Below are 57,844 nucleotides of genomic sequence, written 5' to 3' on the forward strand. Positions count from 1 at the left end.
GCAGCCTTGGCTATCGTTCAGCGTGTAGACGAAAACACGCTTGCGACGGACTTCTGTGTGGCACTAACGACTCCGGCGGCTGCCTCGACCACGCCCCTACACCGCAGTTTTGTCCACAGTTTGACGGCTGAACTTCACCAAGACTGGCCCCGTCCCCCGGAAGTTATGGACCGCGACTTCACACTAATCGAGCTAAAGGCAGCGTTGAAGCTTGTGAACGCCGCCTCGTCCCCTGGGCCCGATAAAATCACCTATGCCGCCCTACGAAACCTTGACGGCCGGTCACTCCAAGCTCTCCTTCATGTCTATAATACATCTTGGCAACAATGATCTTTACCACATACATGGAAGGAGGCATTGGTTGTTCCCATCCTGAAACCAGGCAAGCCCCCAAATGCCCTATCCTCCTTTCGCCCGGTGAGCCTGACAAGCTGTATGGGGAAACTGATGGAGAGAATGGTTTTGCATCGCCTCGACTGGTGGCTTGAAAAACAACGTGCGTTCCCTCACGAAATGGCTGGATTTCGTCGCCATCACCGTGACTACTGTTGCAATAAGGGGTAACCACCCTCTTCCAGGGGTTGGATTTATTCGAGGATGTGCGCCACGACCCGGGTCAGTGAGCTATGGATGCGCATGTCTGTCACACATTTGAATGTATGGAGTTTGGGCCACAATACGCAAAACTATCGCCGCGAACTGAAGCGTGTTACTTGTTACAGAAAGGACTGGATATTACTCAGTTCCGCTAACGCTTACAATGTGCAGTCCGACAACGAGGACACGTGAGACACCGCATCCGACGGAATGAAAAAGCTGATGTTGAGCAATTCGGGGAATGGTGGGTTCATCAATAAACAACACCTTGTGCTTAGAATGCTTGCTCTGCTCCATGTCCACTGTCAGTTTTTTTTTTTTTTTTTTTTTCAGTGCTACTGTTGTTGCCATTTCCTTCCTAACCTTGAGTCCAGCAATGGAGAGTGCTGGCGTTGAAGGGCACTATTTGTTCCACCATAAAAATTTATACACCACCATTTATACTGCAAATGTTGCTTCTTGTTTACTACATGTTTACCGTGTCAATAAATTTGTACATGTGTATTCCTTCGTCTTCTGGGTTTTTATTTTCTGCTTGCCGATAATAGTAGCAAATGACCGGGCGAAGCGCCGGGAACGGAAGGGGGAGGCCGAATCCGAGGGAGAGGGTACAGACTAATTTCCACGGGTGACGTCACAAGGCCGGTGTGGGCAAAACAAATTATCACAGAGTCCGGGACAATGAGAATAATGTAACACATGTAACACAGTTTGCCAGAAATTACCGCTCGACAACACCTGAAGCAACCTGCAATTACACTCTTAAAAATGAACTTCACCGCATAGCACGCTCTTAGCCAACCGTTATCTCGAATGATATCGTTATCTACCCTGATTTGTTGAAAATGGGGGGCGTACGCCTTTTCTGTGACAATTATGAACGGCGTAAGTGTCACAGAAATGGCGTACGCCCCCCGTTTTCAGCAAATGAGGGCAGATAACGATATCATTCGAGATAATGGTTGGCTAGGAGCGTGCCATGCGGTGAAGTTCATTTTTAAGAGTGTACATACGGCAATCGGGAGTCGCGTTCGTGTGGTTGCCCGCACAATAATGGCGTCATTTGTTTGTAAACGGAAAGAGGCCTGTTCGATCGAGCCAGCGCGCGCTTATTGGCGCCAGATTCCGGCTCTGCCTTCGCGATTCGCTACGGATGATCACGTGGCCGAGAGGAGCGGTGGTTTTGTAGCGCCCTCGATCGCAAGGATCCAAAAAGGACGACGAATAAGCGAGCGTGCCTCAGTTTGATTTCTAGCAGCCGCTCAGCACGCACCTTTGTTCTGTCCAGCTTAATCGGCAGTTTTCGTGGTGAAACTGTGGAAGCTATACAGCTGCACTCCACTGGCAGTGCCATTGCAAGAGGCAATAGGTCTCCCAGGGTTGCCGGCTTTATGGAGTTTTGGAACCTACCGGGTTTGGGGTTCTTGGGTAAAAGGTATTCGTATAAGTCAGTATTAATTTTTGGCGCGGTTTAAAGACTTCAGTGCTTTAGTCAAGTTGACAGCAATTTGTGCAGTAGGATCAACATCAAGAGGTCTATAGAACTGGTCACATGTTAGCTGGCGGGCGCCGTCATTGATATAGGCTTTCTTATCCATGACGACTATGACCCCTTCCTTGTCTACTCTTTTTATGACCAGGTCGTCGCGGTTTTCCAGCTCGGCTAGACTACGTTGCTCTTCTCTTGAAAGATTAGATTTTGGTTTCTGGTATTATTTAGAACTATCGTAGGTCTCGAGGATATCCTTCTGGACAGCTTTGATATACAGGGATTTATTACGATTAAATTCAGGAGTGAATTCTAACTTCGGAGCAAATTGGTCGCCATCTTTTGCGAGTTTGCCGTGAAAGTACACTTTGAGCCGCATGCGTCTTCTGATATTATCCAAATCTAGGTGAAGCTGATATTCATTGATGTTGTTTATATCGGGACAAAATGATAATCCGCGTTCTAGAAAGGACAGTTGTGATTCCGATAATGGTGAAGACGAGAGGTTGACTACATTGATTTTCCTGTTTTGGCACACTGAATCAAGACTTTCTTCACTGTAGCATTGCTGTTGCATGTATTCTTAGCTTCATGTTGAACGGCTGATGGCCCGGGTATTGTAATGGAACCACGGTCGGGGGAATTGTGGCTTGAGCTGGGGTTCGCATCTACGGGTTGGTTTTCTGTGGCCTGATTAACTGCGGGGTGGATTCCATATCTCAAGGGTTTCTTTAGTTTACTTGCATGGTAGGCCTTTTGTCTCTTGCAATGGCAGCGCAACTGAAAATGTATCCAGTTTTGTCGACCGCCTCCTCAAGGATATCCCTCCTAAAACACCCTCTTATGTTAAAGGCTCTAACCATTCCCTAGATATCCAAGATCCCTAGCTCATGTTTCCTTGTAACTTTTCTGTTACCGTTTTATAATACTAATACCGCCCACGTTGACGGAATCGCAGCTGCTAAAACTGATTACATGTGCTTACGCCATTCCGGCGGAAACTATCAAGTCATTGCCCTAACGGAGCCTCGAGAACTAATCCTCACACACACACAAAAAAAATCTGAATTAGACGGTAAACATTACATGCAATTCAGTGGCACTGCCATGGGAACAAAAATGGCTCCGAGTTACGCAAATATTTTCATGGGATCCCTGGAGGAGACATTTCTCGCTCGTTGTAACAATGTAACCGAGACTTTGCAAACGATTCTTAGATGACATATTCATCATCTGGCCTCTCTCTGGAAATGATCTGTTGGCGTACATTGACAACTTCAACTCAGTACACAAAACCATAAAGTTCACATCTACTTATTCGAGGAAATCAGTAACATTTCTAGGCGTACAAATCATAATTGAGGACCGTAAAATTGCAACGGACCTACTCCATAAACCCACGGATCCCCAACGGTATCTCTAGTTCCACAATTCACATCCTAGACACACTAAACTCTCAATACTGTATAGTCACGCCCTTAGATATCGTAGAACTTGTTCAGATGATCAAAAGCTGGAGGGACACCTTGACCAACTTGAAAATACGCTCGTGGGCCGTTAACTATTCTCCTGGACTAGTACGGGACACCCTCGCTCGCGCAAAACAAACCGACCGACAATCGCATGGTAGTCCAAACAGACTAACGGAACGGACTAACTTTCAACGGAAGCCTGGCCAAGATTAACGCCATTCTGAAGCGCCAACATTCCACACTCTTGCAGTCTAAACGCATGCAAATATTATTCGCTGAACCACCTCGCGTTACTTACCGTCGCGACCGCAACCTACAGTATAGATTAGTAAGATCTATAAAGTCAACAAACCAGCAGATGAAGTTCGGAGTTCTGAACCATGCAATGACAAAATGTGGCGGATCTGCAAAGTAATGAAAACGTGCGAAACAGTTCCGAGCAGAAACTCACGATTCAAACCAAAGGCAATAAAGGCCAGTTCCCACATACAGCGCTTCGCTTTATAGCGCTAGAAAACAGCGCTTAAAATCTGGCGCTCTTTTTCCGGTTGCCGTTCTCACATACTACCGAGCACAGAGCGCTATCCAGCTGCAGTCACGGGATATCTCGTTGCGACGTGATGCACCGGTACCTCTGTGATTGTTTACTATCCGCGCCGGATATCCGTAGCATGAACGCAGATGACACGTTCGATGCTGTGATCGCGATACCGAACTATAGTATAACCAAACAGCCATGAATTGGCACATGCACGGCGAGATGAAACTCGTGGCCATTTTCACGTCGCCGTCGTCGTCGCCTTCCCGCCTTGCTGCTTCGAGTGATTAGAAGCAAAACCACGACCTACTCTATACTCTGGACAGCTGGCGATCCCCTATGGGAGAGACGGGTCACGGGTTAGTTACGTTAGTGACCGCTGCAAGCGCCACATCGCATTATTGGGGAGAGGGAATCACCCTTGCCACCACCTTTAGTCTGCTACGCAGGGATCACGGCAGGGATACACGATACACAGGCTGTTGCTAAGCACGCGCTATTCTCTCTCTTATACTGCTTCGTCGTTGTCAACACAGCCTACCATACATCGCCGCGGTTTCGACAAGTCAAGTGGTAACGAATAGTGCGAGCTAGCGCCAAATCCCATAGCCAAGCGGCGATTGCCAGAACTACTACCCCGGTGCTGGGAGCATTGCGGATGTCCAGGTCTGTAGTATAGTAGTAGGTCATGAGCAAAACAAACCCCAGCTCCTGCGACGTCACGGCTGGAAGACGCTCACGATTGGTTAACACAGTCTCACCGCTCAATATAGCGCTAGAAAAGTTGACCGAGGCTCTATACTTCGACAAGAGTGGTTTTATAGCGGTTCGCAGCAATGCGAGGAGGAAAATATAGCGCAATTTTCTAGCGCTATGTAGGGAAGCGCTATATGTGGGAACTGGCCTTAAGAAACTTGATTGCAACTCTGACCGTCATTCACGCTATCCAATGTAACACCTGCAATGCGCAATATATCGGAGAGAAAAAAAAACGTTCAGAATGAGATTCAACAATCATAGCCCGGATATGACGAAACCAAATCTCCTAGTTTCACGCTACTTCCAGAATTGGTCTTTATCATCGAGTCAGGATTTCTTCCAGAGAGAACGAGGGAACAACTCGAATCTTTTCTCATATCAGTTTAATTCTCTCAGAAACGAAGACCCGGGCACCCTATCAACGGTTCGAAATATAAACACAACATAAAAGACAGCGATTCGCTTTTACAATCCAGCAGCTCACTCGGACAAATATCTTATTTTTCAGCTCACGACCGTATGAATACACGCCATCCAGAAGCACGAAATTCCTGTACCTGTTTTTTATAAAGTCCGAATGACACGTTTTTTGAAACACTCTGTATACAGGGTGTTTCACAAAACGTGTCATTCGGACTTTATGAAAAAACGGGGTGACGGAAAAGTACGGGGTAAACGGCACTTGTGTGGCAACTGAATTTGCCATCTTGCAAAAATATTTTCATTTGATTTTAATTAAAAGAAATTTAATTTCTTTAATTGAGCTTCAAAATTTCCCAAGTCAACCTCACGTTTTTTTTTTACAGAATTAGAGAGCCCGCACTCTTAAAAATGAACTTCACCGCATAGCACGCTCCTAGCCAACCATTATCTCGAATGATATCGTTATCTGCCCTGATTTGTTGAAAACAGGGGACGTACGCCTTTTCTGTGACAATTATGAACAGCATAAGTGTCACAGAAATGGCGTACGCCCCCCGTTTTCAACAAATCAGGGCAGATAACGATATCATTCGAGATAATGGTTGGCTAGGAGCGTGCTATGCGGTGAAGTTCATTTTTAAGAGTGCGTCGCGAACTTCAGACGTCAGAACCACCAAGAAATCCGCTCTATATTGCAGAGGGAACTGCCAAAAAAAAGTCCCGAAGTTAAGGCTTCAAAGTTTCAGGTATTCAACGACGCGCGAATTCAGACTAAAGATCCGTGGAGAGGAGGACTTGCTCCTGCCCCCATGAAAGATAGAAGGTCGAAAAAAAACAGGGCGGGAAAAAAGAGGCGGAATCATTTTTGTTTGCCGCTTATCAACGTATGGTGGAATGTCACCCGCCTTGTTATCGGCGCGTCTTGCGCTGCACGCCGGTCCGGCGATAACTGAGCTTCATGGGGGCAGGAACATATCCTGCCCTTCGCGCATCTTTGCGACTGATTTGGTGCGCTGTTGAATACCCGAAACTCTGAAGCTTCAACTTCGGGACTTTTTTTGGGCAGTCCCCTTTGAAATATCAAGCGGATTTCTTGGTGGTTCTGACTAAGTTCGCTACGGGCTCTCTAATTCTGTAAAAAAAAAAAATCGCGAGGTTGACTTGGGAAATTTTGAAGTTCAATTAAAGAAACTCAATTTCTTTTAATTAAAATCAAATGAAAATATTTTTTCAAGATGGCAAATTCAGTTGCCACACAAGTGCCGTGTACCCCGTATTTTTCCGTCGCCCCGTTTTTCTATAAAGTCCGAATGACACGCTTTTTGAAACACCCTGTATATATTCGTGGCAGTCTGATTCTTCCAATTCAATTGCCATTTATATATATATACGTGTGCTACTATATACCCTACATATTGTATACCCTTTTATAAGACCTGTTCATAATGAACAATGATACAGAATGTGTTTCACAGATACAAGTCGAGTGGGTCATTCTCTTCAGCCATCATCGTTGCTTCCCAGAGCGTTGTCCAATTCAGCTCCACTCGCTCATGGTGCTCGAAGAAGACCACAGCACCCACAGTGTAAAGCATATGCATGCTTTCGTTGACAGCCACGAAACTCCTCATGTCTTCAATGCGCGCTAGATGAACAGGTTTTTCTGGGTCTTCGTTCTCCAAAGCTTCTGCATTCTCAAGCATCGCTCCGTGGAATGCTATCACGAGAGGGCTGCAACTCATTGTGCCGTTCGTCCAAGAGGGGACGCAGAAAAAATTTTGGGCTTTCGCCTGTATCCTCGTCCTTCTGCAAAAGTAAGAGAGTAAAGTAAAAATCGATCCTACCCCAGGGCCTACACTCTTAAAAATGAACTTCACCCCATAGCACGCTCCTAGCCAACCATGATATCGAATGATATCGTTATCTGCCCTGATTTGTTGAAAACGGGAGGCGTACGCCTTTTTTGTGACACTTATGCTGTTCATAATTGTCACAAAAAAGGCGTACGCCTCCCGTTTTCAACAAATCAGGGCAGATAACGGTATCATTCGAGATCATGGTTGGTTAGGAGCGTGCTATGCGGTGAAGTTCATTCCTAAGAGTGTAGGGTTATACCACGAATGTCCCATAATAGCTTAAGACCTCGGGCTCTGAGGTGATCCCAAGAACAAGTTTTGAATGGTTGGACAGCGCTATGGTACATCTGTAGTGCAGGGGATCCTGTGAGCGGTTCCTCGATCTTTGTCGTTACCTTTGTAGTAATTTGGCGGTAAGACTCCAAGGGTTCCTAGGGATCCCGAGAAAGTCATGGGTAAACCACGGAACATTTTAGAACCCCGACGAGAGAAAACCCGAGACGAGGTAGAAGACGATAAAAGACACAAACACACCGTGTTTGTCTGTTATGGTCCTCTACCTCGTCTCGGGTTTTCGAGTCATGGGTCGTCCGTGTTTGTGTTTGTCTGTTATCGTTCTCTACCTCGTCTCGGGTTTTCAAGTCATGGATCGTCCAGCTCGCTTGCTACCTAACTTTCCTTTCCTTATCATTTTAGGGTAATCATGGTTTCTTATAGTATCCGTAGAACCTCTTAGGGTTACCTCAGGACGTCTTCGGGTAGCCCTAGGCCATCTTTGGGTAACTCTAGGAGTTTGTGGGGTTACCTCGTCAGAACATCAGGATCTATGGGGTAACCTCGCGATTTTCTGAGGTTACCTCATACCTTTTTTCAATAGGGCATAGGGGTACGTCATGTCACCCGCCCAGAAGTGAGGCGTGCACCTTATTTCTTGTTCTTTCTTGTTTCTTGTTATGTTCTTATGTCTTGTTTTAGCGCCAGCGCCTTCCTCCAAGGCGAGCTTTGGTAGCCAATAAAAGTATTGGGATGATATGACGGCACAACACGCCCTAGAAGGTGCTGGCACAGTTCGCTGCAGCCTAATTTTCGCATAGGGAGGTACTGTTGTTCCTAATAGCTGTGCAAGCTCAACCGCGAAAAACAGTTACCCCCGATGTATTTTTGAACCTACCGGCATTTTAAATTTGAAGAAAATTTCTTCTTCTCCGAGAACATCGTTTTTCACAGCGTCTAGCGCTTGAATATGAGATTTTTTCACGCATCTGTCGGCTTTCTGTACCAATGTGAATACAGTTAATGTAGAAAACGTCGATCAGAAAGATGGCCACGTAGAGGCCATACGTACGTATTGTCAAATATCGGGCCATAATGTGGACATCTGATGGTTATCGTGGAGGCAGGTATCGTGTAGGGATTATCACCAAAAGCGTGTTAAGACGGCACTCCCTCTCTCCGTCCCCTTAGTACAGCCCTTGCTCACAGCAATACTTTTGCAAGCGGCATTAATGTTATACGTTATCCTATATACATATATTATGATATGTATGTATTATACACATATATTACGTATGCATTACATTATGTATATATACATTATACAATGCTGTACATTATCCACGATAATGTATAACATCAATCCCCCTTGCATTAGTAGCCTGCAGTCCCTTGGAGTGTAAACCATAACACCATAATTTATAGTGTACACTACTAAATGACTAAGCTAAGCAGTAACTGACTAGTGATAACGTTACGAAAACTAGTACTTCCCATAAATTCATGTACTTCAAACAAGGGCCACAACATCGATAGATTCCCTTACCCGCCGTCAACTTGTAAGGATGGGACGGAGCGCGCTGGAGAAATTATTCAGCAGCGCCACAAGACGCCGCCCACAGGGTTCCCCACGGTGTTTACGTCTTTTCTAGACTCACTACCTCTCACGACGAAGAGTGATGGGGCCAGTTTTTGAAACGGAACTATCCAATAGGAACAATGTAGGGCGGGGCTTAAACGAGCCCTTCTTCGGTGCTCTGGACAAGGGATTTTGTACTTGGTGTATGGCAACTTTGTACCATGGACAAGGGATTTTGGACTTGGTGTATGGCAACTTTGTACCAGATAATGTAGTCAAGTACCTATAGTAACGCAGTGGAGTGGGAGAATCCAAAGTGGTGCATGACGTCATGTATATTCCTAACTTCTAGGACGTCAGGTGGAGAGATTTTGAGCATCAAATGCTTATGATCATCATTATAAGGACACCTATTCTTGCAGCTATGCAAGACAATGCCAGGGATACCATTCATCCTTCACATGTCATTTCTCAAAGACACCGTTCCGTGTGCTTAAATACACTACACTGTTAAAACAGAACTTCACCACATAGCACGCTCCTAGCCAACCATCATACCGAATGATATGATTCTGCGTCATGATTTGTTCAAAACAGGGGGGAGGCGCCTATATGGGACAAGATAATCTGTCCCAGATAGGCGCCTCCTCCCATTTTCAACAAATCGATGCACAGAATGATATCATTCGGAATGATGGTTGGCTAGGAGCGTGCTATGTGGTGAAGTTCTGTTTTAACAGTGTAGGCCTGTGCTATGCAAGCTCCTTTCAAGAACTTACTTGTAATGAGCAAGGTAGAAGGGGTGCGGTAACACTTTCTGATCCATGTACACCACCAGACTAGCGTTTGAGCAAACCTTCTTAGCCCAGGTGACGAACTTCGGTATCGTGTTTCCAATAGATACCAGCATGTCGCCGTGCAGGCCACATTCCTGGCTCAACGACGAGAGCGAAGGTCCGTGCGTCACAAAGACTGTCCTCCAGTGTATGGGGTGCGCGAACGAAGGTTTCGCGTATGTCGACCGGATCAGCTTTCGTTGATCCTCGCTGTCAGACAGTACGAAGAATAGGACGCGCAAGGGCGAAGAAGAGGAACACGCACGGATCACCTCCTGAGCCACGCAGGACATCGTGCTGTCGGAATACTCCACGCCTGAATAGTATTTGATGGCCACGAAGTAACCGGCCGAAGTGACCACACCACCGAGGATGACGACGAAGAACACCAACTGCTTTTTAGACGGTGCTGAAACCCACAGCGTCATTGCCACCTCAAGTTCTGAAGGAAAATAGAAAAGATGCGAAGCAGTGTTAAGATAGAACATGATGGAAAGTAACAGCTTCTGAGCCTGGAAGGCGAAAGCTGGTGAGCATAACGGCAGGCCTCAAGCTCCACTTTTTACGAGGACCTATATAGCCAGTCCCCTACCAAAAACCGCTTTAGGAAGTCCTGATGTGAACTTCAGGCCGTAATTTGCCACCTCTATGTCCTCATATCACATCAGACCCGAATTGGTGCGCTGATGTCATACCAGGCTCTGATGTCAAGCTAGATATCTCCTAATTTCCCTGTTGCTACTCATATATCCCCCCCCTAAAAAAAAAGCCAGGACTTAGTGTCCTGATGTCGAGCTAGAACGTGCCTTGGCATGCTGATGTGCATGCAAATGAGGCAGCTGTGCGCGTGCGAAGGGGCATTTGAAACCATCATAGGACAGAAGACAGAAAATAACGTGCTTGTCCACAGAGGCCGTGTTTTCTATAACACACAAACTCGTGTTTTTACAATACGTTTGATACTAAACACCGGTATAATAAACATACCAAGCTCTTGCACCGCAAAGAGCACACACACACATATATATATATATATATATATATATATATATATATATATATATATATATATACACACACACAGTCTATATATATATAGGTCGAGGAAAGTGCAAAAGTCAAACGGCCACGAAGTTTTACAGTTGTGGAAGGAAAAAGACGCGGACAACAGATTTTAGGGAAGTTAGAAACACTAGTTGATTTAATGGGCAGAAATCGAATGAGAAACGGGGTCGACGTTTCAACAGTGGCACTGTCTTCGTCAGGACAAAAGATGCGCAGGGGGTTACAGATTGCTTAAATAGGTTTGGAGTGTGACGTCATCGGTACAAGGCACGCCACAGGCGGTTGTCGGTGAGTCAGGTACGGGAATATTCCAGAAGGTCAAGTCCGAGTGGTGAGGTCATTCTCCTTTGGTCCCTCACCGTATTTTGGGTATTCCCCAAATACGGAGAGGGCAATAGGAGGGAGAGTATAATAGGGAAAAAAAATAGCCGGAGCTCTTTGGCTGCACGTATAGCATATGTCTGTAACTCAAACATCGCCATGCCAGTACTGGACAGCTGTTTCAGCTTTCTTGGGCATCTTGCATGACGAACTAGCACTGGGAACGGGACAGAGAGAGGAGACGACAGGACAGGTGCTAGCACCTGTCCTGTTGTCTCCTCTCTCTGTCCCGTTCCCAGTGCTAGTTCGTCATGCAAGATCAACACCAACACGCCCGGTTTTTCACCTTGATGTCGTTCCTGGGCATCGTCAGCAGTACGCAGGCAGGCAACGTTTGAGTCGATGGCGTCAAAAGGTCACGTAACACGTGATTCCTCCCGTCAGGGTGAGATAACTCACTCACTGAAAGCCCAGTGCAAAGCCAGTGAAGTATAATAGGAAAAAAATAGCCGGAGCTATTTGGCTCATGCAGACGTATGTTATACGTGCAGCCAAAGAGCTCCGGCTATTTTTTTCCTATTATACTTCACTGGCTTTGCACTGGGCTTTCAGTGAGTGAGTTATCTCACCCTGACGGGAGGAATCACGTGTTACGTGACCTTTTGACGCCATCGACTAAAACGTTGCCTCGTCGCCTCCGTTGCTGCCTTCGGAGTTCCAGGAATGGCTGACGCACAGCAGGTTCTCGCTGAAGTTGGAGAACTCCCGATCGAGGGGATACGTGAAAGGTAAACATCTCGGAACTTCGCCCGTTTGCGTGAGCACAGTCGCCATCACCCGCTCCTTCTATTCTATACCGCATGGAAAGCGACATTTTTTCGAGTAGCGCAGGTGACACGCCTGAGCCTCACTGGCAACGTAGCTAAGGACGTAGCACCGGTGGAAGACCCTTGGTCTCCACCGGCCCTGTCGACCTTTGTGAGTCTTCCGGGTCAACGGAAACGAAGAGACCAAGTACCCCCCCCCCCCCCCCGCAAGTTCTTCGAGCCCATTTTTATGCTCTGGAAGAAGGGAAATTTTCCACTCCTGTAGCAATATACACGGATGGCGTTTTCAGAAATGACAAGTATGCATCGCCCTTTGTAATACTATACGAAGGCATAGCGAAAGGACGACGCCTTTCAAAACCATCCTCATCACTCAGAGAACAAGGAGCAGTCAAAAACAGGGACAACGACACAAGAAGATACACAAACAGAGGCTCCACTATCAACAAGTTTTTACTGAACTACACAAGCACATTTATAACCAATGGTATAGAGGGGGGAAAAAGGGGCAAAAACGGAACACACGTGGGGGCCATAAAAGCACGAGGAACGACCGGATCTAACTACTCAACTCCAGCTTTTAGTCTGCATTCCAAGAACCCAAACTCTTCCCTTGTTAGCGATATCGACGGCTCACTAACACATTTATCAGACCCATACTTCATTATCAAAAAGGCCTCGAAAATTTCTCTTTCATTCTTGGATTTGAATCGTCCTCTAATCTTTGTTATCGGAAAGAAGATCCGGTTGTTCCTCGTGTTTTTATGGCCCCCACGTGTGTTCCGTTTTTGCCCCCTTTTTCCCCCTCTATACCATTGGTTATAAATGTGCTTGTGTAGTTCAGTAAAAACTTGATAGTGGAGCCTCTGTTTGTGTGTCTTCTTGTGTCGTTGTCCCTGTTTTTGACTGCTCCTTGTTCTCTGAGCCATGTACCAACAAACCCATCAAGCTACTCTAGCCATCCTCATCAGCAGCCGCAGAACTCTATGTAAGGGTTTTTTTTTTCTTCTTCTTCTTCTTCCTATTTTAGCCCGCGAGAATGGACAGTGTTCACAGATTACAAATCTGCACTGCAAGCTATTGGGAAGACTGGAATACGAGGCTCGTCCGCTCCCTTATTGACGAATGTTAATGTCTTGACGTGACGAATGTAATGACGAAAGAAATGTTAATGGCTTACCACCATGTGTACGAATGAACAGGCTGACAGCGCCGCAGAAGCAGCTCTCTCCTCTAGGAGACGTACGTGTATTGCTAAGAGGAGACCGTCGTTCCATTCTTCGGCCTACTAGTGGAGCCCCTACGTTCCCGCCTACTGTGAATTGACATCCTCCCCCTTTAAATCAAGCAACTTAGGAAAAAAGGTGCTGTCGTGGTGTAGCGGTAGCATATATCTGACCGGAAATCAGAAGGCCCAGGCTCAAATCCTGGAGTCAGCCCCTTTTCCCCGCGAGTTGTTAATTGATTCTGGGCGTTGGAAGCTTACGTGTTTGTGTCGTCCATGACTGTAGCCCGCCTCAGCTAATTCCTGGTTGTACACCCCCCACCCCCCACCCCACCCCCATTCATGCTTTGATCTAACGACACACCTCTCGTGAAGACTGCTGTATCGCATGCGACTCAGTTTGGCTTTTACATCTCAATGGCGTTACTACGCGTGCAAAAGTTTACTCTACTAGAGGATGCTGTCACTACGGTGATCTCGAAGATCTATAGAGTACGCCCTTCTTCATTGTCCGCACTACCATCAACCTAGCTGTCACACTTTGAGTGTCTCTAAATCAGCTGGACTCTCGCCCTCTCGCTATGTGAAAATTTATTGGTCCATTGCCAAATCCAGCACACCAATGCTCTGCACTAAAAGCACTTCTAAAGTTTGTGGGAGCCTATTCCCACTCTCGGGAGCAAAGTCCGTCCATTCGATCCCCGTGGAAGGCGAAACACAACAACAAATAACGTGTTATTTTAATCTTATAGCCGATCGCTTCCACGCTTCCACGTCCACACCGCAACCACCTGACCTCCTCGTCTTCTTCCCTTCCCACTCCACTCTGCTTCAACTTCTTCGTCCTCTGTTATCCCGCACGTTTTTGGACACCACACTTTGATCTTCACTGTGAAGGTACTCAGTATTCCACTTCACCGCATTACCGCCACCATCGGGGTAGGGTATCACCCCTGTGGCGATGGAACTCCTCAATCAACGTCATTTAATAAAGTTGTTAAGTCCATTCTTTTCGCCTTCACTGCCTGCACCTCGTGAACTACAGGTTTTCCCGGCGATTTTAATCCAAGTGCCAGCTAAATTAATCCACATGCCATGCAAACTTTATGGCGCATGGATTAATTTAGCTGGCACTTGGATTAAAATCGCCGGGAAAATCTGTAGTTCAAGGAGTGCAACCCTCTCGCATTCTTTTCGTCATGGACCTCGCATGTACTTAGGAACTGGTGTGGTGCTGGTGCAGCAGAAGTGCAGCACTCTTTTTTCGAAACGAATGGACCTGTTGAAACAAGCGTGTCACCTGTCGACTTCTCAAAGGGCATTCGATTCAATCCCCTCTGTGAAGTTGACAGGTTACACGCCTGGTGGCGCCACGTGCATGTTCGACTGCCATTGATTTCAATGATTATTGAAGCCTTCTCATGTGACTAGGAGTATCATGTGGTGACGATGATGACTTATGTTTTAATGGCGTATCAGCTTCTCAGGCCATAATGCGCCAAGACAGTGGTGGAATATGTAATCTTGGTAAATTAAAAATAACTGGTGAACGTGAGAGAACTTTCATCGTTAAAAATAACTGACTATGCTAAAAACAATATTATGTGCTCAACTTGTGTTCTAACTGCGTGTGGAGAAAATAGGTTGCGCCACTGCCAGAGAGAAACAGGAAGAATTCATCAGCCAGCGGTATACAGAGGGAAATGCTTGCAAAAGCACGTTAGGAGTTACGTATAGTTCTATTAAAATACTGCTTCGGAAAATAAAGCACGCACGAAGTAAACTCAGGCGCTACGTTAATAATGATACTTCGTGGCTCTACGTCGCGAGACAACCGTGATGATGAGCGACCAGACGCGATGTGCAGTGCCGTATTGTATGCTTGATGCTGGCCAGGTGAAAGGGACATAAATACAAGATCGTATTTAGAGACGGTAGGCATTAGGCAACGAGAGACCTGAATGACAAGGGCCGTGAAAAAGGAGACGTTCGCATAGCTTGCGGCAGTGGCGTAACGGGGGGTGAAGCCCTCCCCGAAATCGTACCTTTGGTATGCATTTGGGAGAAGGAAACGAGGGTGAAGTCCTCCTCCCCCATGTAAAGTCCCCATAGAACGCCTCCAGAAATATTTTTCTCTACTGGCTTGCTTGCGGGGTACATCATTTTCGTACTTAAAGGGGCAATAAACAGGTATACTACGAGGCGCACTTTTTTTTTTAAATGTGTCGTTATACGTTTCCGACGGTGAACGTTTTCGGCAAAATTTTGTGGCAAAAAGGTAAACAATGGCTCAGAGCCCACTGAATATTCAATTCACTCTTTCGCCCCCATTCCCCGCCCTGCGATGTCCTAAGCGGGGATGTCGCGACACAGCGACACGTCATTTTGACGTCGCGCATCATCAGCAATTTAGAATGCGGGACGCTTATTTTGTTCTAATATCAAGAAGTGAGGTCAATTCTTGCTGTGTGCCAGACATGCGGTTTAAAAGACGATAGTCTCGGCGCTCATGCCAATGGTGCATTCCACACGGAGAGGCCCGCATTCGGGGCGCCCATAACATCGGGTCAGAGTGCACCTCCGCTGTCGGGATGGACTCTCACCTCGCTTGGCAGTCGGTGTCCTTCGAGCATCGGAGCCACTCGCTCGTACTCGACATGTAGCCTTATTGATCAGTATTAAATGTGTTATGTTGCTGTAACCCACTCGGATACGCTTCAACTGGCGACGAGGATGGGATACTGGTGACGCAGCGGCAGTACGCGACCACACGTCAGTCACCGCACGTCTGAAAACATCTCATCCGACGAGACTGCGTTTCCCTGTGTTCTCCGGAGCGAGGAAGCAAGATGGCTACTTTCGGAACCGCCCCAGCCTTCGACGCAGACGTGGAACCATGGAGTCACTACGTTGAAAGGTTAGAACAGTACTTCGTCGGAAACAAGATTACAGACGGGAATCAGCGCACCGGTATTTTTCTCTCGGTTGTGGGACCGAAAACCTACGGGCTACTTCGGAGTCTCCTGGCCCCGGCCAAGCCGAGCACAAAGACCTTCGTGGAACTAGTAGCAACACTCAGCAGTCACTTCGCCCCGAAGCCGTCTGAAATTGTGGAACGTTTCCGTTTGAACTCTCGTGTCCAGCACGAGAACGAAACTGTATCTACATTTATCGCTGAATTGAGAAAACTATCTGAGTTCTGCGAATTCGGAACCACTCTGGATACGATGATACGGGACAGGCTGGTATGTGGTGTCAGGGACATTGGCATACAAAAGCGATTGCTTGCTGAGCGGGAGTTGACCCTGGAGAAAGCTACTACACTTGCGTGCGCCGTAGAAATGGCAACCAAGAATGCCATGGAACTGAGTCAGCCTCCGGACAACTCAGTGAACCGGATCATCAACCGAAAGGGTCGACAACGTCCGGTTGGTCAAGAGCCTAAAGGAATCCCACCAAGACAGGCAAGTCAGAAATTTAAGTGCATACGTTGCGGAAGAAGCGATCACGGAGCACCAGCATGCCCATTTAAGACTACTGAGTGCCACCGCTGTAAAAAGAAGGGACACCTTGCAAAGATGTGCTTGTCAGACTCACAACAACCAAGACCACGAGCCCATGGTCGGACGAATGCTATTTCAACAGAAGGGGCGACCTCAGAGGCAAGCCTTAACCTGCATGGAATCCATAGTGTCGACACCCAGGCAACGCCGCGTCCGTGGATAATCACCACTCGTTGGATGGACATCCTGGTCGACATGGAAGTTGACACAGGTTCGTCTGTTACGTTGATACCTGCTAGCACGTACAGGAAACATCAAGCCTCCTGGCCAACGTTATTGCCATGCCAACGCAAGTTATCGTGCTACATGGGTCAGCTACCAGTGCTAGGCGTTCTGAAAATGGAAGTCACTTACGGACACCGCACGGCAACAGCACCGCTTTACGTCGTTGACCGTGAGGGCCCAAGCCTATGTGGTCGTGATGTAATTGCAGCGTTGGATCTGCTTACCGTCAACGTGAATGTTGTTAACAGCGAAGGCAAGGTGACCAATCTGAAGCAGGAATTCAAATCCTTGTTTGAGCCAGGCATCGGTCTCATGGTAGGTCCACCTGCTCATCTACATTTGAAGCAAGGCATAACGCCAAAGTTCTGCAAAGCAAGATCTCTTCCGTACGTAATGCGCGACAAAGTGTGAGCGGAACTTGATCGGCTGTGCGAAGCGGGAGTGCTCACACCGGTGACCCATTCCGAATGGGCGACACCTATCGTGCCCGTCATGAAGAAAGATGGCACAGTGAGAATATGCGGCGATTTCAAGGTTACGCTGAACCAAGTCTGTGACGTTGAACAATATCCTCTTCCGAAGATTGAGGACATGTTTGCGTCGCTTAGTGGAGCGGAGTGCTTTTCGAAATTGGACTTACGCGACGCATACCAGCAGATTCCACTTGATGAAGACTCACAGAAGGTCGCGGTAATAAACACCCATCGAGGCCTGTACAGCTACAAGCGTCTACCCTATGGCATCGCTTCTGCGCCAGCGATCTTCCAGCGTCGGATGGAATCCTTGCTGAGAGAAATTCCTGGAATGCAAGTCTTTCTCGATGACATCCTGATTGGAGAACGAGAGGCAAACTTCGGAGAAACCCTGCGCAAGGTACTCCAGCGTCTACAGGACAACGGTGTTCGCCTGAGGGAGGACAAATGTGAGTTTCACCAGCCGGAAATTTCGTACTTGGGACATCGCATTGACAAAGGAGGACTTCATCCCGAAGAAAAGAAGCTGAGAGCAATAGTAGAAGCGCCAGCGCCGAAAGACGTGCAAGAATTGAGATCTTTCTTGGGACTGCTTACTTACTACCGCAGCTTCATTCGTAACATGTCCTCCTTGCTCACACCCTTGTACGACCTACTGAAAAATGATTCCGTCTGGAAATGGGATACTGCCCAAGAGGTAGCATTCAAAAAGGCGAAAGATGTGTTGGTAAATTCCGGATTTCTAACACATTTTGATCCGTCCCGAGAACTTCAGCTTGAGTGCGACGCATCACCGTACGGAATAGCAGCAGTTCTATCACACCGCATTGAGGGGCAAGACAGACCAATTGCGTTCAGGTCGAGAACTCTCACTGCGGCAGAACAGAACTACTCCCACTTGGAGAAGGAGGCATTGGCACTTGTTTTCGGAGTCACGCGATTCAGAGACTACCTGTGGGGACGACAGTTCATTCTCCGGACGGACCACAAACCGTTGGTAGGACTCTTCAAAGAACGCAAGGCTATATCATCCACGGCAGCCAGCAGGATTCAGCGATGGGCGTTGACACTGAGCGCCTACAATTACCAAATTGAATATAAACCTGGACGTCAAAACGGCAATGCGGATGTACTAAGCCGCCTTCCCATAGAAGGAACTGCAACGGAGGAAGAACTCGCAAATTCAGAAGCAGTATGTTCTATCCAAATCCTGGAGGAGGGGCCACTGTCAGCAAAGCAGCTAGCCGACTTGACAAGTCAAGATGCTACCTTGTCAGCACTCAGGGATGCCGCACAGCGGGGATGGCCACATAAGCTGCAAGACAAGGCATTGCAACCGTATTGGTCTCGAAGAGATGAGCTCTCGACGGACCACGGTCTGGTTATGTGGGGAAGGAGGATAATCATCCCAGCAAAAGCACGCCACGCGATGCTACTGGAACTCCACTCTACACACTCTGGAATGGCAACAATGAAAGCAGTAGCAAGATCACTATTCTGGTGGCCCGGAATAGATGGCGACATCGAAAGCACGGCACGGCACTGTTTGGAATGTCAACAGGCACAGCCAATGCCACCAGCAAAGGAACCTCTGTCCTGGCCATCGACAACTATAAGATGGTCACGCGTGCATATTGATTATGCCGGGCCAATCGATGGAATGATGCTACTCATCGTAGTGGACAGCTTCTCACGTTGGATTGAAGCAATTACGGTTAAGAATGCTTCGTCTGAGCAAACGGTGAAGGAACTTCGCAGTGTATTCGCACGTTTTGGAATTCCACACTGCGTAGTGTCAGACAATGGCACGCCATTCACAGGAAAACCATTCCAGGATTTTGTGAAAGCTAATGGGATACGACATATTCGTACAGCCCCATACCACCCGCAATCAAACGGACTAGCAGAGAGGGCGGTACGCACGGTGAAGGATGCGTTGAAGAAAATGAAGACTGGGGATTTGCGCACAAATGTGGACCGCTGGTTGCATTCATACCGTCGATCACCAAACACTGTGTCCGGTAAATCGCCATCGGAAATGCTACTTGGGTACAACATCAGGTCAAGATTGGACCTCATCAGCGTCCAAGAACTGCACAAAGAAGCTATCTCAAAACCTGACCGGGCACGACCAAGCCCAGAAAAAGAATCAAGTTCGGAAACAGGTGTGCTTCGGCCAGGGACGCACGTGTTCGCTCGAAATTACGGGCGAGGACAAAAATGGATTTCGGGAGTGGTACAGAACCAAAAAGGATCCCGGATGGCTGTGGTGAAAACGGCGGTCGGAGACATGACGCGTCACGCTGACAAACTGCGTCGCGGATCACCACAGAAGATGACACCTGGATGTCTGACGTAGAAATTCACAACCCAAGCCTCCTGACTCCGGTTCGTCCACCTAGAAGATCAGGACGACGCAGGAGGTGACCACTACGCTACGGACAACCGGTGTCTTACTAAAGGGGGAGGAGTGCTGTGTGCCAGACATGCGGTTTAAAAGACGGTAGTCCCGGCACCCATGCCAATGGTGCATTCCACACGGAGAGCCCCACATTCGGGGCGCCCATAACATCGGGTCAGAGTGCACCTCCGCTGTCGGGATGGACTCCTCACCTCGCTTGGCAGTCGGTGTCCTTCGAGCATCGGAGCCACTCGCTCGTACTCGACATGTGGCCTTATTGATCAGTATTAAATGTGTTATGTTGCTGTAACCCACTCGGATACGCTTCAATTCTAAACATACTCCCACTTGTCAAACCCGAGATAGCCAGTTCAAACCGTACCAAAATTCCTCAATATTATCCTCAATAAATCCGCGTATTTTTCGTGCGCACTATGTTTCCAGTGCTGTACTGCTCCGCGAGGTCACCACGATGTTCCGCAACCGGTTCCCTCGCGACTCGCGAGTTGCAGCTTGTGTCAGTGGAGTCCGTCATTGGCTAGGAGAGCTAAATCTCCCCCACCTCCAGCGCCTAGAATTCGGTGTTGCTAATGCTACACTCTTAAGAATGAACTTCACCGCATGGCACGCCCCTAGCCAACAATCATCTGGAATTATATCGTCATCTGCCCTGATTTGTTGAAAACGGGAGGCGTACGCCTTTTTTGTGACACTTATGTTGTTCATAATTGTCACAAAAAAGGCGTTCACCTCTCGTTTTCAAGAAATCAGGGCAGATAACGATATCATTCGAGATTATGGTTGGCTTGGAGCGTGCTATGCGGTGAGTTCATTTTTAAGAGTGTATACGTTGGAACATTGTGACGTGCCCCGGTTCCAAGGATAAGCAGAGACGCACGCGTATTGTGCTCTTTGAATGGCATTGTTTCGTGTTGAAGACGCTAGCTAGAAGCAAAAGAATTTCATATTTGAATATCTGAGATACGTTCTTTCATTCAGCATAATAATTGGAGAATGTTCTCCGGCCTGTTTTGTGAGCCTTTAACTTTAAAAACTTGTCGTGAATATTGCTCCTTTCTGTCTCTTCTCTACAATCGTTTCTTAGGAAAATCGTACGAGGGACATTTTCTGACTTTACACTAATGGCGTATTTCATTGGGGGAGCAGATTTTGCCCCGCGCTGGGTGGGGTTTGAGTGCATGTTCCCGGCGGGGTGACACGGGCTTGCTTCGTCAGTGTCGTTCAAGGTACGAAGCGCGCGCTGCATAGCGTGTGAGACCGTGCTTTCTCGTGTTAGCTAGAGTCGCTAAATAAGCTACGTAACTTATTTAGAGACTCTAGTGTTAGCTTTGGTCTCGTGGCTCAAAAACTATCGCTCTTTCGAGCAAACGTTTTGCCCTTGCTCCACCAATCAAACATTCAACGTCTGACACGATTCTGCCAATGAAACAGTTCTTGTCCCTTCCCGGGGCAAAAATTTGACCCAGCTCTGCCAATGGAATATAGCGTCATTAGTCACTTGATTAGAAAAAGCAACATTAGTCATACTGCTATAGCAAAGGGGGTGCGCTGTTGTGGGTGTGGCGCTACCTGTTTATGCGCTTATGTGAGCTAAATCTACACTCTTAAAAATGAGCTTCACCGCATAGCACGCTCCTAGCCAACCATCATCTCGAATGATATCGTTATCTGCCCTGATTTGCTGAAAACGGGGGGCGTACGCCATTTTTGTGACAATTATGAACAGCATAAGTGTCACAAAAAAGGCGTACGCCTACCGTTTTGAACAAATCAGGGCACATAGCGATATCATTCGAGTTGATGGTTGGCTAGGAGCATGCTATGCGGTGAAGTTCATTTTTAAGAGTGTACAGAAAGATTGTGGAATTAAGACAGAGTGCAACGAAGTGTACATGTACACTCTTAAAAATGAACTTCACCGCATAGCACGCCCCTAGCCAACCATAATCTCGAATGATATCGTTATCTGCCCTGATTTGTTGAAAACGGGAGGCGTACGCCTTTTTTGTGACACTTATGCTGTTCATAATTGTCACAAAAAAGGCGTACGCCTACCGTTTTCAACAAATCAGGGCAGATAACGATATCATTCGAGATGATGGTTGGCTAGGAGCGTGCTATGCGGTGAAGTTCATTTCTAAGAGTGTAGCGACGAAAACACGGGTTTCCGTGCATTCAAATAGGGTAGACCGATGTCGACATGGCGGTCTCAGGAGAGTTGTGTGCAGGTACCGCCAGGGTAGATACCGGTGCAGCAACAGCAGCAATGTCCTACGCGGATGCCCATCGGTACGTGCAATAAACTCTCCTGAGACATCGGTATTGCCTAAATACATGGAAGCCAAGCTTTCTTCGCTAGGTTTACGTTGTTGCACCGAGTGCCGCAAAATAAGCAACCTTCCTCCAAGCAAAAGTTTCCTTCAAAAGCAACCTTCCACGATTTTTCTGTTGATTTAGCTTCCATAAACGGATCATCATACACCACCAGAAAATTGTCCGATAAACGGGAAACGACTTATGTTTGCCAAGGTTCATATGCAATTACTTACTTCTCGTAGCCGGTACAACACTGATTGATGCTCAAGCCGCGCTGAGTACGAAGCCAGTCACAGTTTGGCTGCTGCAGAACGACAACACGTGAATTCCCTACTTCGTCGTCACAAAAGATGAAATGACACTGCGCTCGGAGATGCTGTAGCTCGACCGACATGTGATGTTCGTGGTCAAATTTTGCACAAATCTTTCAATAGTGCCTTCCCCTGAGCACCCCTATGTCCACCTCGTGAACTGCCATAGCGAAATTTCCTGTGAAGTTTTCTTCCAGCATTGCACCCAATTAGCATGTAACAGACGTATAGGATAAGGTGGGGCAAGATGAGACACTGGGATGCGACATTTTTTTGCTGGACGCCGCCTGTCTCAGAGACGCGTTGCTCCATATGTGCTCGAAACTTTACTCGTAGGTGGCTCTGCATGTCCGCTTTATTGCACGTGAGAATTGTCCGGATTGGTGTTTGTGCTGAAGAGAAAAAAAATCGGTTACTTCTGCCTGGAATGTATAAAGACCCGCAAAAAGGCGCGATTTTCTGTATTCCTTTTTCTTGTCAGCTGTACAGCAGCCTGTCGCGGGCTTACTCTGTCAATGTAAATCCTCATCTATTCCGCAATCTAGTCCGCAATTATTCATTCGTATAGATACATGCAAAATATGGGCACTCTTGGTTATCCGGTGTTTAACTGAAAAATTAATCCAAGAGGACTCGCTGTTGGGCACGTTGGTGACTAAACATGAAGATAAAAACAAAGCGCGAAGAGACACTACGGAAGAGGAGAAGACGCGCTTGTCCCGTCTTCTCCTCTTCCGTAGTGTCTTTTCGCGCTTTGTTTTTATCTTCATGAAAAATTAATGCATTCGATTATATGCACGGGGCAAGACGCGACAACTTAATGAAATTTAAATGTAACGCAATTTAAATTTAATGTAATTTAGAAACTGATAAGTCAACCGTTGGGTGGCTTTAAGCTTGTTCCTCAGAGATTCCCTTTTTTTTCCTTTTTCTTTTTTCATATTGCCTAGGGTTTTCCAGCAAATTTTCCCGTTTCCTATAGGGTATTTCCAGCAAAGCAGAAGCGCAGTCAGAATCGAGAGACCAGCTACACATCAGACTAGCGGTGCCTTGTATGCAAAGAACGGTGAAGGGAAATAGCACCGGGTTCTCTGTGGTTTTTATTGCACATCATGTGGGTGGTGAACTCAAGGCGGCTGGTTAGGTGCTTGGATTGCAAAAACTAATTTGTATAGTTCATTTCCACGGCGTATCTCATCTTGCCCCACGCGATGTGCCGTCTTGCCCCGAGGGTTGAGGCAAGACGAGACAATCTGCATCTTTTATTTCTTGTTCTATGTTTAGTTTAAAACCGGCTACGTCGGTTCTGTTTTACAGGTCAGAAGCTCTAGACCTCTGAGAATGTGCCTATGCATAGTTTTTTGTTTTTTTAACATGAAAAATAAAAATTCCATATTCAATTGCAAATTTCTGTCTCACCTTGCCCCACCTTCCCAAGATAGGCCGGCGAGGCAACCTTGATGGGCAACCATGCAAGATAGGCCGGCGAAAATACCACCGTGGTCGTACCGCTGGATCCTGCGCCCCATCGATGTACACACAAAGGAGCTTCGACTTGTCATTTGCCCTGACAACGAAATAGACAAGAATACTCTCCTTGCCCCCACCATTACAAATGTTGAAAAGGGAACCACAATCTACACCGACTACTGTGGACATCCACAGAATGCTTCAAGCACATGACTGTCAACCATGAATACCACTTCGTAGACTTTAACACCGGCGTGACCGCAAACCACACAGAGTCGCAATAGAGGCCACTCCAACACAGGCTTGCCAGAGGAGGAGTGACCAGCGCCAAGATGGCACACCACCTCACCGAGTACTCTGGGGGATTGACTGTGTAAATAAGCGCGAGGGCCCTTTCGACAAGCTCTTAACTGACTTCGGGCGCCTGCATACTGCTTGACATGACACCGAAGCCTAAAACCGACAGTGTGCATATTGTACTGTATTGTACCTTAGGTGGTGGGGATGGTGGTGGGTGGTGGTGACGAAAAACCGGCTTGCCGTTGTTGGGCTGTGTCACGACTGTGGCCAGGATGAGATGAGATGGTGTGATAACAGATGAAGGAATGAAGACGGCCTAAAATTAAGATCTAGGGCAGTGACTGCAGAATTTTCAAGAAGTCCGTGCTGTACGGTCAGGTTCCTGGAAAAAGTAGACGAGGCTGCGAATTTTGGAGTGTCTTTCCTTTAAAGAGCCTCTGGGATATAGGACATCATCCACAGTACAGTTCCTGCAATGGCCAAAGTGTTTCTCCCGCACCGCAGCATATGCACAGCAATGCGATAGGATGTGTTCGATAGTTTCAATTTGCTGACAATGTATGCAGTTTACGTTGTCTAGAGAGCCCGTCGTGTATTGTACTTTAAATACTTGTACACCCTTGACATACCCCTTTCGAGTGACAGTATTGGGTATTCTATCCTGCACTGTACTGATGAGCCCCGATTAGGACGAAAAGGTTGCCCTCCATAAAGTTTCTCGAACTGACTTCCTCCAACGTGTGAAATACGTAAAAACCTAACCTCACCTAACCTTGGTCAGTCTGGACGTCTATACAGTAGTGATGGGCGATACTATCGGTAGTTTTTTTACTATCGATTGTTCAACTATCGAGTGAACCGGAATTTCGATAGCATCGCGATAGTTTTTCGCACTATCGATAGTGTCGTGACTGCACTTCACAGAGCTTCACGTCGCTCGAGCCAAGCCAATCCAGCACAGCCCCTGAATTCGCCTTTCGCTCAGGCACACTGCGAATACTTTATTGAATTTGAGTTTTATTTATTTGACGATTCACTCCGAAATATTCCCTCCGATTTTCACATTGTGGCGTGTTTCTTTTGAAAACGAAACTTTTCGCGAAATTTGCGTTTCGCTGCTGCGAACTACCAATAGTCCGTTTCTTTTGAAGACGATATCTTCTGAATTCGCATTTTTTTCTCCTGCAAACTATCAATAGTTTGTTCGCTCCAAATTTAAAATTTGAGCAGATATTTTTGGAAAGCAAAACTCTCTGGATTCGCGTTTTGCTCCTGCAAACTCTCAATACTTTGTACACTGCAAATTGAAAACAAAAAAATACTAATGTTTCTTTTAAAAACGAAACTGTCTGAATTTTCGTTTCGCTCATGCAAACTATCGACAGTTTAGTCACTCGCAATTTAAAAGTTGAACCATATCCAACAAAACCTTCTTTGGCGCATGCAGTTCGACTATCGCGTTCGACTATCGCTGGGGAAACAAAAAGGAAAAGTAAAAGCAAAAATGAAATATAATCATGGGAAATAAATTATGAAGTTAATGAAATATGAAATATCGGAATATTATACATGTACAATGCTATAAAGTAGGCATTTCTGAGCAGGAATTAGTGGTCGTTAATTGTCACAAACCCATATTATCATGGCAGCAACGTAAAATAATGATAGTTTGACAGCGTATGCGACTACTCTGATTAATGTTAACCATTCGCATAGAGCACGACAATCCACACCTCTTTTTCTGCTTTGTAGGTTTAAACAGTACAGAGGTTCCCGTCTGTTTTTCGGAACAGCTCCTCTGTTTTATGTAATCAGTTTTCTCGTGCTAACGGTCGGAAACTATTTCAAAAATGTCAATACTGTGCAACTATAAATTAATGAAACTGATAATAGGACTCGGATCAGTAACTTCTACATTTTTGCAGCATGCGGGTTTGGACTGTGCCCAGCTTACTATTGATAGTTCAAATTATCGATAGTCAGCAGCTAGGATACCACGCGAGTGTGAAAAAGGTCCATTCCATCCGCATGGATTGACATCAGCGCACATTTAATGCGCGCTACGGTTGCGCGCGGAATAATCGTGCGTACGGATAAGCTCGTAGGCCAGCTTGCCCTGTTTCAAATCACTGCTTGGGCGTTGGTATAGGGCCCATACTTTGTGCTTGCCTTAATATTGTTGATTCAGTCTCTGGAATACGCGTCATTAAACACACGACAGGTCGTGCTGATACGATTTGGGTGACGTGCACGTACGTGACGTCACAGTTGTTCTTCCAAATGCCCATCCTCTCCGACCTATTCAGTGTGTACCAGATCCGGTGGCGCTGTGGTAACGCGTGCGCTTGGAGACTGGGAGGTCCGCGGTTCGAATCCGCGGGCCGGCTGTGCCGTCTGGGGTTTTTCCTGGGTTTCCCTCAGATGTGTAATAGGCGTATGCCGGCACAGTTCCCCTGAAGTCGGCCCATGGACGCAGCTATCCTCCCCCCGAGCGGATTCCGCTCGGTCTTCCACTTCACCCTTTCCTCTCCTCCTCTCCACCACCCTTCCCTTCCCGAGAAACATGCCGCCTAATCAGGCAGGCAGACCTCTCGGGTTCCTCCCAACGACACTCCTCCTCCTCCTCCATTCAGTGTGTACTTAATTTGCTTCTCATGCATTTCCTGTTAGAGTGACAGCCATCGCACGCACATGGCATTTCACTGCGTCAGCTTCTTTCCAAGGTTGGAGGAAGTGTGTTGGGTGTATCCAGAAGTCATTTATTATTGGCGAGATAGCGAGTTATATTATGCGTATATTTAGTCCGAATGACGATTGACGCTCGTAAGTTCTTCCTTGTTGCGAAAAGAAATTGCGTGTCGGCGTTTCTTGCTCTTGTGCCATCTTCCTTGTGTCTGTGGTTCGTTTGTGTGGAGTATACATATAGAGCCTTGCAGTGGCGTATAGCCAGACCTCCAAGGTAAAGGGAGATCGATGCGAAATCCCGTCCCGCTCCTCCCCTATACCCGCTGAACCTGGGTGCGCCCACACACACACACCTGCATATACCGAAATTACAGATGAAAGTATAGAATATTTAACATTTAATAATGCCGCGTCACGACATTAGAAGTGGCTTGAAAAGCTCATAGTTTTAAAACTGCTCAAGAATGCAGCTTAGATAGACGCCGGGAACGGCAAGAACTTTCGCGATCGTCGCACTGCACTCCCCCCATATATATATATATATAGAGAGAGAGAGAGAGAGAGAGAGAGAGAGAGATAGGGGAGAAAAGACACCAGAGACTGAAGTAGGGAGTAGGGGGAAGTTATTTATTAAGCTGACATTTAAACTAAGGGTCTGGGGAAGTCTACGTTTCGGCGGAGCTTCCGCCAAATGAGAAATTTTATGAAGATACGGAATTACGACACGATGACCAGTAACATTATTTTCTTTTAGGGAAACGGAAAAAAGCTTGTTTCCAAGTGTCATTAGACCATGAAAAATCATACAATGGGAGTAGCCCGCGTCCCTCAACCGAGACAGTTGGTGGCACAGAGAAGAATATATGGTGAACACAAGACTTTTTCACAGCATTTGACAGTAACCCGGCGATGACTCCAAACTTGACAGTTTTTGAGTGGCAGCTACTAGTAGACAGGATCGGTTTACGTACTACTTTGCCATAGTTCCAGCAAAGATAAGGGCTGAACAAAAGTCGTACATCCAAAAACTGTAGCTCTCCATTCATGGGGTACTCAACAGTAAAATCTAGGTCGGGAGCGACGGACCTGATAACACGTTCACAGTCAGAAATGATGGACTCTTCGTTTGACAACAGCAACAAATCATCGACAAACCTTCTTACAAGAAGAGAGGCAGTGGAAACAGTTGAAATAAATGACAACACAGCAGTATCAACAGTACGCAGGTAAATTTCTGACAATACCGGTGCAATAGCAGAACCAATACAGATGCCAGTCTTTTGGGTAAACAATTCTCCATCAATACTTATAGCAGTTGATTTAATTCTAGAACTCGAAGAAAATCCGAGACAGAAATACCCGCTTTTGAGACCTTATCTGTGTTTGTCGTTTTTTTTGTCCCCTATAGTCTCGGGTTTTTAAGTTATGGATCTTGCCGAACATGCCATTACAACATGTATCAATTGTTATTTATCGATTTTTTTTCTCTTTTTTTTTATGTGTAGAAACCTGACTCCAGTACTCTTACACTGCCGGTCATTTTTGCCGGTTCTTTGTGCACAAGTGAAGCGCCAGCGCCGCCACGAAAACTTTGAGCAGTGAAGTCCCCTACCCTTGAAATTCTCCGTTGAACACTAGCGCCGCCAAACTGTCACGCTCGCTAGCTCCACCAGGGCACCAGTCGTAAAGCTGAACGTTGAACAAGCCTGAGGACTGCAGAAGGGAGCCGATTGTGGATAGCGGTTCTCCATGCGGTTTCCTTTTTCATTTTAAAGTGTAAACTTCATGTGAAGTTCACCCTACATTAATCATCATGACGATGGCGTTTATTGCAGGCCGTAATCTAAAGGTAAGGCGTACCAGTCCTGCTGTAGTATTGTGCTCCGTTCAACTTAGCAACGAACCGCTACGTGCCACGTGTTGCCATGCTTTGCATTCACGTTGTTCTCTGTATGAGGCTAGTCTGACGGAGGAAGAGGTAGACGGTAATTTTTTGGAGGACCTCCTCGCCTCACAGTTACTTAGTTTATGTCATACGGGAACCGGTTTCGACCTTCACCTCCGGAATCTTCTTGCTCTTCCTTGTACGAGCCATAAAACTCAGGACTGCTTCCTTGTCATACGCTGTCTCTTTCTGTTGTGCAGGAGTGATACCCTTCAGCCGCACTTTGTCTGCTTTGTTGTGAGGATTTGCATTGTGATTTCCGTCGCGAGCCGCTTTCTATCACGAGGTATGTGTGGTTAATGCATGGCTACGAGTGCATGACTGAAATAAGCGAACGGTGTGCTGTACACGTGTGCTGTCTGTACATCCCACTGTCTCGTGAAGACCGCATCTTGTGCGAATTAGAATGTCATTACATAGTGGTGTATACCTCCTCGATCGAAGGAGCTTTCTTAACGTATGGTTCTAAAGAACAACATTTTGGAACTGATGTGTGGGAAAATGTGGCTCTCGTTGTGCAATGTAACTACATTTTTCAGCTACTTTTACCAAAAGTGGGAAATAGTTAGAAGCACAAGTTATTTGCAACTTGGTTACAACCAAAGACAGACGTGAAGGTTACAGCACTTGTGATAACGTAGATAAATGTCTATAGTGTTATCAATAAATCCCTTAAAGTAGCACAGAAGTCATTTTTAACACAGTTTTCTTCTTATAATACTGTGAAGTAGGCCAGTAAGGTGCACCATGTGAAGTAATTCACACCACAGTCATAATTATCGCAGAAATTGAATTTAAAGTACGCCGCAGACAGCGACCGTGCGCAATGGCGGTGAAGAGTAGAACCAGCCTGTGATCTGCCTGGAACCTCGCACTGACGCTATAAGGAGAACGCTCGTTGATTGGTCTAGAGAAATGTTGTCTGCTACTTCTCTGTCGTCTGTTACTCGGCTATTCAGGGTTCTGAAAAAGCCGTTCTCCTGGCTCTGCAATGATTCGGCCGCTCCTTCTATCCCCAATTCTCGGGGAGAACTGGCAAAACTGGTTTACGGCGGCAAAGGCACAAGCCGCTGACCCTCACTGACCAGAGAACCAGAATGAATTCTCCTTATAATGGCATCGGTGATGTGGCATCGTACCTTCTCCTCCTCGTAATACCCGGAGTGGCAAGTTAAGGGTGAAGGCGCAGACCCATGCTTATGTGAGTTTTTTTCTGGGAAACAAATTGCACACATCAAAACCTTTAGCGCCATTCGGTAAAATGACACGTACACTTTCATCAGACGTCTTAATCTGAAAATTTTTTGGGAGGCCTTCTGTACTCCTTTAATTGCTAGCATTCCATGCAGGATTTAAAGGGAGGCAAATGGATGTCCAACAACCCTCGCAAACATAGAGATATAGGAGCACATAACAGACAGTCCTTGTAGTCTGCCCACTCTCTCGACATCATGGCAGAAGATCACTGCACAGTGGGAATCACTATTGATACGAAATTTGCCGTGAAATACGCGGATTTGTATTTTTTACATTATCGAGGGAAAAAATGAATTAAATACACAGTACTATAATATACTACTATACTATAGTATATATAGTATAGTAATAGACAATACTGAGATTTTATTTTGGCATAAACAATTTTATATCACACAGTAATACGGATAGGTCACACCAGAGTTGGCATTTAGTAAGAGCCTGACTTTCCTGCATTCTTGTGAACCACAACACACAGTACTGGTCATACAGATTGGCCCCAACAACGCAGTCCCCTGATGTAAATTTGGTGATGACCCTGTTGCTATAGTAACTGCACTATAGGCGGGTTGCGCCGGTTCATCAGAAAGGGAAAAAAAAGCTCTGGTAAAGCTATGGTACGACGTCACATGCACTCCACCGATATAAGGTGTCACCGGTGGTGTAATAACCCCCATGGCTCAGGTGTTTTATACACTACTGGAAAATATAGCATTGTTACTGACAAAATAACAGTGTCTGCTGTGTCCACATTGATTGCAAGACAGTACATGTGTGATGTGTTTGACTAAGATAGGAATGGGATAGGACTTCTTGGATTCCTTTGTAAAAACATAGACGATTTACTAAACTTAATGTTTTGGTACGATTTCCCATAAGGATAGGTTGTAAGTAAGTGCTTGTGTGAAATGACTAGCTCGTTAAGGAGGCTATGTCGTGTTACATTATCGTAATAGATAAAGGGACTGAGCGAACAAATTATCAAAAAAGATTTTTGAAGGGTTCAAAGCCATACCTGATTGTCCACATTTATTTATCTACAGTTCATTAACTTGACACCACAGGTCAGAATGTTTGGGGTTGCGGTTTTCATGGTACGAGATCTGCATGTAATTCTGCGCATCGACTGCGCCTTCAACTACATTGTCTTGGCACAGAAACCCTATGTTTCTGGAACATAGAGAAAAGAGGAGTCCTAATTTGTGATTGTGTTGCAACATCAATGTTCACTTGCTGAAGCCAGGGGGCACCCCCCATATATGAACAGGATATACAGGGTGTCCCAGAAAACATGTCATTGAATTATACGAAAAAAACTCCACCACCTAGAATCACACGGTCAACAGCATTTGTTCTTACTAGATTTTTGCCACCCCCTGATGTAAATGTCGTGTAACGGAAGTTTAATTATGTAAACTTTTGCAAACTGAAGTCAGAAATTTGCCAAGTAAAGGTACTTTTTCTACTATCACTCTGTGGGCTGGGTTTGGAACCTGCTTTCGGCGGACTGAGAGCGATTGCGCTCAAAAAGTCGTCGCGCGTTATGGTTCGGTGCTACGAAAAGCATGATGTTCAGCTATTTTTTCCGATGGGATAGCTCGTGAATATCACTGTCAATTATCACGAACTTGAGTGAATTCGGCACGCTCTTCATATTAGTGGGGTAAAAAAATGACCTTTACTTGGCAAATTTCTGAGTTCAGTTCGCAAATATTTGCATATTAACTTACGATACATTACATTCACATCAGGAGTTGGCAAAAACCTAGTAAGAACAAGTGCCGTTGACCGCATGATTCTAGGTGGCGTAGTTTTTTTATTGTAATTCAATGACACGTTTTTTGGGACACCCTGTATACAAATATTAATAGCTTTGAAATGTCTAATGTTGATTACAAAAACTACCTGCACAAATATCAGCATTGTTTCATCCCTACTAGCTGTCATTGTCGTGTTGCACCATTGGCTTGTCAATTCAGCAGGGGTTTCCTGGGGATACCCGTAATGAGTTTTGAGGGGAGGCGTACCATGGGTAAGCTGTGTGATAGGCCACCAATGGAGTATGCCAGAACATGTTGAGTGCCACCTTTTGTTCCTTGTGAGAGCCTGGTGGTAATTTATTTCTGGCAAAGCATACAGTTTCTGCTCCACTGAGCTGCATCTGTTATGTGCAGCACTCAACTAATTCAGAAACGACAGCTTGCTGTCTGTATCTATAGCCTTAGCTGCTTGTGCACGATAAAAATTCAGTCATCGTCCTCATCAGCAGCAGATGTCACTCCAGAGTCCAGACTAGTCACACATACATACAGACACGGGCACAGATAGACGCATAGACACAGTCCAGGCTAGTGAACAGGAGGGCATTCGTACCATCTGAGAAATAGACTTCTTGAGGTTTTAGTTTGCTGACTGAGGATAGGGGACACCCTTTTTTACGTACGTTGTACCACTAGCTTGGAAGTATATTTACAACAAGTAACTTGGAGTAAGTTTACACAGTTTCACGTATGACTTCTACATCGTTTTTTACACAACTTTTTATGTCCAGCTTTCTTTATTAGCTCCGTCAATGTAATTTTACTCTGGCCCACTTATACATTTTTCACTGTTTGGTGCATCATGGCTACAGTTGTGCTGTACGCTGTAAAAGCCCTACTCGTCATTGTCTTCTGAATTATATTATATGCATTGCTCAAAACACTCTGTACTCAAAATGTAGCTGATGGCAGTGAACACTGCTATTCCACTAATTTCTCATACATCGCATCATTATGTTAGCGGGTGTTTGTTTCCTAACGTCGGTGCGTTTCCGTGTCTTTGGCGCGCTGACCTGTGAAGTGCCAACCCTGCATGAACAATGTTGCTAGATGGGAAACAGACAGAACACATCTTTGTTGTACTTCCCCAAAACAAGAAATTGAATTTGTTAATTCCTCATTGTGTACAGAAAGAATATTTTGCGAGCCTACAGTAGGACAGATGTAAATTGCTCTGGCAGGGTCGGGGTATAATTCTGGAGAAACCATGTTTAGTCTGGAGTGACACTTTTGAGGCAAATATTGTTGAATACCAAGAATACGCAAGAAAACCAAGTTTTTTGCAGTCACCACCTTCCTTCCTTCCTTTCAGGTGCTAACACAGCTGAGCAGCAGGATGTACAGCACGGGAACCGGTCAATTAAATGTAGGAATTTTTATTGCCTTTGCGCGTGATAATTTAAAGGGTATCCCACATAAGTGTTCCAGCTACTTTGACTCATCAAAATTAGCATAAACGTAGCAGCTATTGTCCACTTACCAGAGTGAGGATGCATGCTCCTGGGGATGGATGCTGCAGTTTTGATTCGCTCCGATTACCTTGTTCCATGCTAGATTTCTGAAGTCAAGCCATATGGCACCTCCCAAACAGAGACGAACAGGAGTGGTATGTGGACAGCTGCGACAACTTTTGTGGGACACCCTTAAAGTGCACTTCAAATGATGTATACATTGGGCAGTGAATGCTCTGCATGATGTGCAATCTGCCATACGCTAGATAGTATCTGATATCTTGACTGCCTTGGGTACTAAATGTGTTCTTTGTGGCACATGCGGTAGTTGAAGGAAGTACAGCAGTGTTGGAACAATGGAAGAGAGGATTGTACTGAACATATGGCCTGTCACTTCACTACCTATTTATGAACAATATACTGTAACATACCAGTATTCTCTCTTGTCGACATCGATCTGAATGGTGCTGTAATGTCTTATGTGGCACCAATTGTTGCATTTGTTCAGGGACCACATAGAGGTGTGCAATTGCACGTGCTTGCAGCACAGGTGGATTATGTTCAGCTGCTGCTGCTTCAGTATATTCCATGGTTCCTACTGGTCCTTCAATACTCATGAACACCCTGGAATTTGAAAATGCCATTTTGAAGGTCTGGAAAGCACTCTAATTTTCCCACAGTCCTTGAAAACCCTTGATTTTGCATCTTTTTCTTATTCTCGTGGACCGAGGATTACGGAAGGTTTGCTGACACAGTTCCCGCAAGAAGTTATGAAAAGGGTCTCTCTCAAAAGCCGCCTGTGAGGGTCCACTTCGGATGCCTTTACAATTGTTTCATCCCATAGAGGGAAGCAATCTGAGCATTCTTCCAAATGTTTTGCAATCTCAGAGTTTGAAGCTTTATTTTTACTTTTAATGAATGCTCTCTCAAATGATCATTTAAGCAACGTTTTGTCTGGCCAATATAACAGAAACCACAAGCTAAGGGGATCTGGTAAACAACGTTTGAAGAACAGGGGACAAATTTATTCCGGTGATTCTTGCAAAAAACTTCAGGTTTGGCGTGAGGCAGTCAAGACGGAAGTTGTTCTTGAAAACGAGGTTGAGTTGAAACTTCTTCACAACGGCTAACAAGTTGTGAAACACTTTGTGAAAGTAAGGTAAAACCACCCGTTTGGGGACAGAGGGCTTGGTTTCAGGCGAACCAGGAAGCAAGGTGTTTAACAAAACATTTGAAGCACCAAGTAACATGTGATGGGCGTAACCAGCATCATTCAAACGGAGAAGCTGACTTTCCACAGAGGGAATGATACGATGACAACAACATTTTTTTACGACATTTGATGGGATACCTGCGATCAAATCCCGTTTTGCAGTTTTAGAATGCCAACTTGAAGCGGGCAAAATGGGTTTAGCTTGAGATTCGAATCCTGCCACCAGTGGTGTTGTCTGAGGTATTTTCTTGGCTTTCCTGCAGATTTTCCAGATAAATGTTGGCACTGTTCCCCCAGAAGTCTGCCCAGGATGCAGACATATCCCCCTTCTCCCCCACTCCTTCCTCCCTGTCCTCTCTTCCTCTGTCCACATCTGTACACCGCACTAGCCACAGTTGCTTTGCGGCACTAACACGGAATGAATCATGTTTATTTTAGTTAATTACAAGTAAATCGTTGCTGAGGCTTAGGCTGTTCATGGGTCCAGAAAATAACCATTGAAATTAAAATGAAATAACAATTTTTTACAATTATTTGGGACAACTTGGGGGCACAGCATCACAACCCCTTTACCTATTCCGCATTGAGTGGTGACGAGAGCGTCGCAACATTTGCTTTTTGCCGAGCAAGGACTCACTGGCCACCCTTCGAATAGGGTCTGAATAGAAATTGTGCTCACAACCCTGTCTAGTGTGTGGACAACACTCTGTACCCAAGGCAGTTCAGAAGTTGTTTCCACTACATTTTGTTACGCATGTTGTTTTGGGGCCTGATTGGCTGTGTTGGTCTCGTTTCGAAGGAGGTGGTTATCGTGTCGTTTGCAAGGACGCCTCTTGGTTCCTTCCGGAGTTCCCTGGCACCCGTACCTGCAACCAAGCTTGGATCTGTCGCTATTCAGGCTGCCGTTGAGCGAGCAGGTATGTTACAATGTGCTGCTGCTGCTGTTGTTTTGCAATTACATGGACAGTTATGCAGTGTAAACGGAGCTAGGGAGAACGTGCGGCATGAAGTGATGCATAATCTGGGTCGTGAAGAACTTATGTGCTTCCCTTTGCTAGATAGTAACTGATCATGCAGCACGTGACCACTTCCGTTTGTAAGCGTGACTTCATGGACAGAAACGCCTTTCTGTTTTTTGTTTTTTTAATGAGTGTTGTGTAACTCAGAGAAGCCTTCTCCCATTAGGAGATCAAATTAGATTCTTAAAGGGACCGCGAAGAGACCCTTAAAGCCCCTGTAAGCATCTTTAATGCACCTCTAGGTTTTAAAGGAGTACAGAGGGCCATCCAAAAAAATTTCAGACACACTTCACACACACAAAACTTTATCTCACAAAATATATATACAATATATACTCACAAAAAATTTTCACACACTTTCATTTGATGAAAGTGTGTGTGCCATTATACCGAATAGCGCGAAAGGTTTTGATGTGTGCAATTTGTTTCCCAGAAAAAAACTCACATAAACATAGCTCCGCGCCTTCACCCTTAACTCGCCACTCCAGCTATAACGAGGATGAGGAGGTATGATGGCACGTCACCGATGACTGCATAAGGAGACTCGTTCTGGTTTGCTGGTCAGTGGGGGTCAGCGCCTTGTCCCTTTGCCGCCGTAAACCTGTTTTGCCAGTTTTCCCGGAGAATTGGGGAGAGAAGGAGCGGCCGAAGCATTACCGAGCAAGGAGAAAGGCTTTATCAGAACCCCGAACAGCCGAGTAGCAGACGACAGCGGAGTAGCAGACAACATTTCTCTAGGCCAATCAGCGAGCGTTCTCCTTATAGCGTCAGCGCGAGGTTCCAGGCAGATCACAGGCTGGTACTGCTCTTCACCACCGTTGCGCACGGTCACTTTTTGCGGCGTATTTTAAATTCAATTTCTGCGATAATTATGACTCCATGGTGTAAATTACTTCGCATGGTGCATCTTACTGTCCTACTTAACAGTTTTACAGGAAGAAAACCGGGTGTTAAAAATGACTTCTGTGCTACTTTAATACATTCACCGTGCAGAGTATGAAACTGAGGAAAGGGTATTGATTAGGGCGGCAGTCTCCAAAATGTGGGTAACGGCATGTTCCAAGGGGGACCGCGAAGTGGCCCACAAATGTTTTCATGCTGTGACTGCTATTTTGCATCGCCCCGAATATATCTGAAAGGCATATAAATCTTGGAAAGCGCTACATGAACTGGTGTTGCTGTGACATCACGGCATAACTTTCGACCACTGACAACCATAGCTCAGCATTTTGGGCTACGGACTCACGTGAAGGTCAACATCGCTGGACACTATCATGCCGCATATTAGCGCACTCGCCGGATAACATCGCGCTTGTGGCCACGGCGTGGGTAATTCTGATCTCTGGTCACAGGTGTCTGGTGAGTGTGCTAATATACGGCATGATCGAACTCAACGATACACTGTCGAGATTCACAGGAGTTCATAGCACACGGCTTATCTGATGCCTTATCAGATGATTGTGAGTTTTGTGGCCAGCAATGCTGAGCTGTGCTGCCAACTCTTCCATAGCAGGTCTGAGAGATACATTAGAGATCATCAGCAAAGGATCCGCTTCATGTGTGTTACATATGCTTCATGTTTCTTTGTCAGGAATCAAGAAAGAGGATGTTCAAGAGGTATACATGGGCAACGTGCTTTCCTCGGGCTGTGGCCAAGCTCCAGCGCGGCAGGCTGCCCTCGGTGCTGGTGAGCCAGTTTGTCATTTGTAGTACATACTGTGGAATTTTTTTATTGAACCTCAAAGGACCGGGAACATGTGTTCCATTTACCGAGTAAATGTCTGTAAGGAATGTGCTGTTTGCAGAAATTGGTAACACCAGCTTCTGGATGTTGCAAATACGGTTTAGAAAAACGGAATACTAATGATGTGTATGACCAGCAATGTCAATGGCTTGGTTTACAGAAAGGGATAGTGTCCAAAGTGCTTGTTGTGCTTCTTTCAATGAAAATTTTGTTTAAACTTACTTTTATGGGTGAGCTGACAGAGATCTCTAGCTTGATTGTGCTGTCGATGTAATTATTTCGGAGATTGTAATAAACTGGCTCGAATGTGTGTTTTTTTAGGGGTGTGCGAATATTCGAGTTCTCTAATTCGAATCGAATATCCAATATTCGATTTTTCGAATATTCGACTATTCCACGTAATGAGTGACACAACCCGAAAGTGGGCTTCACCTGACGCTTCCATGCATGAGGTGAAGCCTCCTTTACAAAATTGCCCTTGCTGCAGGACCAACACAGGCGGGACAATGTTTAGTTTAAGATAAAGTTATCCAAAGTTTGTTTTGTAGACATCGTCTGTGGAAGGGGTGGCGCACCTTCCACATGCAGTTTAGCAGTGTCGACGAAGGACTTTTGATTTGATGTCTGTGTGGTTGCCTTTAAAAAGTTAGGACTCCTGAATAATGACTACAGCCCATGAACAAGAAGGGTGTCTTAAAGATGTCCTTTACGTCTAAGGTTTCAGTAGTGCAACTTCTTAGGGAGAGTGCAAAGAAACTAAAGGGTGTTCATGGCAAAGCTGAGGCAGGATGCCAGTTCGTTTGTTTCACAAATGACCTGTGGTTGTCTAAAACAATTGCAGCCTCATCCGTATAACATGCTACTGCCTGACATAAAATTTTGAAATGAAGGCAACCACTCCAGTACTCCAGTAAGTGTAGGCTCACCTGAAAAGCAAGAAGCACTCATGTAAAATTAAAGAGTAGGGGCTTTAAACAGAAGAATTGCAGGTCTCTCTTGTGACAGTTAATGCGAGAAAAATTACACTAAAGCCATGGGCTACAAAATGGAAACTTTGTGCGAAAGTCACATATTGTAAATTTTGCACGAATATTCGATTCGGTATTCGAAATTTTTTCCTCCCTTCGATTCGATATTCGATTCAACCTAAAATATTCGGATTCGCACACCCCTAGATATTTTCTTACAGAAGGTTGTCATATTACCATGCACATAAATTGCAGGCCTCCCACAGTCGACTCCGTGTACCACTGTGAACAAAGTGTGTGCTTCGGGCATGAAGGCCATCATGTTGGCAGCTCAGAGCCTCATGTGTGGATCTCAGGTGAACATTTTGTCTTTCAGACATCCTTTTTGTGGAATTCTATATGTTACTAAAGTGGGAATATGATACTACACTTTTCTTCGTGAACATCGAAATAATCGAGACAGAATTCTGTTGCCGCATACATACTGCAACTAACTATATAGTCTCAGAGCAGGTGATTTTGTGTATGTCTGTAACGAAGTCTGTAAAGAGGATTTGGTACATAACATTTTCACTGTTGCTCACCATCATTGTCTGAAGGTGCATTCATTTTCAGGAAGTCATGGTCGCTGGAGGAATGGAAAGCATGTCTAATGTGCCATATTTCCTCAACCGAGGTGAAACACCCTATGGGGGAGTTAATCTGGCGGTAAGTTTAAGGTCTAACGTTAGAGGGTTGATCAATATCTATCTGCATCTGCATTGAAATACGTGCTGTACCAACCTATGCCAAGTATAAAACGTGTTCAACCAGAAGTGTTGAGTATGCTTTGCACGTGTCACCTTGTGCTCAGTAGTAATTGACTTCTGGGACAGTGTAGTTTGGGTACCACTGGGTAGTACCACAAATGTACTGAACCCGACTAAGACCAAACAACATGCTTAGTTTTGCAACATAGACAGACATTCAGGGATGTTCCACATGAATTTTTGGAATGTACAGTACTGCATGTAATAGTGATCTTGACTGATCCTGAGCCTTATTGTTTATAAATACGATAAGTGTATATTTACGTTTAATGTGTAAATATGATAGTTCGCATAATATAACTGCTCATAATAATGGTTCCTTTATAGTGGATTACTATTATGTGTTAATTTCATGGGTTGTAACAGCTTTTGGAATTGTATCACACCTTCATTCAGTAATATTGCAAGTTATGCGATGGCATAAACTACTCACGGAAATATGGCAATCCTGGTTTTCTTGGGAGTCTAAAGCTACTCTACCGTAGACATGTTGGACAGGGACTGTGCTGGGTTACTGCATGTTAGAAGGCTTCCACAGAATACTGAGCCACAAGAAACAGGCCCTGCATCAGTCTGCACAGATATTGTTCTGACCTTGGCACTGGTTCCTGTCCAAGTCACGGGCCTTTTGGCAGTCATTAGATATAATTTTGATGCCATTAATTTATTCATTTGCCAATGCTACTTTCATGTTCCAGGATGGCATTGTCCATGATGGCCTGACGGATGCTTATGGCAAGCTACATATGGTAAGCTGAATTCAAGTGCATTCTTTTTTTCTCTCTCTCTTTGTCGTGTTACACATGTACAGTACCAACCTATAAAAGTTGAGTGGTGCAGTGCATGCCACGCACATTAATTGCTCAGTGTGAATAGAACACCGTACTGTATATCAGGCTCTGAAGGTGATTCATTCCTGCTTAGCACCTCCAACTGCTTCTCGCAAACACCTTTGGAGTTGCATGCTACGCATTGCAACGTATGCATCTAATCCTTGTCGGTTTGCGTGGTTAGACGAACCATGTTCTTGCTCCAGTGCAGGCTGATGCTCTTGAGTGTCTTCCTTTGTTTTCAATAAACATTTAGGAAAGCTGAACTTCGCTTTCCCGTTTCCCCTTTCCAGTTTTAGCAAGTTTTACCAGCCACTGGCAAAATTCGGATCACCATACACGAGCAAGCGTTTTCGTGAAAATCGTTATTTTGGAGTCTTATGGAAGGCTTGTTTACGTACGCTTCAATGGGCGAGGTGACTGGAACCAGGAATTCTGTCCTAATATTCAAATTATCAGCACATTGAAGACCGTAATAAGCAGGCTCGATTGTAATGCGAAATGTTGCACTCCTCATAGTCAAAACTTCTTCAAATCGAGACTTCGCAAGCTACTTTTTGTAGTGTTATAGCATGATGCACGCATAAACGTAACTCCTCGTATAAGACAGCTGGGGGTCTATTATGTCCACGGAGGTGTGTGGAAATTGTGTGGTGGCAGACGTACGCTATCGCCTGAACAGCAATGTGCAATATACCAACTCATGCCAGGTATGCAATGTGTTGCAACCAGAAGTGTTGAGTATGCTTTGCACATGTCCCCTTGTGCTCAGTAGTAATTTACTTCTGGAACAGTGTGGTTTGGGTACCACTGGGTAGTACCAAAAATGTACTGGACCCGACTAAGACCAAACAACATGTTTAGTTTTGTAATTGCAGTTTTGTAATTGCAGTTGTTTAGGTTACAGTCACAGGGTTTCAGAGATGCGCCGCATGAATTTTTGGCACGTGTGGTACTGCATGAAATGCTTACCTTGACTGATTCTGAGCCTTATCATTTATGAATAGAGCCTTGCGTTTCGGCGTTAAACCTGGTAAACCCATTTTTACCCCATGATTTGCACCATCGTCGGTCTGGGTGAAACAGGAACCCAAAGTTGCCTCTGTGCAAATTCAGCCACAATGCAGGCAGCACTCTGCGTTCACCAAAGCTGTTTGTCATGTGAAATGCAACACATGGTTTTTTTTTTTTTTCTATTACTTTTACTTGTACCCTTGTTTTTGAAAAAACAAAACCTGGAAATGCAAGGGCCTGTTGATAAATGCCTTTCTCTTGAGCAGTTTTGCTGTGCGGTCCACTCATTCTACCTTGGGTTCCTTTTGTGCTGTCCAGGGTGCCTGCGCAGAGCAGACAGCTAAGAAGTATGAAGTGACTCGACAAGACCAGGACAACTTTGCCATTGAAAGCTACAAGAGGAGTGCAGCTGCTGCTAAGGTGAGAGAATATGTAGCAGATGCCCCTGATTATGTCCAGTGTAGCCAAGAAGTAGATTTTGATGGGCTAGTATGTTGCTATCAAACATGAGTTAGAGGTGTGCAAATATTGAAATTTTGAATAGGAATGGAATACAGGTATCTGCAAAATTGTCCTTTGAATATCAAATTGAATATTGGATAACAGGATAAAGGCTTGTAATAGCATTAAAGGGGCACTAAAGAGCTCCAGGAATATTCTCCAGTTATTATGCTCTATGAAAGAATGTGGCTCACGATATCCAATTATGAAATTCATTTACTTCTAGCGAGCGCCTTTACCATGAAACAATGCCATTCAAAGAGCATAATCCGCTCAAGTCTCTCCTTCCTACCCGGAGAGCTCCTACGTCACACGTCTCGCACGTGTAGCAAAGCTGCATTCCAGTCGCTGGAGATGGGGGAGATTTCGGGCTCCTAGCCAATGACGGGCCTCGTTGACACAAACAGCAGCGTGCGGGGAGAACCGGTTGTGAGAACACCGCTGTGACCTCGCGGAGCAATACAGCGCTGAAAACATAGTGCGCACATGAAATGGAATATTGTGGGCTTTTGGTAGCATTTGATCTGGCTACCTTGGGTTTGAAAAGTGTAAATATGTTTAGAATTGACCTCAATACCCAATATTAAAACAAAACCGGTGTATAGGCGCTCCGCATTTTGAATGGTTGATGGTGCGCGACGTCAAAATGACGTGTCGCTATTGTCGCCAGGGCATCGCAGGGCAGGGCATGAGTGTGAAAGAGTGCAGTGAATATTCGGTTGGTTTGGAGCCATTATTTACGTTTTTGCGACAAAAATTTTTGCTAAACATCACTGTAGGAAACGAATCGCACTGCATTACAAAAAAGTGCACCTTGCATACCTGTTTATTGCCCCTTTAACTTGCTAAAAATAAAGCCTAAGAAACTAGCGTGGTGACAGTTATGTGGGGCTGACCCTTAGAAGAATGCCTCAGAACATGCACTTGAAGGAAGCTAATAAGGAATATGTATTAATGTGCAGGCTTCACACAAAGTATGCAATATGCCTTATCTGTGCATATACGATCATATTTTTACATGAAACAATGTGTTCTTCTCGTGGAGCTAAGTGAAAGCTGTTAAACAACTTTCACCTCGAAAATACTTACAAAATGCATTGCTATTGCAAAGTACCAATGAAACGGACAATGAAATTAAAGTACAGTGACATGTTCAGTATGTAGGGTGGTTTAGCCCACAGGTTATCACGAAAGAAAACGAAGGTAGCAAGTGCTCTGTTCTTGCACTGGTAATGCCTTGCACAGTTGTCATATAAGCGTGGAACTGTCACCTGTGTGTGTCACATGACGTTACTAACTGATAACACAGAAGATTGAGAGAACGCTCGTAATAGACCATCAATAAGTCGGTGTTGTGGAACGAGAAACAGGAAATAAATATTGGAGATGTTCAGCCTATGTAATCCCGGCACCATGTGAAATAACTAAAGATGTCATAGTGTTAAGAGTGCACACAGTACTTTCCCACCAGTAATCTTGCTTTGGCATATTCTTCAACTGTTCCTTTTATATTTGGCACTGCAACAGCAAAATATCAGGGCAAAAAATGACTAATGAGATATCCTCGCAGTAATGTCTGTTCGTCTTATACTCACTTGAAATATTCAAATGTTCACACCGCTATGTCGCTGTTTGATAATACTGTTGAAAGTCCTGATCTAAATTTCGTCAGGACACATAAGCTACTTCAACTGACTGCAGCGCATGACGACCATTACAAGGAGAGATGGCTTTGGCTTCGCTGGCCACATCTACGCCACTCCTTCGAAAGTATGTTAAATATAGTGTACATGACTGCGCTGATAATGTAGCACGTCTGATCCAAAGCACCGTTTTGTTGCTCCAAAACTGATTTATTTTTTGTATTTGTCCTAGTTTTGGTTTTGGCTATCAAACGTGTTGCGACACATTCGCAGATGAACATAACCTCGAAAACTCTGCGCATCCCTTTGTAGCTGATGTTCATCGTTCATGTTCGTTGTTGTTACGACAATGTACAGATTCAAGCGTGCAACTTGCAACATCTCTGCGGTAAGCTTGTGTGATATTGCGTGCTTTTGAACAGATCAAATATTAGGTTTTCGAATATATATCGAATGTTGAAAATATGCTGTTCTTATTTGAAATTTGGAATATTTGCACGCCGCTATGCATGAGTGATGCTCCTGCTTCACTTGATTCTACCAGCGATTTGATTCTACGAAATCGCTTAGCTGAATTGCTCCAGGCTCTGCTTTCAGGAATATTCAGGATTGGTTTATATCTCCTAGGTTTGAAAGAAAATTATAAGGTGTATTCTTGTGTTGAGCTCTGGGGGAGGGCCCAGTGTGTGCAGTGGTGGAAGTGCAGCACCATCCTGTGCCGTAGAGGGTGATTTTGCTGCAGTTGTGCCAAACCGTTGAGTACCGTATTTTCCAGTGTGTAACAAAGTGTTCTGAAGGGGTCCTGCGCGTTATCTAACGGTGCGCGTTATGCACGAAAATATTTTCCTGCGGAGTTTCTTTTCAGGTCAGTGACATACAAATTCTAGCCTCTTCCAGAGTGTGCTGTGGCTTTCTCATATCTCTTGGGGTCAATTGACAAAACCGGCAAAAGGGCACTGAACTTCATGATGCTGCTTAAGGATGCTCTTCAGCAGTCAATAATCTTGAATTCATCTCAGAAGAATGGCGTAATTGAGAAGGGACGCGAAACGGAAAGCAGAGAGGAGACTGAAGTATACCATATGACAGCGACGCTGTTGCATCGGAGTTTAACTGATTTGACTAAATGTGTTTCAAATATAGCATATGCATATATTATACACCGCTTTGGTTTATTGTGTATACTGGTGGCACTACAGAAGCTTGTAGCACAATTGTGGTGCGCGTTATACATTGAACATTTTTGAAATTCGGTCCGTTTTTAGGGGTGCGCGTTATACACCAGAAAATACGGTAGGTGACCACTTTGCAGTCGATGGAGATGCGTGTGTCACGAGATGATGCCCGAAGTAAACGAGGCACACCAGTGTTTAGCCAAATTTAAATGCGAGGTGAAGCTGTCGCAGCGCCTTACTACCATGCTAATCGGTCGAAGCCAAAGCCAGCTAGGCTCCAACGGTGATGCTCTAACAATTCTTACCTTTCACATTTTCCCTAAGCTCAGGGACATGTTACCAATGTCAAGTATACACTAACTAGCTTGTGTTTTGCTTCTATGTCCATCCCTGTCCAAGCTGAGAGGTACCAGGTGATACCCACATTAAGACTGCTCTTCGATTCCTAAGGTTAGCTTGACGTGTTTCTAAAGATATCCGTTTAGGCCTATTCTTGGCGATCACCGTAACTCGCTACCTTTGTGGATTGCTAGGCTCTTCGACAATGAACCGCGCTGCATATGTGGACGCGCAGGTTACGCCCTCTCTGCTCAGATTCCTCGGAAGCGGCTGTGCCGGGTTAGCCTTGCAGTTCCCCCGGTCTTGCGCCTCTGAATTGAGTGGCAAATTGCCCAAAACACAGTGAAACTGAAATTCACACGGAGAGCCGTCATTCCACATCATAAATTACTAACCATACACACCCAAGGCCCTCCGACGAAGCTGCGCCAATGGTTGCGCCAGAACGTTTTGAGACACTTCCATCACTGAGCATGTGTCATCAATAAATTTACGAAAAAATTATTGTCGTATAATGAAGGTAATCTGAGTGTGTGTGTGGAAATGGACACGAATTCCGTGGATCAAGAGTGTCGCACGCAACTTGAGTTTTCTGTTTACTTGTATACTTCGATTAAAGAGAAAAGGCAGCTCAGCTTAAACCACAAATAAGCAACAATTTTATTTGTTTCTTGTTCTTGACAGGCTGGAATATTTGCGAAGGAAATTGTGCCTGTCACCATCCCTGGAAAGCGTGGAAAGCCGGATACTGTGGTCTCTGAAGATGAAGAATACAAGAAGGCAAACTTTGACAAGTTCACCACTGTTCCCACAGTCTTTGTCAAGGAAGGGGGTGAGAGTCTTTCTTTATGTGCTGTCTTTGCTAGTTTCTCAGCTATTGTAATCTTACAGGGAGTAAAGTGTTGTACATCATTGTATTGTAAATGTTTTTATTGTGTTGCAATCTTTATATCATGAGAAACATGGTGCAAACCAGGGACTGAAACTGGAATAGAACAGAAAAGTGCTTGAAACCCAAATTTTTAAAGAAACTAACTGAAATGTAACAGCAATCCACCATCTGTAATTAACTGTAACCTGAACCGAGAAACGTGATTTTGGCTACTGATTCATATGGATCGGTTTAAACGTGAACAACTTTGGATCTAATATTTGTGTCGCTTTACAACTCCGATTAGCGGTGTAGTACGTGCTTCAGTTTAAGTAGATCTCTTAGTCACATGTTTTTCACTCAGAAGTTGTGTAGATACAGTACCACTTTATGCTCTTGGACCCATAATCAGATGTGAGCTTAACCGCTGAATGCGCACAGTTTTTCTTACCTTCTAGCTTGTTAAAGCATGAGCGAAATGAGTGTGCACGAGATAATAGCGACCACAACAAATTATATTTCGGCTAATGTTGCAATCAGCAAAAGGGTCAGATGGCACTGCACCACACTTTAGAAGTGCAACAGATAAATATGTTCATTTTTCTCCGTTTTGACTTTGTGGCTCCCTTTGTGACATCCATGCAGCCTGCAGATACATCCAAGAGTATGGTGGTTCAACTGTTTGGCTACCGGCAACCGCAAATATTAAAACCGCTTTCAGTGTCCTGACACCGAACCGTAACCACACCTATATTCGTTTTGGCTTAGTCCCTGGTGGAAACTAACGCATTACATCTCAAGTTGTATCAGCTAGCTGCTTGTATAACCCCAAGGGATTGTGTTTTGGTTTAGTGCATGCTTTTGTGCCACCTACAACTGAGGATGTTTGGTCAACATTCAGGAACCATCACAGCAGCAAATGCGAGTACCCTGAACGATGGTGCTGCTGCCTGTGTGCTGATGACACGTCAGGCAGCTGATCGGCTCGGAGTGAAGCCCCTTGCCAAAATTGTCGGTAAGTGACGATTACCCACACAGTTGTCCCATCTGTATCAGCTTAGTTTCAATGGTCGTATTATTCTGATGGTTTGTTAAATCAAGATTGGCCTCTGAAGACATCAGCTCAAGTGACAGAACCTCTATCACCAACAGAATAATGTCTCGCATGTACCTCCTGTGACATCCATTTCCAACACATGAACTTTTGTTGGTTGGAACTGTAGCGAACCAACCATTGGAGTATTTTTGCAATCTTTTTTTTAATTATTATGATGAAATCTGTAATAAGCTTTCATCCTTGCTTTAGCAGAGTCCGGACTTTCAAAATGTTCTGCAGAGCTTCAGGTCCAGTTTTTTATATTTTTATCATGTCCACACGTTGTCAGAGTGTCATGATGATACGTAGTGATGTCCCACTCGCACAAGAGGGGCAGCTCCAGCAAGAATCCATTATCGCTTTGGTGAACCCTTATCAGCCTGCAGAGCGGAGGAGAGGTTGCTTAGTGTGGTACCTTCGGTGGAATCACAGCAGCAACTGCAACTAACTACAGCTTTTCAATATAAGGCTCTGTTTGCATCACTCTAGCAGTTTCTGAAGCTGTAAACCTCTGTTACTCATGAAATGTGAAATAGCAGTGGGGTTGAACACATGTCATGCCACTGACACTCGTTCTCCTGTTGCATGCCATTCGCTATCCACGACAATTTCATTCTAGCCCTAAATATGTAAGGCTGGTGTATGTGGTAGACCAAAGTACCTCAAATGACCGAGAAGTACTGATAAGGGATATTTTATGTGCATGTGGTGTGAATTTTGTTCATGTCTCAAGTGCTGCCTTGCGTCAGGGTCCTAAGAAGGCCATGCTCTACATACGTCACCAAACTCTTAAAAGTAACAGAATATGACACTGTTTCCAGGGACTTGATCCACTCACACAATGCTTTTGGCAGCAATGAAGTCTGTACGCATTAGACATTTTTGCTGATGTGATCGTTTCATTGCGAAAGAAAGGCCAGCGTGAAACACCTGCACGGAAACGTTATTCTGTTCAGGTTCTGAGGTGCTGGAACACATTTTTGTCTGTGTCTGTTTGCTATGTGATGGATAAGGTCAGACACCTGGATGTTTCTCATTAAAACTACTGTAAAGCTTCTTCCGGACAATTTCTGTGAGGAACGAATTTTCACTAAGAGTACATGCACAAGATAACTAAGATGCAAGAGTGATGGGCAGAGTACCACTATGGTACTGTGGCATTGTTTTGCCTTGTGTCAGCATGGATGTGGTTTCTGTTCAAATAAATCACATCAATAGGTTGAGTTCACACATTGACACACTTACAGATGGTTTTGCACTCTCTTGGGTACATCTTGGTTCACAATAAGGTTTTTACTGTCTGTAATATTTTCTGAAAGTGTGCTTTTATCCTTTTAGGCTTTGGGGATGCTGCAGTGGAACCAGTTCACTTTTCCATTGCCCCTGCCTTTGCGATGCCTAAGGTAAGTGCTACTGCAACTTGGAACACATTGCAGTTTTCTTTTTTGTAGTTTTGCTCACTGTGAATGTCTTTTTTAGGTCTGCTGTGGCTATGCAAAGTTTTATTAGTGGCTGCTTTGACTGTATCAGTGGTAGCCAGTATGAATAAGCTTATTGGAAATTTAGCTATGCTTTCTGTTTATCGGAGGCAAAACTTGGAGCGCAAACACTGAAAAACTCCGAATGGAAGGAATTGGGTTGTGTTCCCACAGTAAGATGTAGCAGTTTCCCTCTAGCTGTGCAATATCTAGTGCTAACATTTAAGTTCTAAGCCTAGCACGACACTTGCACGAGCAAGGCTTCACTTTACTTTCCAACAGTCCCCATGCACTGTATGTGCATTGAACGTCAATGCACATAACACATCTCTTGGCAAGTTATCTGCATCCAGTTCTTGCACACATCACATCATCCCGAAGTCTCCGTAGGAGGATGCCAATCTCCCTCTCTATGATGATGATGTGGCATTTAATGGCGCAAAGGCTATACAGGTTATGATTAGAGCCTGAAGTTTTTGAGAAATATTTTTCTAAATTTGGGGAGTAAAAATCTGGTAAATAAACGTGCGCATTAAGTTCATGCGAATTCAGATGGAAAACCTTCCAGTACGCTAAATTCGGGAGAAATCTGGCTCAGTTGCTCAAACTGACGTACAAATGGTGACGTAACTGTGTTTGCTGCTAAACAAGTTAGTGTGCACTTCTGCAGACATATCAGTGAGGGCAATTTGCCAGGTAAAAAAAAAAAAGGTTTCACCCTAAAGAGGCAACCTCCAATTCGTGATGCAAGTTCGGGGAAGAATCTGGTTAAACCCTAAAACGATGCACCAAGCACAGGTGATGAGTAGGTAGGCAAAAAAAGAGGATCAAGATTTATCTTCAACTTATTGATGGGGTGATTACTGAAGAAATAAAAGTACAGAATTGAAAATAGCCTTCTCTTGCCATGACTGTTTGTTTGTGTGTTCTGTCCATTGCTCTGTTCCCCACAATCTGGGATACATATCCCACATCAAGTATCCACCAGTTCGCCTTCAGTTTTCTGGGAAAAAAGACACAGCAAGCGGGGTCTGCAGTGCTCCAGTATTTATACCTTGAATTCTGTAGTTTTAATTATTCAGTAATCACCCCATCTATAAGATGAAGATAAACCTTCATCATCCACATTTTGTCTATTTATCACCTGTGCTTGCTGCATCACAAGCTTTATAGCTTTTTTGCCATGAAATGCCGCATCATCATTATCATAGGGAAGGGGGTTGGCATCCTCAAAGCTACATTCTCCTAGAGTCGCTCGTGCAGGGTGTGATGTGGGAAGGCTTGCCACAGAGCAGAACTTGTAGTCTTCACTGGGGAAAAACGGTGGAAATCATTGCTAACGAAGCTGTGTGAATTTTCTTCTTTCTGTTCAGGTGCTGAAAGCTGCAGGTGTAAAGCAGGAGGAGGTGTCTATGTTTGAAGTGAACGAAGCTTTCAGTTCTGTAGTCCTGTGCAATATAAAGCACCTCAACCTAGATGCCGCGAAGGTTAACGTACACGGTGGAGCAGTAAGCATTGGGCATCCCATTGGGTGAGTTTTGGTTCCTGGTCTTATATTTCCGTACGAGGGGCACTCTGGGAGCGTGTTAAGTCGCGCTCAACGGCAGCAGCCAATCAGCTAGCACACCCTCCTCGCTTTGGCTAGTCTCGTGCTGTGAGCTGCGGAGACTTTGCCCCGTGCACGACTGTCGCTTCCCGTTATTGTAAAATAATAAAGTAAACTGTGGCTGTGTTAGTGTAATGTGACACCATGCTGGAGGCAAATGTGATGGGTGGCGATAGCTGTGGTTGCGGTTTTACCAAGTGTGAGCCTATACAGTCAACCCTCGATTTATGAACCTTCGATTTATGAATTCCCTCGTTTTATGAATAGGAGCACAAGAAACCAAACTTATTACATGCGTTTTTCTCTCGTTTTATGAACCTCGATATCCGAATAATGAATGGAATTTCTGGGAACGAACTAGGAGTTTCCCAGCGTTTTTGCTCTCAATTTATGAACGGATCGTTCCGAGGTCAACAGAAACCTTCAAAGGTATTATTCTATGGTCTTATGAGTGACGCCGGAACGGACAAAACTTTTTCCAGGGACACATTAGGGGGACCAAGTCTTCCTGTCCTCAATTTATGAATAAGGTGGCCGCAGGTCAGAAGGATTTCTGAGCATACCAGTGACGTGGTCCCGGTCCATGTCAGCTATTGTGCTAACTATATGTTACATTATAAAAGCAATCCCAACTCTCAAATACTGCTCGATAGTACTCATCTAACGGAATTTTCGGTTTATGAATCCCTCGATTTATGAACAATTTTTCTGGAAACCGAGAGTGTTCATAAATCGAGGGTTGACTGTATGTTTGCTAAAAGAAGAGAATAGAAAGGTGGCTGTTTCCTCAAGTGAATATCTACGAGACTCTGTCTGCAGCAGGAGTGGCACATTGTCAAATCACCGGCTGTTGTGCGATGCTCTCCGAGGTCCTGCCATTGTACTTTGCGCAACTGCATAAACTGGTGCATGCTTTCAGGATGTCCGGTGCCCGTATTGTTGGGCACATGGCTGTACACCTGGAGTCTGGCCAGTATGGTCTTGCCGGGATCTGCAATGGTGGAGGAGGAGCCTCCGCTCTACTGCTGCAGAAGCTGTAAGTCCCCCCTCAGCCATGCCCTGTGGCACTCCACCAGCCCATATACAGAGACAGGAGCTTTGGATATGGGACGAGCGCTACTAGTTCTGTCTTGTAATTAATTTTAATGCTGCGGTGTTATTTACATATTGGGAGTCTCCTTTTTTAAAAAAAAGGCATCAGTGGCAACTCTGTGCTTTTTACCGGTACGAGAGGTGACACTTGTAATATATTGTAAATGGTGAGAGATTTATAGGAATAAAAGAATATAAATACGTTGTTTTCTTTCTCTCTTTCATTAGAGACATTTGCCACACGTTGACTTTAATACCTGTAAAACTTTCGTCTGTGATTTGTTGGTTGTAGTAATGCCATTATGAGGATGGACTGTACTATTAGCATATTATCAGGCAACTTAGTGTCAGTGTTTACGTAGTAGTTACAAAAACGTTACTGTACGTATACCAAAGTTACTAGCATGTATGATATTTGAGCAGAATGCCTGCCACAACTAGAAGCAAGAACACAAGAAACAATCACATTTGTGCACCAAAGCAACACTTACTCACAGTAGTGCGAGGAGGAGAAGATGGTAACCAGTCATTGGATTAGTTGTAGTGGACGGAAGTGTATTGGGCACTTGCATTGTGACCCTGTTCGTCTATTTCTCCTTTCTTGCACTCTCATCACGTCCTCCCAATAGCAGATTTCAGAAAATCCCAGTGCTCCTTGCAACATTAGGAGGTTGTCACGTGGAAGGGAGAACAGTTCTCCACATATGATCTTTTGCCAACCTTCACATATCGTGAACAATGGGCCGAGAGAGGAGAAATCAAAACACTTTGGAGACCTCCCCCTTTCCGATAACCAACTTCCCATGGTTCAAAGCGGTGCTAAGCTCTCCAGGATCCTCTGGAGGCATCTATTCTGAGAGAACAGTCTTTAACCGCACTAATTTCGGAGTAGTAAGATTTCAAATAAATTTTAAAAAATGCGATAATACCACACACCCTGTTCTGAGTGCTTGGTATATCTCACTGTTTAGGAATATTCATCCACCCTCTACTTGCCACTGTGTGGGTGATGAGCTGGTTGCTTTACATTCATGTCTCTCTGAGTTGTTGACAGGAAGTCTGTCCTATTCCTCAGTCAGGCAACACAGCCTAGGGCCTTGCATAGCCTAGGTGTTCCTAGGGTGTAGCAGGTTGAAGGCTATATTCTATCAAATGCTGCCAGAGAGCAGTGGTTCAAACAAGTTATGATTATGGTGTTGCTTGCTGGATTTGACAATGACATACTAGGGAGCAATCCATTAATTTGTAATTCTGTATATTTAGAACTGACACTTGGGTCTGGGCAAAGTTGTGTGTCTGCCAGTGGGGAAAGATGCCCATATATTTTTATGGATGGCATGCGCCTGGTTGGGGCGTCTGTGACCGGAGTTGCTGAATTGGTGGGCATTGGTGGATACTGTTTCGTTGGTTACATTGCAGTATGCGAAGAACAGCAAAACATCTGCAGACCCGAAGTAGCTGCTGTCGAAAGTCAAAACTTGACGTGTGGGACAAAAGAGCACTTCGTCAAATTGTACCCATGAAATGCCCAGAAAATACAAAACTTCAGCCCCTCAGGTCACTGCAGAGTTGAATGCAACCTTGAGAGAACCAATGTCTAAAAACAGTCAGCTGTATTATGTGCAAAAGTGAGTCCTACTCCATATTAAGAAAATGTGTGATCCAACCCCTTTACGTAACGGCTGCCCCGAAGCTACCTGTGGGACTAATACAGGGTGACCTTGTGTCATGTGACTAGGTGTCATTTGCAGTACATGTGTAACCTTTTGTCTGGAGAGCCACAGTTAGCATGGTACAGTTTTGCTCATGTGCGTTGTGCTAGTGGGTACTCGCTGATGTGCGGTTTTAAATTTGTCTTCAGGGGCAATTCAGACGTAGCAAAGCTAACTTTGTACACAAAGTACCCTTGTCCCCTCTGTGATGAAGCCAAGGAGCAACTAGGAAGCTTATTGGACAGGGTCCAACTGGAAGAGGTGGACATCGAGAAGCCAGAAAACGCTGCCTGGAAGAGTTTGTATCGCTATGACATTCCGGTGTTTCACTTGAACGGAGAGTTCCTTATGAAGCACAGGGCTGATGCAAGGTTGCTTGCATCGAGGCTGGAACAGCTACGAATGAAGGGAGACTGATCTTGGGGGAGCTCAACTGCTGCATACACAAGTTTCCTTTGTAAATGCGCATTTTCGTACCATTTGTGTCATCCCCGCTTCATTTGTCAAACCTGTGACGTTTCTGTGCATTCAGCGTGATTATTTATGTGAATAAATTTAAAGTTGTGTCTTCACCATTTACTAGACATAAGCAGGGGCAGGATTGAGGATTCTAAGAGGGAAGCCTTGGCCAGCGTGGTAGATACACAATCAAAGTATACACAAAGTCAATCAAACGCCCTGAGGACAGACCGCTCCGGCACCCCTCTAGGTCTGCTCCTGGACACGAGTATGGCGTACGTTCAAAATTGTTTCGCAGGGCACATGCAACAGGCGATCGAAGGGGAGAAATGGGCCTGATGAAGGTAAAGATGTTTTCCCATTAGGCGGCATGACTAATAGAAAATACTCCCTAGATAAATGGAATGTACACTGCTTTTGGCAAACACACTTGCAACTGAAGCCTACGCATTTGTGGTACGGACGGCGTGAGATCTATCTCACCTTTTTGCAAGTGCTAGAGCTAAATCACGTGGTGCTATCAAACGTGCAGCCCAAGGCAACGGCAACCCCCTTGTGCCGGTAGCTGCTCACGAAGAGCTACTAGCGTTGTACCCTCCAACAGCTGGTCCTTGATTGCATCATTCTCGAAATCCCCAAATTTAAGGTCATCGATATGGCAGCACTCCTTGAACTAGTTCAGGCGGTGCAGCATGTAGCGCTTTTGTATATTCGCTTTGTCAGTGCTGGTGGCGCGCTCTGCGCTCCAACGAAACATGCACGGTGCGCGTCAGAACTAATCCACATGGATTGGACAAAAGACCAAGACCGGTCGGGAGTGGGGCCGACAAGGTCGCGCCATTCGTGCGGTTTCCCCACTGGTCCCCACTTCTGTTATCAGAGCCCTGTCTGTCACTCCCATAGTGCGCCATCTAATGAAGACTGAGATAATCCTGACTGGCGCCTCAATGTCATACGCATGCGCCTAGGCTATTGTTTTTTTTTTTTTTTTGATTCGGGTTTTATTGGCGCATCAGCTACAAAGGCCATAATGCGCCAAATACCACTGAAGACTAGTTAGTTAAAAAGTACATGTGTAGGACTAAAATATGAGTAACTGTTGCATTAGTATTTAAAATCACAGATGTTTTAAAAAACCTACACACGTTCTCAAAAGGAACAAAGCTGTCATCACCCAGCAGAAGCATTGGGTGGAGGGGCAAGAAGGTTCTATAAAAGGTTCTATAAAAAAAGAAGGTTCTATATAGGCTATTGTGAAAAAGGTAGTATGAGAGCGCAAGCAGGGGGAGGGCTTGTCCCCTCTCGGGACGTCCACGGTGCCATGAATGCGGTCTTAGTACATCCCAGTGTTTCCCTTAGTTCCCATTGGTCATTGAAACCTTTGAACACCCTGGAATTTGAAAATGCCATTTTAGAGGTGTGCAAAAACCTGATTTTTAAAAAAATACAATCTCGTGGAGCTGCTTGTGCAAATGTGCTTCTCCGGAGTCAGAACTGCAGCTTGGAAACCACAGGAGTTGGTGCTGTTTATATCCCTTTCCCTGTTTGTAAACAAATGACGTCATAGTGTTCGACAGCGTCACCAAATTGGTAGAGTTGAACTACGCTCGAAGCTAGGGGCAAAGAAGGTCGAGCACGAAAGTCACGGTCTTGGGGGGGGGGGGGGGGGGGATGATTGCGATGGTCCCTGAATGGGACGCTACCCTCGGTCCTACTTTTCGTGTAACCAGCCCTCCCATTCCGATTTGTTTCGGTTTCAGTCTGTCTACCAACGTCATGATGGCGTTTCTCCGGGGCAAGAAATGAGTGGCACCCTCTGTTGGTATTCATATTTTGTCTTTCTGTACTATGATCCTTAAAATTCAGTACATGTCACTCGCATCTGTCAACTGATATTCTGTAGTCCCCGCGCATTCTCTCGTGCCATACCTGTAGCTTATAAATATTTCTGCAAAATATTGAAGCCGTGGTTTGACGACGTCTGAACCTCGAAAAGTCTTTTTAAAAAAAACTCAAATTTTTGTTCCAACATTCAGTGGGAACTATGACTACATTTCGTGGAAACTGGCCAGCGGGTGTGGGACATGTACCACTTGGAGCGCACTGCACAATCACAAGCGGAGGAATGTTGGGTGCCATTGGGTGCTCGAAGTTCGAAGGTAGAGAGCCAGTGAGTAAAATACGGTACGAAATGCGAGTCAGAAAACTGTGAGGGGACAGAAAGTGCGCATTGACGTCATGAGAGAACTGATGTTCTGAGGCTGGAACAACATATAGGAAGACAAATACCGTATTTTCACGCGTATTAGCCGCGGCTTATGCGCGATTTATTTTTTTCGCGGACGCTCTGCGGCTTATTCGTGGGTGCGGCTTATCTGGTGACTATTTTTCCCTGGTACTTTCCCCATACCCCGGGAACAGGACTGCCCTGCCAGTGCACGAACAATACCGAACAGGGGCGGGTCCACTCCACATTCGAGTGGACTAACCCGTCAATCCACGAAAAACACGCAACAAGAGCACAATCCGATCTTAGTAGAACACTAGAACTGACCTCCTTTGTTATACATCATGCCGACACCGGAATGTGGACAGGGTTTATGGCCTTCCCTACGGTCTCTTTTGTCGGCAGACCCACAGGAAGGGTTCAATACACCTGACATCGGGATAAAACGTGGTCAGCTAAGCGTCAGTTCTCATTTGACGAGAGCAGCAGCATTCGTGGACACGGGCACGGCAGTTAGAGGTGTGGCATGGCTCCAACGCTGAGGCACAGCCACGACAGCGGCTTCAAAGTAAAAGTCGTCGACTTCGCGGACAAGTACGGGAACCGGGCAGCTGGCAGGGAGTACGGCGCTGACGAGCGTTGAGCATCTCTGTTGATTTTGTATGTGCATCACTGGTTAAGCGCACAAAGCAGTCGCGTCGTATTACCCGCGGCTTATCTGCGAGTGCGGCTTATCTGCAAAAACATTTTCAAAATGTATCTAAAAACGAGTCCTGCGGCTTATCTGCGGTGCGGCTAATACGCGTGAAAATACGGTACATACAAAGCCTCAAATTGCCTAAGAAATTGACGATTAATTCATCGTTCATTGACGTCATGCCTGTTTCATGTCATAACTATGTGTCATCTTGGAAATGCATGTCGATACAAGGTGAAGGAAGGGAACGCGTGCGCTCAGCTAAGTACTCTACGTCCAGGGGGCGGCTTAGGTAGCTAATGCATCCAACCCTCTTCCGAAGTGAAGGCCGCCTTGTGTGTATGGCGCCATTTCTTCGCGCTTCGAAGCGCTCAAGATATGTGATCACCATTTAGCCTCATGAACGTGGGAGCAGGATAGATAGATGCTTTTTCTTTTGTGCCGCTTCCGCACTCTTCCCTGTGCTCGGGACCACATATTATAAGATTCATACAATGAGTTTTGGAAACGTTTATTATAATAATACTAATACTGCATTATTATACGTTATTGTAATAAAGAAATACGTAACTTTTTTTGAAAAACTCAGGGCGCATACGACATTTATTTCGCAATTTACAGTACCTGCAGTATGAAACAGTGTATGCATTATTTACTGGCTATTTGGCTTTAGTATAATAACATTTTGTCAAAAAAAAATTCAATCTTCGAGTGCTCTTCCGTATGGACGAAGAAAGGAACGTCTTGTGGCATATGACATTAACAGCAGCTCTCGTGGTGTCACAGGATGATCGCTTTCCACGTCAAGAACTGTAGTAAGTGGCGCGGGGGTGACACAATTCTACGAGTGAAAATATTTTATTAAAGCCAATGGTGCTGGGAATTACCAATCATGATGGCAACCCAGTGGACACCACATATCCCTGAGACATCCCAGAAATGTCGCAAACGTCACAGACGTCTCGAACGTCACGTGGATGTTGCATGGATATACACAATGGGACGTTATAGGTACTCGTATCTTGTACATCCCTGCGACATCCCATGGACATGGACCACAGGATATGTCACAACGAGAAGAATGACTCAATTTTAAAGAAATAAGTTCAATAAATTTGATTCAATTGATTTTTTGAATGATTCTGTGTAGGTGCGTGGCATATGTAATGGGAGTAATATACGTAAGTAATGCAAATAAGTAATGTATGTAATGGTTTACATGTGCTTCACACCGGCCTCGGTGGCTCAGTCGGTAGCGTGTTCGCCTTCTGATCCCGAGATCGCGGGTTCGAACCCGGCCGAGGACGCCAGCAACTTGGTGGCAGGGTACAAGTTGCTTAGACACGCCGTCTTCCGCGAGAGACGTTAAATACGGGGTGCCGTGTGATGAGCTTTCATCGCACGTTAAAGAACCCTCAGGTGGGCAAAAGCAATCCACAGACCGACCGCTGTGGCGTCGCTCATGATCTCAGTTGTCTCGCGACGTAAAACCCCCAATTATTATTAAAAAACATGTGCTTCACAATCTTTGGGTATCGAATACTGGGACTAAATGTGCATGAAATAATAGCAAGTCGAAAATTTAACTTTAACAAAAATTTAATTTTTGTAAGAGCATGAAGTGTGGGGGATTAGTAAGAGCATTAGATATTTCTATCATTCACGTGCTGCTGAATGTACGAAATATTTACGTACAGAGATGTCAGAGATGTTAAATGATTAACTAAGCGTCGTCGCAGACTTAAGTTAATTGCAAAGAAGCACTCTCGTCACCATTGCAGATGTTTCGCGCCCTACACCCTATTACACATAATCAGCTTCCCTCAAAAAACTGTATTTCAGTATATGGTTCA

The 57,844-nt window shown here is 45.2% G+C and overlaps 3 protein-coding genes across 3 annotated transcripts; 2 read left to right on the plus strand and 1 right to left on the minus strand.

Moving 5' to 3' along the window:
• Positions 1-6,691: 6,691 nt before the first annotated feature.
• LOC135399611 (uncharacterized) lies at positions 6,692-22,629 on the minus strand. Its single transcript, XM_064631338.1, has 3 exons — positions 22,493-22,629; positions 9,766-10,264; positions 6,692-7,084 (listed from the first exon to the last, which is right to left on the minus strand). The coding sequence occupies exons 2-3, from the start codon at positions 10,248-10,250 to the stop codon at positions 6,748-6,750; spliced, it is 822 nt and encodes a 273-aa protein (XP_064487408.1). The 5' UTR covers positions 10,251-10,264; positions 22,493-22,629; the 3' UTR covers positions 6,692-6,747.
• On the plus strand, positions 17,541-19,880 carry LOC135400504 (uncharacterized protein K02A2.6-like). Its single transcript, XM_064632335.1, has one exon. The coding sequence runs from the start codon at positions 17,541-17,543 to the stop codon at positions 19,878-19,880; it is 2,340 nt and encodes a 779-aa protein (XP_064488405.1).
• A 6,092-nt stretch (positions 22,630-28,721) lies between the features above and the next one.
• Positions 28,722-53,180, plus strand: LOC135400260 (acetyl-CoA acetyltransferase, mitochondrial-like). Its single transcript, XM_064632041.1, has 14 exons — positions 28,722-28,874; positions 33,360-33,413; positions 35,511-35,628; positions 37,322-37,417; positions 38,698-38,798; positions 39,058-39,150; positions 39,950-40,000; positions 41,414-41,515; positions 45,438-45,585; positions 46,526-46,639; positions 48,059-48,123; positions 49,572-49,729; positions 50,724-50,840; positions 52,758-53,180. Exons 1-14 carry the CDS (start codon positions 28,839-28,841, stop codon positions 53,023-53,025), a joined length of 1,521 nt encoding a protein of 506 aa, XP_064488111.1. The 5' UTR covers positions 28,722-28,838; the 3' UTR covers positions 53,026-53,180.
• Positions 53,181-57,844: the final 4,664 nt, after the last annotated feature.

Source organism: Ornithodoros turicata, chromosome 7, assembly GCF_037126465.1.
Source record: "Ornithodoros turicata isolate Travis chromosome 7, ASM3712646v1, whole genome shotgun sequence".
In the NCBI taxonomy this organism is placed as follows: Eukaryota; Metazoa; Arthropoda; class Arachnida; order Ixodida; family Argasidae; genus Ornithodoros; species Ornithodoros turicata.

Coding starts and splice junctions, on each gene's coding strand:
- LOC135399611 (XM_064631338.1), bottom strand. CDS start 10,250: ATGACGCTGTGGGTTTCAGCACCGTCTAAAAAGCAGTTGGTGTTCTTC. Junction 7,085..9,765: donor TTCTACCTTGCTCATTACAA/GTAAGTTCTTGA, acceptor TTACTTTTGCAG/AAGGACGAGGATACAGGCGA.
- LOC135400504 (XM_064632335.1), top strand. CDS start 17,541: ATGAAGAAAGATGGCACAGTGAGAATATGCGGCGATTTCAAGGTTACG.
- LOC135400260 (XM_064632041.1), top strand. CDS start 28,839: ATGACGATGGCGTTTATTGCAGGCCGTAATCTAAAG. Junction 40,001..41,413: donor CTTATGGCAAGCTACATATG/GTAAGCTGAATT, acceptor TGTGCTGTCCAG/GGTGCCTGCGCAGAGCAGAC. Junction 49,730..50,723: donor AGCATTGGGCATCCCATTGG/GTGAGTTTTGGT, acceptor GCATGCTTTCAG/GATGTCCGGTGCCCGTATTG.